The sequence below is a fragment of the Urocampus carinirostris genome, chromosome 16 (assembly GCF_059441175.1).
Source record: "Urocampus carinirostris isolate Australia breed hairy pipefish chromosome 16, RoL_Ucar_1.0, whole genome shotgun sequence".
Taxonomy (NCBI): Eukaryota; Metazoa; Chordata; class Actinopteri; order Syngnathiformes; family Syngnathidae; genus Urocampus; species Urocampus carinirostris.
In genome coordinates, this window is record NC_142364.1 from 26,887,225 (window position 1) to 26,948,172 (window position 60,948).

Sequence of the window (60,948 nt, forward strand, 5' to 3'; positions counted from 1 at the left end):
TCTTTCTTTATTTGTTTAATGTGTAGACAGCATTGACTTACCATGGGATGAAGGGAGCAAAAAAACCTCGCATTTTGTCTATAAAATATTGACATTTTATGGGACCTACAGAAAATTGTTTCATCATAAACATGCTCTATTTTACATCGTCATTAGTACGATTCAAGTTGTTGAGTTAGCTTGCTGGTACTTGGTAAACCGTTTAATTATCATTTTGACCATCTTCTATGAACCTTGTAGAAATGAACAACTGAATTTTAGATGTAACTAAACAAAAAAGTATCATTCATTGCATGTCAAGACGTTAGATTTAAAAATGGACAACATGAATGAAAGAATACTCACCGTGGCGGACGTTGCCTAAAACTAATGTCGCTGCTAACTGTTGTTTTCCTGCTAGCGCCTAAAGTGAATAACTTAATAAGAGTCTCAAGGGGAAGGAACAAGAAGATATGCAGCTGCTTTTCTTTTTCCCACACACACAATTTCAATGCTCTTATGTCTAAAACAGTGCACTCAAAGGTAAAGTTTGGCAAGGTAAAGGTATAAATGAACCTAAGGTTTGACTCGACTTAAATCTAACTTACACAGCACTGCTTTATAATAAACTGTTGACTGTTAAAACAAATGGATATTTAGATACAGGAAAATACCAGTAGGTTGTTATTGCACCTTTGACCATACTTCATGCTTGGTAACAGGTAACAGACTCAAGTTACTCCACCACACCACACCACCCCCATTTCCCCTTATAATAGAGTACTACTTAACATTCTGAGTTAGTTGGCAGACTACAAGATGTACCATGAGACAAATTAGTCCTGGCCTCTCTGTTTATCAAAAATGTCAAAATTTGTTTTAAAAGGGGGTCAATATGCTACCCAACCCTTTGGGTCATTATTTACATTTTTTATGTTATTTAGTTAAAAATGTGGATTACGCCGCTTCAGACCTTAAAAGGGTTATTTTTGATACAACATATTGAAGTAAACGTTGATTTGGGGTCAGTATTAACCAAATTACCGACTAAACTACCCAAGTTTTGGGACTGTGTTTTTTATCACTAATTTTACCAATTTTCGAAACTAGCATGTAAATGAACCCTACAGAAAAAGTTGAGATTGCACTTTCCAGAACACAACTTTGATTCGCTTGCACCATTAAACCTTTCATTTTAAATAGTTACCAGGACGTTCTGCTTTACATCTAAGTAACCTGGATTTTTTGTTTTATCACACACTTTCACTATCAAACACTTAAACTCCCATATTCACTCTTATTTTCATTTTAACTCTGAAATACTTTCCCAGTAACACTTTCACCCTTAGACATGTGCCTTCTCATTGACAATCTAACGATTTACACAAAGTAAAGTAACAAGCCGCACACAAGGGTTAAAATCAGTGAAGGTTAAACGAAAATGACAAACGTAATTATCAAAATCTAACTAGTGCAGCAGACCGGCAGCTCCTTGGGATTCAGTTAACGTTAGAACAAGAGGAAGTATTGTTTTCTAAAAAACAGAAAAGAAAAACTGACAAAAAAACCCCTCATCCAATTAAAGTAAACAAAAAAATAATTAAAATTAATTAGCCCTTATCCAATTACATCGAAACCCCACCAATAAATTAAAAAAACTCAACTCTTGGTGGTCAAACGCGTAATCAAATGCGTAATCATCATTTTGCTTACTAGCATGTAAACAACAACAAGAACACATCAGCCAAGCAGAACAGTAAATCCTGTAAACATTTAAAAAACAACTGGATGGTTGTTGTTGTTGTTTTAGCTTAACAAATCTCATATTCAAGCTTGATGGTCGTGGAATTAAAGATATATAGGAGGCGTCTTTATGTCTGCTTGAAAGTCAAGCCTGGTACGTTTTGGACATTGCATACACCCAAAAATACAAGATATGGGCCACTGACTTTAGGTCTCATGGCACAAATGTAAAAAAATAAAATAAATAAATAAATTAAAAAAAAAATACAAGATATGGGCCACTGACTTTAGGTCTCATGGCACAAATGTAAAAAACAAAAAAGAATGCATTTTATTATTATTTGATCATTCATTTATTTAACCATTGTCCAGGTCTGAAATGACAAGCATGGTGATTAAAATGTACCTGTAAGTAGGATTGTCATGATTTGATATTGATCCGACATGAGCCAGAACACATTTAATCTGATATTTCGGTAATAAATAATAATAAATAAAAAAACAATGTTTCATGGTTTAAATGACTGTGCAGATGTACATTAATGAAATTATCAACTCAATGGAAGAATCCTAATTGTCCAAATTCAATATCCAGTGTTCCTATTTTAGATTTGAAAACAAAACCAAAAAACACATGCGTAATTTCCGCTTATATTATAATACTGATATTGGCAAATACCTTAGTCTGAAACATTGGTATTCTATTGCGAGTGAAAAAGTTGTATTGGGACGCTATAACTTGCAAGTCAAATCTTATTCCTGTTTGTTGCTTATTTTCAATTTTACTCTCAATTTACAGTCCAGCCTTGAAAGGAAAAGTTGAAAAAGATTTATATAGGATTCATCCAAGTGTTTTCAGAGAAACTCAATAGTGTGGATCATCTAAACACAAGATGACAGCACCTGAAAGCCGGATTTGTACCAGCTAAATACTGCACAGACCCAAGACATAGACTAAATACTTTTGGACAGCATATGCAATTGTGATGTTCCAAGGTTACAGCTTGAGTGACCAAAAACTTAATGCGTCAAAATAAATGACATAGCAATGACAGCTCCCCTTGGATAGTAGAAAGACTTGGTGGTTCGGTTTCTGTTTCTCTTTTTCAGTCTCCAACATGTGCTTTTGGTCCAAGTCTAAGCGAATGCACTGACCCTCATCCTAAACTCCCTTGTCCAAGCTCGGACTACCCTGTCATGTGACGCTAGGTTTCCGGTACCACAGGAAACCACATCACGTACTCTGGCACTTGGTCACCGAATTACTCAATTTGCACAATTTGGGACTCAGCCTGAGAACTGTTCTGCCCTTCTGCCTCTGGTTCGTCCATGACTTCTACGTCTTCCGGGTTGCAACTGTGGATAGGGTCTTCACAACTCATAGGTGAAACAGGTTTCTGGCACAAAAGCGGGATCTCGGCAGAACAATTGTTCTGGCCGGGATCCATAAGGGGCTGCGAAACGAAAACTGTCCCAGGAGGATCGACGCAGATGGTGGGGAGGCTGCCGTGTCGGGAGGGGTTAAGGCGGTGGGAGCGAGCCCCCGTCAGTCGCTCGCAGCGCCGACCCGACGGTAAACGCAGGCAGCAGTCTTTGCAGGACTGGTAGGAAGGTTTGACTTTTAAAGGGTTGCCTGTACTCGCACTGTCCTGCAGGGAGTAAAATGGGAAAACAATTACTAACACCACCACATATTATCACTGTTGCAAAGCCATTAACATTATAAAAAGTATATATATTATTGCACGAAACTGTGAACAAATATGTGTATATCAAATATATATATTATATATACCTTGTGAATTATGTATAGATTTTTTCTAAATTGCTGCTGCTAAATGTTATTGCACTTATTTTCATTGGTTTTACTGAATCAGCAGCTTTCCCAGAAAGACCTTCTAAGAAGTTTGGCCAGGATCACAATCTTTCACAAGCAATCAGGTAGGTCACTGTAGACGTAAAAACCCAGGACTTTTGGTTTTGCTAACCCAGCAGTTTTTTCAGAAAGACATTCAATTCAAGACAATTTTCTGAAGACAGTTAAAATAGTTGACCTATATGTAGAAACAAATGCTCAAAAAGTCAACTAAGCACTTTTGGTTTAGCTGACTCAGAATCTTTTTCCTATTAAGACATTCCACACTCCCAGGCAGAACAACATTGAATATCAAAATCATCTCGTTACAGGCATTCCAGTAGGTCACCTCAGATGTGAAAACTGCAAAAAAAAAAAGCTGGCTCCTACAAACATTGCTTTCATGTGGCGTTTTCTTAATGCTGCTTCTAAACAAAAATGGCTGCAGCAAAGCTCTTTACCCTTATTGAATAGATGTCTCTAGATGTCCTCTAATTTGATATTCAAATATATATTACAATGAATTATACCATGTTACACAAAATTACAATTTGCTTGATTAATGAGAAACTTACTGTGTTTTAGTCTATTTCTTTAAGGAGTCAGATTGATAAATGTTATGGTAAGAGCTCATCACTTCCGCTTTAGCTTTAGATTTTTTTTATGATATATATCAATCACAAACTGACACGCTTCAGACTCAGTCCACTGCTTCCTTGGGTCTGAAGTCCGCCGTTCTCCACAATTGTCCTTAGGATCCCTTCATTTCAGCGTTTTCTGCCACACTATAATATTCCAGTTCCCACAAAAAATTTTTATATAGCTTATGGCTTATTTTATTAGTTATTTGGTTGTTGTTGTTGTTGTGCTCTGTACAGCCCTTTTGAGACTTTTTGTGATAAAGGGCTATACAAATCATTATGACTTGAATTGACCAGTTATAATCATGAAACTAAAAAGTAGCATCTGTGATGTTCGCTGTTACCACTATCTGTAGAAACACTCACTGCAGAGGAAGACTAGAGGGGAGGCCCGGTAATTTTTAAACATTTAATAAATCATCTGTCCTAAAAAAATATCTGGAATAAATTTACAAATCTTAGTATATTGCTCAGGTTTACTCTATTCATCATTTTCTATATTTTTAGATTCTGGGAAAAAGCTTTACTGCCAATGAACGGTGTTGATGACTCATCATGCAATGATGTTATTTAGGCAAGAAATAATAGTGCCTTGTGTGAAAGTAGTTTGTTTTGTTCGTTTACCGAATACCAACTGTCAAGTGTTAATTATGTTGTCAACAAACACCGTAATGGGCTTCATCCTTTCTACCAGGCCTATTGAGAACAGGGAAAAACTATGTTGTTGATGCTTTATGATTATCTGTTTGGAGTGGCTTTGCTTGTGACACCTGGAAGTTTTTATCTCATAGAGGGGGACAATATTTCATGAATCTTTGCTCTTGGTTACATATTCACTCAACAGTACGGTGCTACCATTTTATACGAACACCTCTAAACACGAAAATTTCAATGTGTGAGTTGTATTTGGAAGAAAAACTTGTTCCGCATACAATGGAAAATACAGGTTACAAGGGTCCCAGAGGCGACCACTACAAACCGCTCGGGACTACCCACCACTCGTGACAGTTTGTTCCGGTCTGCGCATGGAACTAGTACAGGCCCCAAAAAGGGCTGTACATTTTTTGTGTGTATATATTCATTTAAAATTGTAATAACCTTATTTAAGGGAACAGTAAGTGCTTGCGTATGATTAGCAGTTTCTTGATCTCATACCTGTCAACCTCAGACATTTGATCCCGCTATTAATGGTCTCAATTACCCTGATTAAGTGATAAGAAACCTTACAAACACAACAAGACCCCTAGTTACTCAAAGCAATGCAAACTATTTAAAGTTCTGCGACAATATAAGCAATCTAGGATGGCGTTGCTGTCGGCTACCAGTGATTGAATGGAGCCGAAATGGGCAAGACGAAAGTGGTCTTTTTAACTGTTTTCTCCCATAAAAATTGTACACTATTTGAAATGATCAAAAACATATACAATATGTGGCAAATGTATAAGTTGACAGGTATGCGGTCTCTGTCACTCCTTCTTGCACCCCTCCTTCCCCTTCTGCGGCACCTTTTGCAGACCTTTGTTACGATGACAGCCCCCATGATGAGTACTCATAATGGACTCACATTTTATTTAGTTAATATCATCTTATTTATCTGAGTACTGCATTTTATTATGTTTTGTTACTATTCATTTATAGTGATCAGGAACATGTGTTTTATAGCCAATTAGGGTTCACGAAGATGCTTTTGTAAGGACAGGAACGGACCAATTGGTTATTTTATTAATCCATATTGGGAAAATGTGCTTGTTACACGAGCAATCCGAGCTAAGAGCGCGATCGTGGAACGAATTAGCTCGTAAGAAGAGGTACCACTGTACTTTTATAATTCCCAACAGCCCAAATTGGAACTCACATCAAAGGCAGCTGGACAGCTACGTTTGGCAGCCAGTCGGTTGCTGTTGTTGGTGTTCAGGTTAGCGAGACCGAGCCGGCTCTGCTCCGATTGCTTTCTCCCCTCCAAGGCGGCCATCTCTGCCTCCTCCTTCTTGGCTTCCTCCTCATCTTCCTCCTCTAGTGTACTGAATTCCAATCTCAGCCTCATGTCCTCCAGCGGGTCTAGACGCCCACAAGTCTGCGCCCCAGTGCTCCCTCCTCCTCCGCCACCACCCGGCAAGGCCAAGTGAGCCATGGGGAAACCTTCATCCTCCAATAGGGCATCCCGCTCCACGTCTTCAATCTCGATAAAGACCCTCTCCATGCCCAGCAATGGGGGCCCTCTTACCGGTGTGGAGGGTTCGCTGTCCAGCGCAGAGTCGGACAAACGTCGAAAGTAGTAGTTGTAGTTGAGAGAGTCCAGGGGCTCCATTTCCAGACCTGGACAGGGGGACCCCCCACAGACCCCCCAGGCCTGCTCCTCGTCTCCATGCCGATCGGAGCTCTGGCTGGAAGCTGGCAAGTTGTCAGAGACTTCCACATCCATGCCGGGTCTCCACAGCTTGTTGTGGTGCTGTTTGCTTTGAAATAAAAAATAAATCAGAGAAAAACAAAACAGGGAGGGAAGCCTGTGAGCACTGGAAGAAAGCTACTGTATTTTCCGAACTATAAGGCACACCTGAACTCTGTAAATTGGCCGGAAATTTGAGTGTGCCTTATACATGGATAAAATTAGGAATGCATAGTGGTAAATTACAATATTTGTGCAATTACTTATCTATTAAAAAATACTGCTGTTCACAATTGCCTATCAATGGTGTCAATGGGGATCCAACCAAGAAAGTGATTATGAGAGAGACAAATCCTGACCACCAGGCCACTAGGGACATAGATAACATATAAAAAGGCATTAGTTCTCATCAGCATAACCACATTTCTAGTACCAGATACAAATGTTAGAGGATGGAGAAAACAGAATGTGACTCAAAATTGTGATAAAACTTTGTTTCACTATTTCTCAGTTGAAATTAAGCATTGTAAGTGAGGAATGTTGTTAAATACGTGCGACCACGATTCAAAACCTTTATTGACAACGTCAACTATAAACACAATACCAACATAACATTTAAATGTGTCATCCTTATCCCCAGTTGTCTAGTGGATAGGATACACTGCTCTCCCCATCGTGACATGGTTGTTTGAATCCAGTTGCATCCATTGTTTTGCAATTGTGACAAGCCACTTTTGTGATAAGCACAAATATCGTACTTACCTCTTTTTAGTGCAACCATAGCAGTCACTGAAGTTTTAATTTCATGCACCTCTGGTTTAGTTCGCCCTATATATGAAAAGCAAATTACAAAAGACCATGGGGAGGTGTGCCTTATAATCCTGTATGCCTTATAGTACAGAGAATACGGTAATTAAAAATTCGAGAACTTTCTGTTCAATTCTCTTTTTTTACATTTAATTAAGAATTATCGTGAATTAATTTTCTTACTTTATAATTGCATTGATTTTTAATCTCGAAGCTATGACGTATTTTACGCTTACTCTCAGGACAAATTCTTCTTTTCCCTTTTTTTCAAATGCATCTTTTGTGATTCTTTTTCTCTGTTTTTTTTTTTCAGTACTAGCAGCTCCAAACTGTAAAAAAAGTTCATTTAGAAAAAATACTGTATGATAAAAAAGACCCCCAAAATTTAATGAATAAATAACAAATGCAAAACTAAAAATAATCAAACATTTCTGGAAGCAGAAAAAAAAACATTTGGTAGAAGTAATTTAAATAAAATCCAAGATAAATAAATACAATTATGGTAATTTTTTTTGAATATGTCTTTATCCTCTCGTATTTTTTTACCAGACCTTTTTCAAGAGTTATTGCAGAGAGCGTAATAAAGAGGGAAGTAATTAAAAAAAACTGAACAGAAAATTTTTAAAATGAATTATCTGCAAGCAAAAAATGTTTCTAAATTAAAAATCATATATATTTTTTTAAACAAGACTACTTTGGATGTTTTATTACGTGTTTTTTGTACATTTATGAGTATGTTTGCAGCTCTACATGGCAAAAAGCTCCCTTTAAAGAAATGAAAAAAATAGAGTAAAACAAGAAAAAGACTACTATATTTTCACAAACAAAAAGCGCATAAAAGTCTCTGATTTTTTTTCAAATTCCGCGGTGCCCCCTATAGTGCAGTGCGCCCTGTGTGACATGTAAAGCGGCGAACAAAGACCAGCTCGGTGGCCTTAAGCCGAGTACACACTTGACGCCAACCTCGTGGGGAATTTGGCGTCAACGCCTTTGGTTGCAGAATGCCAATGGCGACCTGCCCCCTGCACACCTGACTTCAGCGGTGCTCTTGTTCTCACTCTTCCAAATTGTTACGTTACATATTTTCAGATCATGTTACCATTTAAAAGAGCACTAGCATATAGTAATACAGCAAATACAGTATTTACCTATGTACTGAAAGAAAATGCAAATAAGGGGGTGCTCTTGTCAATTAATAGATCAGAGAGAGGGCGCTAAGCCACGCCCACCATAGTTACGGTATCCATGTATCGCACACAGAGCAAATAGGGCGGCTGAAACAACAGCGAGTGACTCTTTAGGCGCTATTCCTAATAGCTTAGCCGTATCATTTCTTCCTTATTATGCAAACTTATCTCAAGTCAGTAGAAAAGGGTCTCAATTATTATATACAGAGCTATATTCATGGCATCAAGGAGTCCAAAGACACTAATACCCTTGTAATATTGGCAATTGATTCAGATTTGTCTGCTCCGTCATACTCTAAACTGCAAATTTAAAGCAGGGTATGTAAACTTTGTTTCCCCTTCTATAAGACTTTATTTAGTTTAAGATATGTCACCTCACTTTTATTTCTTAGCGCATCTAATGCTAGAAAAGTTTTCTTTAGGCGTTCTTTGCAGATTACGTTTTAAGTTTATAACCTATGACAGAAGGAATCCATTCCGGATTTTTTTAAGGCTTGTCTAGGTTTCTGTTTCATGGTATTATACCAAATTAACGTGGCAGGGAGGAGCTACATGTCATGCTGTAAGACTGATAGGTTGCACGTTGTTATAAGCGACCCAACAGCATTGTAAACTTTAATTAAATCAAAATAAAACAATGTGGAACAAAAAACTTTGTTCTGGTTCCCATCAATCCTTTGCATATTGAGTTGAACGTGAGGAAGCCCGCATGCCTTTATCCACTTCAAACACTTCTTCAAAGTAGTTTTTGGCTGAGGAAAAGGGACAAACCTCACCCCTACCAATCGTTCCGGATACCTCTGATCAACATTATAAGTTCCCCCAGACACATTGTTGAACCATTTTTGACACAAAACACTCTACTTACAAATGTTTCAGGCTACATGCTACTCCCAGAACAAAATAATTTTTTAAGTAGAGGTACCACTGTACAAGCGTGTAGATCACATGTGATACAAAGATGGACTACTTAATTCGGCAGCCACCGGCTGTCGTCATCATCATATTCTGATTGGCTGAGAACAAGCTCCGTCGGATCTATTAATACACTCTCGTTTTCGTGATCAAAACCTCTCTATGAGCCAGCGCTTGGAAGTTGATGACGGGAGCCGGCTACCTACCATTAAAAGCTGGTTTCCTTTGAGATGCTATTTTAATGCATTTTTTACTGTGATTCTGTGTCGTTGACTTTAAATTTCTTGAGTTTCTAATAGGTTAAAATTATTTTGTATTTTTCTTTGTAGATGCATAAGAATTTTAGCTTGTTTCCTGTGATTTTTAGAGTTACCGTTTAAATGTTTATTTTCCTTAGTTTACCTCTTTTGGGTAATTTATAATAATACATAATTAATAGTAATATTTGAATGAAACAACAAAAACAATCTGAAGAGCTGTTGGGGAGCCAAACGAAGCAACTGTTTTTAGTGAGCCGAGCCAAAAAGCCAGTTCTCTGCAAAGAGTTGGAATTCCCATCGGTGCAAAAGACCATTCACCTCCTCGAGGATAAACTTAAACTCCAGTCAAAGACGTGTTTCGTATTTGGTGCATTACGGTCTACTGGCTGAGTACTGTCCAAGTCACGGTGTTCTCTGCTTCCCTGCACACTTTCAGAATTTGGCAACCGATCACCAAAATGATGAAACATTTCCTCCAAAATGTGCACCCACACACCTGACGCCAGAGGCAAAATGACGAACAGCAGTGGCATCACCCGCTGTTGGAGGTAGATGTGCGGGAGGGATTTGGGTTGGGCCCCCACCCCGTGACTGGGAGGTCACAGGTTTGAGCCTTGACAGAGTCAGGGCTTGCAACTTTGTGTGAAATCCATGTTTTTGTGAGATTTTTCACATTTCCAACTAAATGCGACATGAATGCGATCACTAGTAACTTTTGGGAATTCTCCCGTGTGAACGGCTCAAGTTTACCACAAGCAGAGGAGGACACGTGCAATGCATTGTTTGCGGAAGCACTCATGATGATGCTAATTCTGCAGTGTATCTAGCAATTTGTCTTAGTGTTAACGTTTCATGATACAGTGTAATTTTTCCACCAGGACTACGTTGGTGCAGAAACTTCCAGCCTTCGCTCTGCTCTGAAAATGCTGGTCTAGTAGTGATCCCAAGAGCCAAGAAGAGATCCGCAAGTTCGAGAACGTTCGTCATTCATTCAGGCTGTGGAACGCTCTTCCCCCTGAGATTTGATCAGCAACCTCAGTGGAAATGTTTAAAATCTAAGCTTAAAACACACTCCTGTTCTATAGCATATGAATAACCTATATTTATGTTGACAATATCTGTGTATTATTTGCCCTCATGTAGGTTTTAGATCAGGTGATGGTGTCATAATAGTCTGTGGTTTGCGATAATCTGTGGTCTGTGCAACCCTTTGAGACTCTTTGAGATTAAGGACTATAAAAATAAACATGACTTGACAAACATGACTGATTATAATGGATAGAATGGATTGTCGACGCTTGGGCTAATGTGTCTTCTGTTGTCTCTGAAAGTGAAGAAAGTGAACCTTCTAATAGAGATTTAGCAAAGCTGTTCTGGTCAGAAACAGATGGCGAGGTTTTTGACGGTCATGTTCGGGAGTACCGGTAAAAAATGTGAGTGCCAAACTGTTTTGCACGAGCTCTTTTTTATTTTTTTTATTTGTGGGTTTTACTTTGCAATTAATGTTTAAATAAAACATGAAGAAACTCTGTTTTGCTTCCGCTGTAATTTTAAATACGCACACTTGTATGCTCGTCTGTGCTGTTGTAAGGCGTCTGCAAGCGGAGGGCTTCCGCCCCCTATCATCGGTTCGCCCTGTGTAGGGTTAAATACAGAAATAGAACCAGCTAAGAAAACTGCGCCCTATGGTTGTGAAAATATGGTGATAAAAAAGGAAAAATCATTCATCAATAGACCAGGAAAATTGGAATTGAACAGATTATTGTTTTACTATATATTTTTCCTAAATATTCTTTCTTGTGTGTTTACTGTTTTGTGCTATGATTGTTCAGTCTATATTGTTGTTGGTAATTTAGCCAACATTTATTTAGCTGTTTTCTTGGACACTTTCACTTGGCCCCCAGCATTTCGTGCACTGAATGGGTTTATCAGGATCTGGTACGCCACCATCCCCTGGGGGGTGCCAGCCACGTGTGTGTGAAAATCCCTAATATCTCAACACTTTATATTGACTGCTTCGACAGCACACTGTGTTGGGCCGTTGTTACCTGTCCATTTCCGGTTGGATTTTTGTTTCCAGTTTGGATATTGTCGGGTTTCAGTTTATTTGTACATTTTGTTTTGTGACCCTTGTATGTTTGTTATTTTGTTCATGGTTTTATTTTGAGCCCCCCTTCCCCTAGTTCCTGTTTCCACCTGCAAAGCATAATGCTATACTAATGTAGCCTAACCTGGCATCCAAAATGCCCTGGTATTCGGCCAGCTGCCTCATGAAACCGGCGTTTGGCTGGGTGATGTTGCGCTTCTGCTTGACAAAGTTGTAGGCTTTCTCCAAGGACCACCCATACTCCTTCATGGCGTACGCCATCACTGTTGAACCCGAGCGACTCACCCCCATCTTGCAGTGCACCAGGCATTTAGAACTGTTCTTCCTTAAGTGAGGGAAAAAAAGCACATGGTCAATTTAGGGCTGCAACTATTAATTGACGTTGTAGACAAAAATTCATAGAAAAGATCGTAGACACTGGATTCCAGTGTCGGCTATAGTCGTCAGACATGTTTTTCCAATGGGGGGAGGAATCTTACTTGATTGCAATCTCTGCTAAGAGTCACTTATGCGCAATAGTGTCTCAAGCATTTACATACAGAAATGACAGCTGTTTGGGTGCATTACGGTCTACTGTCCAAGTACTGTGCCGAATTGTTTCAGGGCATTATTATTTATTTTTGTCCAAATCTTCAGTTAGTTATCATTGTTCCAATTTTTTTGTGTCCTTTAAAATAAATCGACTTCATGCTACATTGAAAGATTTTGTATACTGTATCTGATAATTCGACAAATTGTTTTAATAGTCAAAGAATAGTCGAATGAATGAATTATCTGCATTTATATAGTGCTTTTCAAGTCAATGCAGACCTCTCAAAGCGCTTTACAATGTCCTTCACACTTTTCCCTTTTTCACACTAACTAACCGACAGCAGCCTCAGCCATGCAAGGCAACTACCTGCTATCAGGGGCATTAGGGATTCAGTCTTTTGCCCAAGGACACTTCGACATATAGAGCCGGTAATCAAACCTGCGACCTCTTGATCCCAAGACGAGTCAATGCCGCCCAGTCGACTATTTAGATAGTCATTAATTGCAGCCCTAGGTCCATCCTATCTTCATCATCGAGGTGTACTTATAACATGGATCTACTGTCTATTTTACATATGAGATATTTTACTTATGAAAAATTTGAGATACAAGATTTCTTTCTAGCCAAAAGTTTTGCCCGACATATGAAAAAGAATTAGGTTATGAGAATTTTCAGACGCCACCACTGGAGATTTCTCACCGCCAGCGTCAGACCATTCCAGTTAGAATGTGCGTTTCCTGCCATAGTGACCTGACCCCGCACACTTGTGTTGTTTTTTAATCACATTTATCGTCTCTAATGGTCCCTCACTCCTCCTCCACCACCACCACGCATACACTTCCCTCAGCAACTGCCGTCTTCCTTCATGGTGACTGGTAAGTGCTCATAATAAACTAGCATTTTATTTTGGTAACATTATCCCTTTTTACTTTATTTTTACTATTTGAATGTATTTTTAGAATAAATGATGTGTTTTACAGGATTTAAGGGTTAACTTGAATGGTTTTTAGAGGCAGGAATGAATAGTTTTTTGAGTTATTTCTTGTGGGGAAAATTTGTTCGAGATACGAGAATTTAGATACGAACTCCATTTGGACTAATTCATCTCATATATAGAGGGGCTACTGTAATTGATCATTACCAATATATGATTAATATAGCAATTAATAATGGAAAGATCACCTGGCTTTGACAATAAAGTTGTGGGTGTCGTTCCAGTGGGCCAACAGGTCACTGCTCTCCTCGTCGTAAACGCGTACATTGTGGTAGGAGAAGATGCCTGGGAAGAAGTTGTCGATCTCTCTGGTCACGTTTAGTATGTAGCCCACGCTGAAAAAATCAAACAAACCCAAATTAAATGACTTCATGCGCTCTATTTAACTCAAAAAACACACACAAGCATTGAGTTTTAAAATGTATCTGGCAGCACTTGATTATATTGGATTCTACTTTCAGTTATGAGGGTAACCAGTAGGGCTGGGTGTGTACTGATACCAGGTCATGGTATCTGCATACTCATTATTGTAGTGAATACCAGTAACAGTTGCCTTCTATTGACCATTAACAATCAGCAACCGAAAATTAAAGGAAAGGTAAATTAACTTAACACTATGTTCTGATTAATTTCTTTCTTCAAAAAAAAAATCCAGCATTTTACTTGTAGAGAAAAGGAATTTTTAGGTAATAATGGTGTTCGTGTGTGATTTCAATGCGAGCTGTAGGTAGAAATATGTCCAATTGATGTTGCCAAAGCCAGGTGCTTCTCACAAAGACGCTTTGCTTGTATTTCTTTCTCTCTCTTTCTCTTTCTCTCTCTTTTCCTCCCATTTTCTCTCACTCTTTGTCTGTCTCTCTTTCACGCTCTTTTTTTCCTCTTTATTTCTCCTTGTCTCTTTTTCTCTGCGTCTTTTTACCTTCTTTTGCTTTCTCTTTCTTTTTTCCTTTTCCCTCTCTTTCTCTCTCTTTCTCCCCTTCTTTCTTTCTCTCCTTCTTTCTTTCTATTTCTCTTTGGATTTCTTTCTTTCTCTCTATTTCCCCCTCTCTCAGTATTTCTCTCTTTATCCCTTTTGCTTCTCACATTCTTTGGCACTCTCTTTTCTCTCTCTGTCTTTCTCCTTTTATCTCTTTTTTTGCCCCACCCTCTCTCTTTTTCTCCCCCTCTCTTTCTCTATTTCTTTCTCTCTTTTTCTTTCTCTCTAATCTACTAGTTCGGCTCCAGAGAGAATGTTTGTTCTATCGTGTGGCCCCCTAGTTAAAATGAGTTTGATTCCCCTGCTCTAGATAAATAGAATTAGAGAGACCTAGATACCGTAGTTAGATCTATATAGCTAGATAGATGTAAATAGCTAGCTAGCCAATCTATCCATCCATCATTAAGTTAAAAGGACCTAATATGACTTTTTTGATTTAATGTCTGGGAGTTTGTTGTGACTCATCTCACCCACAATCACGAAGTTCTTCAAGATTGGAAGCGTTCCATTCAGAGCCCTACGGAATGAGAGAAAAAAACAAAAATATTTTTGACAGGAAGTTTTTAAGGATGTAACGATACGTTATTGTAATATCTTGATCACAATATCTTTCTTGTTGACGAGCAGCACATCTTTTAAAGAGGACGAGTTATTTTCTGTATGCCGATGCTGTGCCCTGTGGCTGTTAGTTTAATTATTTATAGCAGTTTAATTTCATTGAGACATACTTGACCACCTATGTTTTAGACCAGACGATGACTGCTGAGGCACAATCTGTGATTGCGGCCAGTCCATGAAAATTTTAACCCTCTCAAATAGCTAACAACTAAAACAAAATACCTTTATAATGCTTGTGCGGTGGTAAATATGACTAAAAATGTAATGGGTGCATGCTCAAATGAGTAAGCGGCTCTTCTTTAAGTTTAGCTGGTATAAAACTGTTGACATTATTCTCAGCAGTCGTAATCAAACCAGTTAATATGAATGCATTTATTTTTCACTACTGTTATGTACAAAATACCAGAATAAATATTATATTCGGAAAGAGTTTATGCATTTTGTATGCATGGTTGTTAAAAAATATCACTCCATGCTGGAGCCCATCCCAGTAGTCCTTTGGCAGTGGGCAGAGGACACCCTGAATTTGTCTACAGTCAGTCACAGGGCACACTGAGTCAGACAACTCACTTGGTCATTCAAGGGACAATTTGGACCGTCAAGTAACCGGTCATGCATGTTTTGGAACAAGGGAAGAAACCCACGCAGACATGAGGAGAACATGCAAATACTGCAAGAGGAGGTCCCCGTAGTTGGAACCGAACCCTGGATCTCTGCACTGTGGGGTTGAGCCCTAACCACCCTGCTGCCATGCAACGAAAAATATTTTCTTGAAAAAAACAAAACAAAACCGAAACATCATGGGATCGGGTCGTCAGGAGATCCGAATTTGCCAAGTTATGTTTTTTCTCGACTGTTTTTGTTAAGGTAGTCAACAATGTGACTTGACTTGGCCAACTGTAGGATCTAAAGATTGACGCGTGAATATTTTGAGATTGGGCTATTATTATGGATTTAATGATCTTTCCATGTCAATTCGGTTTGTTTGTTGTAATCTTTACAAGAAATATTAAGGGGGACAGTTACAATTTTTAACAATTGTGCTTTTAAGCACTGAAATAAATATACAAACATAATGGTTTGTTTTACTTGATAATCGAGATTGTTCCAAAATCTGACAATATCCGCACCAGCAAATAAACCAGCAAACAAAAATGAACATGAACAGATTTTTAAAAGGCAGAGTTCTGTCCACAAGAAAATGGTTGAAAAGCGAAAGTTGAAAAAAAACGAATATTTGAAAAGATGAATTTTCAATGGTTGAATTTAGACCAAGGCAGCATTGCAGCGCAGTGGTTAGCGCCTGTGCGTCACAGTTCTGAGGTAATGAGATCGAACCTTCCTGTGTGGAGTTTGCATGTTCTCCCCGTGTCTGCGTGGGCTTCCTCCGGTCACTCCGGTTTCCTCCCACATCCCAAAAACATGCATGTCGGGTTAATTGGCCTGTTCAAATTGTCCCTAGGTGTGAATGAGCGAATGGTATATCTGTCTCTGTGTGCCCTACGACTGGCTGGCAACCATTTCAGGGTGTCCCGAGCTCGGTTCCGGCTACCGACCTTTGATGGCCATAGGTCCTTTGATGCCCTACCGACCTCCCTGCGTGGAGTCTCCACGTTTGCACTCCTTGTGCCTGTGTGGGTTTTCTCCCAACACTACAGTTTCCTCCCAACTTGCCAAAAAAACCCTTATGACAGGTTGATTGGTGACTCTAAATTGCCTCTAGGTATGGATGTGTGTTTGAGTGACTGTATTTCTATGTGTGCCCTGCGATTAGCTGGCAACCAGTTCAGGGTGTCCCATGCCCACAGTCCGATCGATGTCCTATAGAATCGGCTCCAGCATCCTTGGTACCCTTGTGACTATAAACAGATTGAATAATTTTTCAACCTATTTTTTACAGAGTTCACCTAACTTTATCCCAAATTTGAGTTACAAGCGTTTGAGACCCTTACTTAAGTTAACTGTCGTTAATCATGCGGCGGCTTACCAAGTAGACGTGTTCAAAGATGGGCGTAGCTTTGTCCATCTGCCCCAAGATGAGCAGCATCTCATTGTCGATGAACTCCGCAAATTCTTTCAGGCTGCAACTCATGTGCATTTCCAGCTCGTTGCGAATCTGTGCCAGCAAAACGAAAATGAAAGGTGAAACGTGCGGGCAATGCCGGTCGTATTTCGCCTCACCTCTTTGGATGTGGTGTTCTCCAAGTCCCGGAACATCACGATGCCTCGTAGCTTGGCTTTAATCACATCCTCCGTTCGCTCCCTGTCAGTCGGCCTGCCGGGGACGGCATGACATTTAGTGAGTGTGGCCAAGACATACTTGGACATGTGTCCAAGTCTAAGAGACAGAAGACTTTGGACGCACTGGTCCTCGAAGGCAGAAGGGGAGTCTGGGCGAGTGTTCTGTGGATCAGGTAAGGCGTTCCACTCGTTGACGAAGCTCTGCTCAGAAGATGTGCAGCTCTCGTAAAACGATGTCCACGTGTGCGAAGGCCCGCCCGGGAAATAACCCAAGTGCCGAGACACTTCGCAAGCCTTGTGTACCACCTGAAGGGCACACCTGAGCAACACACAGGAAACAGTAGCATCAGATACACAAATGAAAAGAGATTTAAGATCATATTAATTATTATGTCTTTTCTTCTTAAACATGATTGAAATCCTTTAATTCATAGAGTGAAAGAGAGAGAGAGAGAGAGAGAGAGAGAGAAAGAGAGAGAGAGAGAGACACAGAGAGAGCAAAAACCTGCCCTGCTGTGTGTGTGTAAGTTTGATAGCCCCAGTAAACATAAGTATACTGCATATTTTCGTTAGCCGAATATAAGTAGTTGGACTTATAGTCAGTAATGACAAGGTTAAATGGGAACTTTTATTACCAATGGTGAGGATTATCAGCGTCAACAAACATACCACATGGCCTGCACTGAGATCGGCTTGAAGACATGCGAGCGCCCCGTCGTCTTCACAGTGAAGTGTCTGCAAAGACAGATACGTTTATAGTTTTAATATTGAACACCTTCAATGGAGATTGGAGAGGATGGCAGTCCATTATTTTGACTATCATACCCCATTATTGTTTGTAATTTTGACTATTATGCACTGTTTGCACCATTGTAACTATACCGCAATAATTTTGCTGTTCTTTGATATCTACACCCTTTAGGGCGGATCTGTTTTTTGTAACCTAGGAGATTAAATAAAAAGAAAGGGCCCAGGTCAGGACTTTTAGAACAGATTTGGAATTTGGTATTGTGAATATATATTGTACAGTCCTCTTCTGTTCTCCTTGTTCAAAGCTCATTGATGTATTTTCTCCTTATTGTGAGTGTCTGCTAAACTATAAACTATAAAAATAAAGTGTATTAAGAGTAATAAGACAAAAATGATGGGAAGCACGTGTTTGGATGCACATGCATTGTTGCTTTACCTTTGACAGCACTATTTTAAATAATTTGCTTCAGTTTGGATTGATATACGTACGTTTCATAGAAAAAAAAAGAAATCTGATTCAAATACTTATTTGGAACACCGCCAATGACACCTCTGATTCTGTATTACGGTAGTATAATAAAAACAACAGTGTTGGGATCCAGCATGCTGCCGTCAACGGATAGATTGACTGGAGGATCCCCACATCTTTGTCCCCCAATAAACTGGTCGCTCAGCTGTGTGTCTTCGCCTGCGTTTGCCTTTGCTAAACGTAACAAACCGCTTATCATTGAGTGCATCACATTAGCAGGAAGAAGTCAACTTGTTTTACCCGTCTCCGTCCAAGTGTATGTTGGTATCGCTCCACAGTGGCAACACCATCCCGATTGAGCATCTTTTGCTAGAAGGGCATGGCCACGATTAAAATAGGAAGCCAATAATTGTATGTTACAACTTCATAGTACAGACAAAACACCTTTCCAGGTCGGCAAAGTCAATCCCGAGGATGACACTCTCCTCCATGTTCTGATGGCCGCTGGTGTGCACCAACACCATGTAGCGAACGCGCTCCGACCAGCCACTCTGCAGACGCACCACCTTTGAAACACAACCATGGAATGAGTTTGTCGATTGCGGAGAACTCGAATAATTATTTTTGCATCGTTTTTCACCATCAAATTTAATCAAACCTTTTTTTTTATCATGTGCTTTTCATACAGAAAAGACCACCAAGCCAATAAATCAGTGAAGATCAGAATAATGGAGATTAAAAATACATTGAATGTTAAAGTTATTTATTATTTATCTTCACAATTTTTAGATTTTCTTTCTCGAAATCGCTGAATTGTCACATTTATGGTTCAAACACTAAGAGCAGCAGGGGCAATAGTAGAACTACATTCCTTGTGTCAAGGGGCGATAGTAAGACCACGACCAGCAATTCTGATTTTGTGCACTCCCTTGGAGCCAATCAATAGAAGAGTCACCTCGCTACACTCATGTTTAGGTAATTGCTGGTTCACTGCTTTGCAAATTTTCATTGTGCATTGTGTTCTGCTTTTTGATTGGATAAACAAAAGAAGATGCTTTCTATCACCAACAAACATGGACCTCTCCACCCGCTAAACCTGCTCAGGAGCCACATGCGAGTCTTTGCTGCTCCCTTGTGGCTCCCTGGAGCTTTTTTTTTCTACAAATGTTTGATTTCTGTAGGACAGAAACCCGAAGGTAAATGAAGTTTTTCATGACGTCCACATGATGGCGGCAAAGTGTCAAGGTAGAGTAAAGTGGGTCGGGTCCTTATTCCATAAAGTTTGCAATGAAACAGCACTTATCTTTTTAATCTTAAATTCGCAAAACAGAAGTTTGTTGCGAAAACTGATTTAGAAAGAATAGTATTTGTATTTGTTAAACAAACACTTGAGCCTGTAAATTGGGTTTGTACTTAATACATACCTAATGAATGAAATGAATGAATAAAGGTTTCTACGATACGGATTTTCACGTTTTGCAGGTCCATTAAATGAAAAAGTGAGGGATTAATGTCTCTCATCTCATCTCATCAGCTGCACCGCTTATCCTCAGTAGGGTCGCGGGGGTGCTGGAGCCCATCCCAGCAATCATCGGGCAGTGGGCAGGGGACACCCTGAACTGGTTGCCAGCCAATCGACAACACGCTCGCTCATTCACACTTAGGGATAATTTGGACCGGCCAATCCACCTGAAATACATGTCTTTGGAATGTGGGAGGAAACCGGAGTGCCCGGAGGAAACCCTCGCAAACACGGGGAGAACATACAAACTCTGGATTTGAACCCACACAGGAGGTTCCCAAGACCTTAGAACTGTGCCGCACACGCGCTAACCACTGTGCCGCCGTGCTGCCCTGGGATCAATGTATTAACCATTTTTATTTTTCCATTAGGACAAATGCAGGAGGCACAGACTCACCTGCCTCCCCTAACTTCTAGTCACTGGGCTGAGGTACTTGGCTTAAAACATTGCACAAGTTGTATGTCACAAAAAAAATTACCATCTTAATGCGATCTTCCGTGCGAAGCATCTGAAAGATGGCCTGCAGGTGTTGAGGCAAGTCGCCTGGAAATAAAATGTGAACATGTTGAGAATATGTACTTGGATTTTGATACTTTTATTGGTTGTTCATTTTAAAGTTCAGCAGACATTCAAATATTAAAACAGAATAAACTTATCAGCGGTGTTATGTAGCTCTGCACGCACCTGCGTGTTGGTGCTGGGTGGGCATGTCAGCTCCCTCTACGCTGCCGCCCTGCTGAAGGAAGAGAGCGACACCCTTCGCCATGAAGAAACTCTCCTTGAGGCTGACAAGAGAACAGCATAATGATTACTTTGCTTTTCACACACTGGGAAGAAACCAAAACGGGTTGAAAGACTACTTAAAAACTACTTACAATCCTCGAAATATTCAGCTGTAGAAAAAAAGGTTTCTGGGCAAATTTGAGTAACGACTGAGACCCTGTGAAGCTATGTTTAAAACAGTCTTGAGCAGTCGGGGAGGCAGGTGAGGCTGTGTCTTAACTTTCATCATGGACGGATAGAATTATTTTCTTGTTTAATCTGTATTTCACATTTCAGGATTTCGGGAGAGAAGAAAGGGTTTTTTTTCAATTCTGTGAAGTGCAGTCAGGGGAGGCAGGTTAAGCTGTGCCTCAACTGTCACAATGGAAATATATATATTTTTTTTATTTAAGTTATTGTTTTTTTTTCCATCTGTATTTGATGTTCCAGGATTTTGGGTGGGAAAAACGGGGGCAGTTTTATTATTCAGTGACATACAGTCAGGGGAGGCAGGTGAAGCTGTGCCTCACATGTCATCACGGAAATATACAATCAAAAATATATTAAATGGTTATATGTATTCAGTGTTATTTATCATTTAGAGTCACTAGTTGGGGATTTTCTTTTTTAAAATTACTGAAAATTCCACAATGTATTTTTAATATTACAATTAGTATGTAAAGCGTTGCTGTGCTCAGTGTCTGTAGAAGCAGAGTAAGGCACGCAATTCTCTTGCCTCATGACAGAGGGAGATACTGAGACCTAAAATTCTGATTTGTTGCAAACCTCAGCCCCAAACGATCAAAATTCTGAAGGCCTTAACAAGTTAACAGTTTGTCAAGCAATCTAGCATTTTCTTCTCATTCCGGTGCCTTTTTGGGGTATTTTGATGATGTTGTTGATGTTATGTTAAAAGCTTTTCTCTCACTTATTTAATGTGTAATAACAGAGAGGGGGGTACCAGTAATGTAATTTGTTGGTTTTCTAATAATACAAAAAAAAACCTCACTTTTGGTTATTTTTGCAATCTTGGTCACTTCCAAAATCCTGCAAGACAAAAACAGAAAAGGCGAATGAGTTGAAATCTTGAGAACACAGAAAGTGATAAATGGCTTGTTTTCGCGATTAGTTCATGGTGGTTTCTGCTTTCTGCTCCTAAAAGTTTTGAAGGACAATGTGTATTATTTAGTGCCTCCTTGAATGCCAAGCCAAAGTCCCGATTTAAATCCAATTGAGATGCGTTAGTGTGACCTTAAATGGACAAATCACGCTAAATAAAAAACTCCAAAATTGCAGATTTGAAACAATCTTGCAAAGAAGAGTGGGCCAAAATTCCTTCACGGTGTTGGGAAAAACTCAATACCAATTATTGTAAACGTTTCATTCATATCATCACTGCCAAAGTTGGTGCAACCCGCTTTTAGTTTCAGGGGGCAATAACTTTTTCACATAGGTTTGATTTTTTTATTTTCGTGCCTCAGTGATGGAATCAACAATTCAAAACTGCATATTGTATTTCCTTGGGTTGTCTCTGTGTGATTTTAAATTTGGTTTATTGATCTGGAACCTTTGTGAGTGATAAACATGCAAAAAACGCAGTATTCAGGAAGGCAGCAAATATTTTTTGACGACACAGTAAAACAGTGTTTCTCCACTGGTGGGTCGAGACCCAAAAGTGAGTCGCAGACCTGTTTTCAGTAGTCGCAGGCCTTCGCTTTGGCAAATTATGCTAAGCCAAGGAAAATAACGAGGGATCAATTAAACTCCATAACAGTGGATGCCGATACTTCCCTGCTCTATCTTTTCTTCTGCTGTGCAGTGTTTGAAAAGGACCACATCACATTTTATTGTGATTTTGTCCGTCGTATTTCCTTTTTATTACCATAACAACGGCTCCTAAAAAAATTGTGATAAGGGAAAGAAAAAGTGGAAAAGAGTAACAACAATTGTGTCGAAGAGGGAAATGATTGTGAAATGTGAAAATGGTGCACAAGTGCCGTTAAGCGCCGGTAGAAGGTTAAGTAAATTGTTTAAAATATCATATTCAAGGCTTATTACCGGTATTTTACTCCTTTTTTATCTACATACGTGAATAATCATCGATGTTTAGGTACACAATTTATTGATATCACGGGTACAAATTTCTTTCAGTATGTAGCTATCTAAAACCAGTTTTGGGAGGTTCGCTTGTATGCAAGTATTTATGATACACGGAATTGTTTTGGTTTTGGAAAAAAGGAGACTATATTCTACTATTTCTGCTTAAAACGGCACCATCTTTTTATTCCATAAATTTGAGAAGTGGATATTTTTCTTGATTTGGCTCTCAGCCCACATCTTTGTTTTGGTTTATGTGGAGGCAGGTTTGTGTAATGGTGTCTCCTGAAGCCAGACCAGTTGAGAACCACAGCTTTAGAAAACAAAAATTCTGCCAATTGTGGAGCTGGCGACGAGACATGGAAAACACACCACTTGTCTAGGCCAGTCAACGCACGTACAAACCTTTATCCGGGATTTGCTGCCCCCTGCAGTTCAAAGGCTTTCCTAACACCAACAGACACTCCCACTCAAACTGCTTGCCAACATGTTCCTAATATTTTGGTCCTCCTCATGAACCCGAAAATTAGCAATTCCAAATTAAAACTTTATCTGAATTAAGAACTCACCGTCGTACACCAAATACAAGCCGCAACTGAGATCAAGAAAAAACAACTAAACTTCTTAAATGTGTTGAATGACAAGATTGTGTGTGATCAGTTCAAACCAGAGATAGTAGAATATAAAAGTATCCACTTTATGTTAAAAAACAAAATGACCAGCAAAACAAAAACGACTTTAAGTCATAATTGAACAATTGATTTAAATAATAGGGCATACATGCATGTATTATAAATATTAGTCTTTTAAAACACTTGAATGTTGAGAAATGAGCATTTATTTGACATGGCTGTCATGATTACCAATATGCTTCACCTGTGCGCACTTCTTTGGCGCCAACTGCCTCGGACTCTGATTGGCTCACTGTCCCTATTTATCTGTCGCCTGTTGTCAGTCCGTCTGCGAACCTCAGTTTACACTATGCAAACCTTTTTTTTTCTGACCCTGACTCCAACCTGTTTTTTGCTCCTGTCTGTCCCCCGGCTTCGACCTGTTTTTGGTCCTGAACACGTCTAAGCCCCCGTCCCGGCTTTTGACCTTTTTTGTCCCCCACCTTGTCTGATCTCCTTTCCTGGCTTAGGACTCGCTTACGACCCCGACCACGTTTTTGCTCTCCTGTCTACTGACCCATTACTCCGTGCCTGACATCGCCATCGCTCGCCACGGGAGTCCCACTTCCGCGTACAGAGCGACCTGCTTCCCGCGCCCAGCGGATCCTGGGTGCAACTCTTTCCTTTCTTCCAATAAAACTGAGAGAAAAGTAACGCAAGTGGGTCCTACCTCCGTTCTGGTCTTGACAATGGCATATTTTCTCTACGGGTAATATTATAATAGGAAAACAGTGCGGTTTGGTCACTTTAAGTATCTGTAGTTTGTATTCTTTCTAGTACTTTTTGGCACTTGTTTTTGTTTGCACTACACAATAAAGCGGCATCTAGTGGTCAAATAATAGACAATGTCCCTTTAATGCTCAATAAGCTGCTTCAAACCCGAGCTCTTGTTTCATGTGCATACTGTACGTGCATGTGTACGTCAGGTTTTAAGAGGATAAGGAAATCCAAAATGCTTCCCTTTAGTAGTTTGTCATCAATGTCATAAAATCAATTTCTCATATATTCTCTATTGTTTCTTCATTTGACCATGCTCACAATTGTAAACAAAGCATTCTGGGATACAGCGTCACTGTGTGGTATCCTCGGAGCACGGCAGCGGACAAAAAAACATACAGAGAATAATTAACACAACCCAGAACATCATCTGCAGCTCTCTGCCCGGTCTAACTGACATTCATGGCTTCCGATAACATAGCAGAGCCATCAACATTATAAAAGGTATTATCGGCATCTATTGTTAAGGAGTGTAAATGACCATTAGTTATTTTTCTTTCTTTCTTAGTATTATTTTGCCAAATCAAAGGCACACTGCAAAAGCGTCCAGGACCCACTTTTGGGTCGCAACCCACAAGTTGAAAAACACTGGTCAGGTGGACTACATCATTAAATTACTTTCTAGTTGTACAACTCAAAAGCGCCATTACTTATAAAGTAACCGTACTTTGTCTAGTATGTAATTATACGTGTTACGTACCTCCCCCGCGCTGCAGGCCGAGGATGCTGCACTCGGGCTGGGGCAGCGCTGCAGAGTCACCAGGGCCATGGCTGGAGGAGGAGGCGGTGGAGGAAGGGGCTGGATGAGGGAAGATGCGCAGAGTTGGCTTCCGTAGTCACCGGGGCAGAACTGGCAGTCAGGCCGGGCGAGGCGGCCCCTGGTGCGGGTAAGCCACCAGCGGCACTCCGTGCACAACCGCGAGGTGAACCGGAAACATGTTTGCGACGCCACTCGTATCGGTCGCGTGCGCGCAGAGACAAACACGTTCGAGCGCACTATGCGCGTGCGTGGAGCTTTGTGGAGGCCGCCTCTGATTGGCTGGCCGGTTTGGCTTACGCGCTGCCATTGGGCCTATGTTGTCAAGGTGACTGGACAGACTCCGACAAGATAGATACCGTCACATGAGAACAGATACATGATTTAGCAACATCATGCCTGTCAATTTATACTGTAATTTATACGTTTTTTGATCATCTTAAATTGTGTACACTTTTTAACATTTTTGTACTAAAATATATTTTTTTAAATACACTAGTACGTCCAATTGCTAACACAAAATATACAGCAAGTTCCTGAAATAATACAAACTTGTTTACAAACATTATATTTATTTAATCCTACAAAATCTGTCTTGTTCGTGAGTTTGTAGGATTAGTTATCTATTAATAAAGGGAATCGTAATCATTAATAAGTGGCACAATTGGCTGCGGTTCTCAGGTTTGCAACATATCATTGTTTTATATTAAAATAACAATACTTCTGATATTTTAAACATACAAGGATCCCGTTGACCAATTTCCCAAAATAACTTAAATGTTATGAGTCAAAAAAGTTGCTGGGATTAGTTATTTTATGTGGGATTACACAAAAACATGCATCAACCGAGAGGCCATATTACATACTCACCAACACTACCGCTTTTCTTCCCTTCAAAGCAACCGATTTATAATGTGTTTTTTTTGTTTTCTTTTCATGATGCTTTTTATGTATACATTTAGTCAGCTTCTTTTGAATCTTTCTTTTGGGGCTGAGGTTCGGGCTTGATTTCCAACCACTTATCCATTTTTCTTGTGTTCTCTGTGCGTCTACTTTGGAAAATGATTTGCAAATGTACGACCTTATCACGCTCGGGAAAGTCCGGAAGCTCGAAGTTATTTGATGCAGGCTTGTGATTGGCTGCCGAGTAAGCAAATTGCCTAATGAACTGAAATTCTGAAATTTCCAAACCGAAATCGGAATAAAGAAAACGTTTGATTTAAAAAAAATAAATAAAAATGAAAGATTTTTTTTTTCTTGAAAAAGTTGTCGGCTACCCGGGCAGAGACGTTTTGTAAGTTGTACGCCCGACGTAAAAGGTGCCCGTCCAGGGCGTCCGGCCAGACGGTATTTCAGACACTGTTGATGCGGTTGAGAAAATGGTTGGATCGCTTTTATTCGGCCACTTGCCAGCACGGAGGAGGACCTCTTTAAGCCCATCTTCCAAAAGTAAGTTACACTTAAGTTTATTTATCTTTATAGATCATATTATTTTATGAAATGTATATTTTTCAGTACAAAGCAATACAGTTTACATATACAAAACTTAAACATACTTATATGAACCTTAAACATACAACATATAGCACTGAAGCAACTTATCAACAAATTCAACTTACGAACGATCGTCCGGAACCTATCTCGTTCGTAAGTTGGGGAGGAGTCTGTAGTTCAAAGAGGTGTTGGCTTGGGTGAGAAGAGTTCTTTATCATGTTGTTGGCTGTGCTCCGGTATTGCAAGACGGAAAGACAATCATACGTTTTTTTTCATATGCTTCTGTTTGGCAGAGTAAGAAAGCAATAACCAATCAAATGACAGAAAAGATGCAGGTGTATTTATTTGTAAAACTGACTGTGCCTCGCCAGACACCAACCTCATTGATTTGGTGTTTGATATTTTGCAGGGGAAGCCTTCAAGTCCTATCATTTTTATTCAAACGGGGGGAAACATGTATTAGTGAGAAAAGAGATAAAAAGAAAAAAAAAGGAGTAAAAACTAAACAAAAAAGGGAAAAAAAAGAAACCAAACAGGGAAAAAAATTAAAAGAAAAAAAATAATGCGTGATAATAGCTGCTAAAGAAATACAGGTGGAGAAAAACATTTTATATTTTGCTTGATCGGCAGGGCAGCAATAGCTCAGGAGGCAGGTCTTGGGGGTAGTCAGTTCGATTCCCGGCATCTCAGAATTAAATGCCAAAGTGTCCTTGGGAAAGACACTGAACCCCTAATGCCCTGATAAGCAGGTAGCTGACACCACTGTCGCTGAGTGTGTGTGAATGAGTAAGTGTGAAGCACATTGTAAAGCACTTTGCAGGTCGTCAGTGACTTGAAAAGCGCTATTTAAATGCAGACCATTTTCTATAAGTGGTATCAGAATCGACGATTATTCAAGAGCTGAGTATTTGTATCGATATAAAAAATGGTCGTATCAATACTTCATAATAATAATTATATAATTTTATGCTACGATACACTGCCAGCCTAGATAGTATAATTTCTGATCTCTGTATAAAAGAGCCCCGCCACAACTACTGTACATGCACTTAAACAACAGTGGGTGGGTGGATCTCTTAACCACTAGGGTCTAAGCGACCCCATTTTATGTGGAGTCTCGGGCAAGTACAGCCTGGCGGCGCCCATCCTTCTCCAGGCCAACAAATGTTTCCACCTGGTCTTGAACCAGGAACATTTCGCGTGGTAGGCAATTTTCCCAAGCACTGCACTATGGAAACACTAAGAAAAATGTCAGTATGGGACTTCAAGAACATCTTTATTTTGGTTTATGTGGAGGCAGGTTTGTAATAATTCAACATACATTTGACAGAATATATATCCATGGCATAGAACAAGGAGGTCCAATGTGGCACCCGCGGGCACAAAGTTGCCCCCTAAGAGCACCTGAGTAACACACAACAGACTGGTACTGAAAATGGCTTACCAGTGATGGGGTCATAGTGATTTTCTAGGAAATTTGATTTATAACTGGCAAGGGCAATCATTCACATGATCAGTGTCTTAAAACAAGATTTTAGTGGTTGAATGTACTTATTTTAAACCAACTTCTAGTACTTACAACCTGGTAATGACACACCATGGTAATAACATAAGGTGCTATTTTAGAAAGGCATTTGAAAGAAGTACAAAAAAGTAGCGGTCAGGTTCAAAAAGGTGGGGAGACCACTGGCATGGACAGTTATTGGAGGAAAAGATTAAACATTAAGTTACTAATATTGTTATGCAAAAAAACAAAGTAAAAAAATACACATTGTAAACCAAGCAGATGGAGTGGAGTGATTCTATACTCCACCCACACAAATCCTAACCTCTTAAAAAATGGAAGACAAAACCCCTAAAAATTTGACCAATAAATATACATAATTCACCAACAATCGATGCAAAGTCATGCTTATTTGACCCTTTATATATAAAATTTAAAACTGGGACACTGTTGGGCTGTTGTTATTTAAACTATTAATTGACTTCTGATCGTGATAAATAGAGAAAAGCTCAGTTGTATTAAGCATAGAACATAAAAATTAAAATAAACTAATTAGAATTGGGTCTTTAAAAAAGTTTAATGGATTAAGTTGGCTCAAAACGCTTTTTTAAAATTCGAAATGACTGACAAATGCAGTACCGCAGCCCCCCAGCAGAAAGCACGCTGCATAGACGGAAAAGCTAGCATTTGGGTGGCGGTTAGTTTGAAATCCTCTTCCCCATGGCCATATAGCTTTCATTCTTCAAAAAAATTACAACAAAGATTTGAAACGATCTTGGGTCGTCAACACAACATTGTAACTTTTGTGTTGGCATGTCATTCACGCAATGATTTTGTTGCTCAGGAAGATAAACAAAATCTGTAAACTGACAAATTTAGTGCTGTAGGTGTAGCTCCATTCTGGTCTGAAGAATAAATAGAAGTGTAAACAGTCGGATGTAATCCGAGTTTGCTCCAAATAACTCATAAAATTCTGTCCACCTGAACAACATTAGATTCCGTATATGAATAACATAGATTCATTTTAAGTGCCAAGGTCAGTCTTGAGGACCACAACAGCTTGAAAGTAAATAGTTCTTTTTTGTTTTTTTTAACTGACCATTCTAGCGGAGCCTAGCGGGTGTGTTCTTTATGTCTCCTGTAAGGCCCTTCCAGACGTTTCGATGGGCAGCAGCAGGCAGGCAATACCGGCCAGGAAAGAGCAGGAGCAGTACACAGCCAGCGTCAATGACACAGAATGTCGAAGCAGCACCTTCGGTAAAAACACTGCAAATGTGAAAGGGAATTACACGGCACTTTTTTGTGCTTCTACACGTTGCAGACCCCTTTCCAGCCTATGTCATTACTGGATGACCACCTAATGCATGCGCTTTGTTGATCCAAAACAGCGGGGGAAGCATTTAAAGTATGAATAGAGTGAAAGAAAAATTCTATGTTGAGTTCCGTTTTTAGAGTCTCAATTTGTAAAAATTGCAATTGTAAAGAACAAATTTGTATTGCAATTCCCGGAGGAAACAGGCCAACAACAGAATTGACAAGACTGAGGGCATCATTAGAATGTCCGTGTTTGTGGTGCCCAATCTTGGTTTATATTTACTTGAATGCTGAATGTCTTAGCATTTCCCTGACACTCACCCACTAAGTGTTTGCTACAATGCCTACTTTAGACTACATTTTGTACTACTGGTGCTAGCTAGTATATCTTTAAAATAATGATAACAATATTAATAATGTACAGTGCAGTGAAAATGTATTTGCCCACTTTCTGATTTCTGTATATTTACCACTCACAAAAGGTGTCGGAGCATCAAACCAATTTTAATATCACACTAAGAAATGTGAAAAAGTACTTGCCCCTTCAACCTAATGGCGAGTTGGGCCCCCTTTGGCAGCAATAAGAAAAAGCAAACGTTTACGATAATTGGTTATGAGTCTTTCACAAAGTTGTGGAGGAATTTTGGCCCATTCTTTGCAAAATTGTTTCAAATCTGCCATATCGGGCACACCACACCATCGCAATTGATTTCAGGACATTGGTCGAAAACACACCATAAAGTCCACCGTCAAAAACAAAACAAAATAATGCATTTTATTTAAAAGCGCCTTTCAGGCCACCCAAGGACACAAACTGAATGGTTCTGGTGTGGCCAAGTCAAATTCCTGAGTTAAATCCATTTGAGATGCTGTGGTGTGACTTCACACGGGCAGTTCATTTGAGAAAACCCTCCAATATGGCGGATTTGAAACAGTTATGCAAAGGAAATTGTGCCTTGTTTTTAAATACATGTAGGTCAAGAAATTTCTATCTATTTTACATAACTTGATATGAATCCTCGTCAGCCATTTTGCTACTACACCACAAAAAAAAAAAAAATCCTGGCAAAAGGCTGGGCAAAATGGTGCTTTATGGTCACTTTGAGTCTCCGAAATCTGCATTCTAACTTGTGATTTTTAGAACTTGTTTTGGTTACATGATCAAATACTACAACATTTATTTGTCAAAAAATACGCACCGCCTGTTTAACTTTCTTTCTAAGCCCTCAAACTATCAACCGGAGGGGTGCAAATGGATCCCGGGCTGTGAGTTTGAGACCCCTGGTTTACGTCAATGTCACTATTGGCCAATCATGTTGATGTATTTTTATTTCCACATCCTTTAGGGTGGATCTGTAACCTAAATTTAATAAAAAGAACGGGTTCAAGGGAGGACCCGAAGAACCCTAAGCTTGGAATTTTTGCATCTTGAGGTTTTTTTTGCACTGTCCTTCCCTGTTCCCACTTGCAAGTTAAACATTATTTGATGTCTCCTCTCCTTATTGCGAGAATCGACTTTTACTGAACCGAATATATTTGTAAAATTATTTAAAAAAAAAAACAAAGAGGAAAATGAGTGAAGCACTGATTACCTGTGCCACGAATGGTGTAATGAGGGCACCCAACTTGCCGAGGGCACCACAGGTACCCATGGCCAATGCTCTGATCTCAGTTGGGAAGACCTGAGAAGCACAGATGATATATTGACCCCCAAAAACATTCGCCATAAATTTGAAAAAAAAAAAAAAAAAAAAAAACCTTGTTAAAGTGCGCACCTCCGGCGTGTAAAGAAAAACAACTTGAAAGCCGCCACAGATGAAGGCTCTACCAATGAAGATTAAAACGGTGAGCACCACCCTGGAAAAGGGAACATGCACATATGCACAACTTAAATAAATAAGTATTTTCAATTTCATTTCAGAGTTAAAGGGGGCCATACCTTCCGATACATGCGTACAAGGGCAGAATGCTCAAAGTGAAGACGAAGAAGGGCAGGGCCATGCTTTTCTTCCTTCCCAGGCAGTCAACTGTTGCAATAACCACAAGGAGGCCTGCAATAATAAATAAATGTAAAACATTTTTTGTATTTATATAAAAAGTAATTGATAAATACAATATATACACTAAACAAAAACATAAAATATTTGTATTATACATAAATACATCTATATACTAACTACATAGATAAATGCATAAAATATGTATATAATAAACAAAAAAAACATCAGGAGGTGACTGCTTGAAACCAATATAAGGGATTAAGCCCGGATTTGTTCGTTATTTTGGCTGATTTTATCCTCAAATCAGTTGCATGAAAGCAAGTCAAATTTAGATCAGTTTAGGCACTATAGGGATTTATTCTATACAGCTTTACACCAATGCTAACAACCAGGTTATAATAAAAGCCAGAGATAAATCTGGCACTTCTACTGTCTATCATGTGAAGAATTAGAGGCTTTTACAGCATTCCCAAGGCCTTTCTGAGTTATTTGCTTTATTCTCATTATCCTGCATTAAAATTTTATGTAGGCTATGTCATTTACGTAATCAACCTCTGTTGACTGTCTAATTGCAAGAGTCATATTATAATCATCCATGTGGTATATTTATTGCTATAAGGCCATGTGTTTTTATTGCTATGCCATTTATTAATGCTTGTCAAATTACCACCAAAGCATTGATGAATATTTATATTGCTGATTTTGATATTATAAAAAGTGACACAAATACACTTATAATCCGGCATGGGCATTTTAGCGACAGAACAGCTGGGATAATAGCATGAAGCCTTACCTGGGTCCCAGGTCAAAGTTGATGAAAATCTTAAAAACTAAACATGAGTATACTACACATTTTTCAAAGGTCTAGACGTTTCCAAAAGAGGCCATTTGGAGTCTATGAGGACCAGCGACTGGTGAAATCACACAGACACGCCATCGAAACGTTAACGGGTTAACTAATAGAACATTTTACCTGGAAATTCAGCCAATGTTGTCCACAAGAAGTCTCTGTAGTCATCTGTTGTCAGCAATTTGCATTCCAGACGACATTGCGGCTCCATTTTCATCCCCTGCGTTGCTGCCGTCCCCGGTGAAGATTTGCTGGTTATCCGAGAAAAGGAACCAAAAAGGAGATGACTTCTTACCCCCACACGAGTCTCCAGACTGGAACATCTCAGTTGTCAGCAGAATAATCCCATAATAAGTAAAAGCGAAGGAAAACCTGAAGGAAACACAAACGCTTCTGTTTATATGCTCCACACAATCCTTTTGGAGACGTCAAAACTTATTCAAGCTCACCAGATGAACCAGAGGAGAAGCGTGGTTTTGTAATACTGTCGCGTGAAAAGATCCTGAACACGACCCCGGTTATTTTGCTTCAACAAAACAGGAAACACAGTTTTGAAACAAGCACAAAATTCCAGTTTTCGAACATAAAGGCGAATCGGATCACCTGAAGGTTACACATGATCCTTCCACGAGGTAAAGCCTTTCCATTTTCTTTGGCTATGCTTCCTAACGTCCTCATCACTCGGGCGCCATTACCGTTCAGCAGATCGAAGCGCGGGCTCTCCGGCAGCCACTGCATTCACAATATAAACATATCTGTGTTTTGCAACTTTTGTGATGGTGAGGCTAAATTATTGAGTTGCAGTGTAGAATACGACAATGATAGTTTTGAGCAGAGATGACGACGCTCCTTTCCAGCAAAAAAAAAAAGATATAGTTTTTGGCATTGAAAAAGACATAGGTAGGTTTTGTGCACAGTATATTTACCGGGGTAAAATATGTGTTTTAACTCCTGTGGTGTTATTCCAACAATGAACAGAGTAAAAATAAATAAACGAGTTTCTAGCCGTAGGTGGAGCGTGATTCCTTCCCGAGACAATTTTGGAAGCGCGCGCATCTGATGGAGGGGCCATCAAAAATCTTTGAAAGTGCGCATTATAATCTGGTACGCCATACATACCGGAAAATATAGTGGATACATTTGGAAATAGATTATTACAATTAAATGATGCTGCATACAGAAACAAAAGAGAAGCGCAGAACATATTAACGGCAGCTCAGATGGTCATTGCAAAACCTCTTTTGTTTTTGCTTGGTACAATAATTGTCCGTAAATATGATACTTATTTTGAATGATTGAATTAAGATTTTTGTTTACGGTAAAGATTTGAACAAAATTATGTACTCTTGTTTGGGTTGTTGTCCATTGATATTGCGTACAGTAACTGTTCTGCCTTGAGGTTTTCGAGTGCCCTCTTGTGGTTAAAATGTTAAATGTTTTTGGGGGTAAAATTAATTTTGCGGTGAAATCAGATATCATAATGTTAATTTATGATCTATGAAATAAATTCTATAAATTTTAATGTATTTATTTATCTTTAATGCAACCCTAGCTCTTATTCTACTTTTAATGCCTTATATATGAAAAATCTATAGCAAAAGACAATTTTTAGGGTGCGCCTCGTATTCCAGTGAGCGTTAGAGTCTGAAAAATACAAATTGACTCTGGAAACCTCCCCACACTCCCTTCCTGGTTCACTCATAAGTGAGGGCAAGTAAAATTCCGCCCCCGTCTTTGCACCAAAAGTTTCAGGTCAGTTGTTAAAAACAAGTTTTCTGTGGTTGTCTTGTTGCTTATGGTTGAAAGGATGCTATCATTTTCGGCAAAGAAAAATAAGTTTGTTTTTGCCACTTAAAAACAGAATGTGAAATTATGGTGTGGACAAAACTAGGCTGGTAATAATCGTGTTTGAAACAAGATGAAGATTCTGTGAAGTATTTTTCATGCATAAGTAATTAACTCCAAAGTGTTGCAGGAACAGTCAAATTTTCTTGTGCTGACATTTGGATTTTGGCACCTCAAAAAGCTAAACAAAATTAAAAAACAAATACAAAAATACAAACTATTCCGACATGGGTATATGCGGCAATCTGTTTTAACTGTGGGCTAATGAATCATCAATATTGTTCAATGATTAGGCTATAAGTTTGTAAAAACAAACTAACTGACTAGACTGTATCATTTGCCATTCGTGCCAAACATCCTTACCAAGCACAAGCAGAGAAAGATGCCCAATGGCACGGTGGAAAGGCCCACCAGCCATCGCCAGCCAAGGTTCGGCATGACCCACACAGCCAGGAGGACCTCAAAGACAACACCGATTGACCAAAAGGCCTAAAAATAAGGATTTAAAATGTTAAGTCCACATCAAATGTAAGGGCTGTGCAATACTACCGTATTTATTTATTTCTAACGCAAACACATGCAAAATGTACACGCCAAATTTTTTATTAAAAATTCTGCAAAATTCAGTTTCACGTTTTCGCAGCCCAAACTTTGCAGTTGAATGCAAAGGGAAACAAACCTGGGTTGCGGCAGTGAGAGCGCCAAATCCCAACCACTGAACCACCAGTGTTAGAGATGACATTTGAAAAGCTATTTGATTTTGTTTCATCATCACACAACTTCTATTCATGGTAGCAGAGACTGGAGTTAGTTTCGTTGTGCCTTTCACATGTTAAAATGACAGTACATTCTATTTGTCTAATCTATTCTGAGAGTTGTAAGTGACAAACGTTGTTGAATACTTGTAGCCATGATTAATTCATTTATTGCCAACATAAATTATGTCAAGTCATGTTTACTTGTATAGCCCTTAATCACAAAGAGTCTCAAAAGGCTGCACAGACCACAGATTATTGCAAACCACAGACTATCATTACACCATCACCTGATCTAAAAACTAGATGAGGGCAAGGAAAAACTCAAAAACCTCAACATGAGGAAAATAAAGAAACCTTGAGAAGGGACCGCACATGAGGTAATCCCCCTTCCATGATGACCAGGCTGCAATGGATGTTGCAATAACAAAGAATACACAGATATTGTCAATATAAAATATAGGTTATTCATATGCTATAGAATAGAAGTCTGTTTTAAGCTTAGATTTAAACATTTCTACTGAGGTTGCAGATCGAATCTCAGGGGGAGGAACATTCCACAGCACTAGGGCCCAAATTATAAATACAATATCATCATACAATTTACAATATATTTATTTAATGCTTATTAAAGTCCAATTCACCATCAGACATACCAAAGAGTTTCCCTTGTCAGTTTTTTTTTTTGCATTCATTCATATCTTTGTTTTCTCCATTCTCTAACATTCTTCTCTGGTAACGTGATTGAAAATAGTGTGATAATGAAATGAAACCAAATGCCTTTCCTTATGTAATTAATAGCACTGCTGTGTAAGTGGTAAGGATTTGGCGATCTCACCGCTGCAACTTAGGTTCAATTCCCGTCAACGATATTTTCGACTGATCAATCTTCGGAATCAACCATGACACGTAAAAACTCCGTGTATGTTGCGCACCCAACTTTTTTTCTATGGTAAATAAAAAGCGTGTCATACATGAATAAACACGTTTTTTTTTTTTCAGACCGATACCACTTATACTGTTATTAAAACTATTTTTTATTTACAGTATTGCCTTTATTTCACCTTGGGCTAATAAGTCGGCCAAAACCCTTCCTTCTTCTTCCTAAGTCCTCACAAATAAAATATGAAAATTAGGGTTTGCTTCAGGCTCGGTCCCTCAAATCAAGCTGATAGGTCTGGCTTGGGCTTTTCTACCCGGGGATCAGGTTGAATTTTTTGGGCCCAATCGTACCTGTAACTCAATGTGACTAAATTGAACCATTTTTCGTCTCATTTTTTCGCTCAGCTTTATAGTAGGTTTTTGTTTTTGGAGTACTCGTAGCAGCAAGATGACAGACTATTATGTCAGTTCCCTCTAGGTGAGCCTCATGTCATGTATATAAACACACATTTCTCAATCTCGGATATAAAAAGTGCATGTTCATGTATTCATGCTTAATATTAAAATCAATGTTTTATTTTTAAATGAATACAGTTTTTAAATGACTAGGATGTGCCAAATAATACAGAATTAACCATCCATACAAGTTTAATAAATGAATGCATTTTTGATGGCCCCTATATTCATCGTACCCTATGTAGAAAACTGGTCCAAAATGTGACTTGTCGGAATATAGCACAGTTTAAAGTGATGAACTTGCACCTACCGAGATGAGCGATACAGCAAAGCCCCTTGACTTGCATGGGACAAACTCAGAGTACAAAGTCAGCCTGTAATAACAACAACCCAAAAATAAATTTATTATAGAATATCCACTATATAGTACAAAAGTTTGGGGTTTCTTAGAAATGTCCTTATTTTTGAAGAAAAAGTACAGAAAAAAATAACATGAAACTAATCAGAAATGCACTCCATACGTTGTTAACATGGTAAAGAACTATTTTAGCTGCAAATGTCATTTTGTTAGTGCAATATCTACAGTGCATAGTAGGACTGCACGTATTTGGGAATAAACCTGATTGTGAGTTTTCAGACAAGAATTGCAATCTCGATACGATTTTCGATTTTAAAAGTGCATATTCTGTGCTAGTTTTAGTTTTGAGATTACTTAAACCTTTGATACATGATCTACCAGTCCATTAATTCTTCCATGAGTTGGGTCGATAGTTAGTGGGGCGGGGAAATACTAATGGCATCATGTCATACAAATGTTTTGTGAGGAATACCTGGAAAAAAACAATATTACAACTTTAATTTTTTTATTTTCAAATTTTTTTAAGAATAACAACCCATGGGGTCATTTTTTGATCCCACTTATACATCCAAGGGTTAATAATAATGACATGCTTAAACCCGCCTGCGAGCCGTCAAACTGTTGAGAAGCAGACGTGTCTGTATGGTGTCACCAGTCACTGGTCCTTTTGGACTGTCCAAATGGCCACTTTTGGAAACGCCTAGACATACCCTTAGAAAAATGTGCAAAATACTAATGTTTAGTTTTTCAGATTGTGATCAAATTTGTCCTGGTACCAGGTAAGGCTCTATGCATTTGTCCCAGCTGTTTTCCAGCTAAGTTTCCGATGCTACACTCATCATGCATGTGATTGAAAAAATTTGTTTTAGGCGATAATAAAAGCCTACCGTTTCTTTGTGTTCCAAATTAGCTTGTTCAACGTCAAGTGATTATTTCAAACGGGGACAAAACTTCAGTGTGTTACCTTTCAAAGGAGACCAAAACTGTCCAGATTCTCCAAACGGTTCAACAACAGCGTTTGCTTTACTTTGCTTACGTCTTGAATTGAGATTCTATGTGACTTTTACAGGAATGTTAAATTTAAGTAAACAGCCCCTCTTCTGGGGAGTTTTGTTAGGGTTGCTGTTATGCGATTATACAATTGCACTATGTGATATCGCAATGTCAATTCGATTTCGCTTAATCATGCAGTCCTAGTACATAGGTGTGCAGAGGCCCATTTCCAACAACCAGCACTCCAGTGTTCTAATGGTACATTGTGTTTATATCTACCAGCACAAAAAGGTTCTAACCAGAGAAGAAATAGAAGTAACGAGATGAAAAATACATTAGACTCTCTAGTTTGAGCAAAAGATGCCTTACAGGTCCTCAACCAGCAGCTTGGTTGAATTATACCTGGAAAACACCAGTGTCTACCTGTACATCTACAGTAAAGTACCAACTCTGAGATACTGGCTTTCAAGGCAGAGTGCCAAAGAAAAAGCCATACATTTGTCTAGCCACCAGAAGGAAGATATTAATATGGGCAAAGGAACAAATGTTGGACAACTCATTAGAAAAGTAAAAGTTACTTTATCATAGAAAACACATAATTGTCAGGGTGACCCTAACCTAAACCTTACAACAAAAGTGTACAATTTTTGTATTAAGTGATTGGTTGTTACTCTATTCAGTGCAGAGAAACAAAACATCTCACGCTTGAAAAGATCCTCCAATTCCGAAGCCCACCAATCCTCGAAGCACTAAAATCCAATTGAAATTTGGGGCCAGGGCACTCAGCCCGCTGTAGTAAAAAGTCCAACACATGCAAAGGATCAGTGTCTGTATACGTACAAAAGAGGGGACACACAGATAAATTGTGTAGCAAAATCCCCACAGGGCTTCAAAATGCAAAAGAGTGATTTCAGCCCACCTTTTTCCTGCCGTACTTGTCCGACAAGTTGCCCCATAATGACGAGCTGAAGCACATCCCAGTAAATACCACCTGGGGGTTTGTGTGAGTGAAACACAAGGATTTATAATCCAACTCCAAGTGCTCAATTAACTTTGAGAACCTATTTACATGAACATGGCTATGAAACAAGAGGAGAAACGAGGTTTTGTGGTAACTGTTACATTTTCTTAGTTGAACACTTCTTTTAGATGGACAATTTTTACTTCTTTTTTTTGACGATTACCGTATATTCCACTCTGGCCAAATTGGGATTTTTATGTAGGGCGTATAGTCAGGAAAATACAGCACATATACATTATTCCCTCGATTAACGCGATTAATCTCTTCTATAACCACTTGTATTAAGTGATTTTTGGCGAAGTATGAACTATCGATTTCCAAACAGATATTATAGCAGTATCAGAGTGTAATACAAGGAACTTAATTACTTGATTTATTTTTACCACAAAGCATTGTGGACGCAAACTCCGGCTTACTCGCTAAAAAGGCCCAATATTTATTTGTTGATTTATTTCTAACCCAAAAGGATAAATGATTTTGTTCATATATAGTGGATGCAACAGTTATACCCATCCATACTTAGTGTAAGTCTATGCTTATTGCAAGCCCTGACTGCAACAGACTGGATGAAGCAATGGAGCTCACTTTGAGCATGGAGGAAAAAAAAGCATAGTACTCATCCCTTGAATGAAATCATCCTTTAATTCATGTCATAAGTTAAATGCAGAAATGACATCACTCGTGTTTCCCCTGATTGGATTTCTTGCCAATGGCTTGTATACGGGGTTATTTTTTGCACTAGATAAAAATGACTCATAATGGGAGGCACTGGTTCTCCCAATTTGAGAAAAACATCTAGCATTAAATGAGTTAAAATAAATCCAGTATGAATCATGTATTTTGCACCGCCTATAAGTATATCTGCCTTTTATATATGCAATTCTTAATCTTAAAAAAAAAAAAAAAAAACGCGAGGCACCGAGGCTGCAAAAGTTGAACCACCATACAGCGAGACAACACTGAACAATGCAATATGTAATTTGATGTGTTAATTTTCACATGTTAGTGACAGTTTCAGTAATAACTTTTTGTTTTCCTGTGATCTTTTTCATAACCTAACGTGATGGTTTCAAAGTTTTAAAGTGATAATTTTCACACGATTTTTTGGTGATTACACTAAATAATTAAAATAGTAAAATTTTCAGGTCAAAATATCACTTTTGAAATTATAAATCTTGGAAAATATGAATTTTCAGGTTGTAAAACAACCATAAGTGTAATAAATCATTGGGAAACGCCTCCTTAAATGCTTGCATGGCCCATAATATATGTCCATTATTGATAACACAATCCTTGCACTCGTACATATTTCATAGTGCCCTGATTGGGTGTGGCATGCACCTTATGACCATACAAACTAATGCTAGCCTTCCCTTAATCACGAAAGAAGAAGAAATACAATGGCAAAGCAAAGCCACCGGAGAGCAATTTTTGCCTTATTCTTAGGCAGACTTGTTAGGAAACATGGTAACAATATCAAGCATTTACAAGCACTTCACCCAAAATTCAAGCACTTTTCAATCCTTGAAAACGTAACATTAAAATTCAAGCATTTTCAAGCATGTCAAGCACCTGCACGAACCTGATTACAGTGAAACACAAAAGCAGTTTATTATTTTGTGTGTATTTAAACTTATTGTTCAATTGAAGCATCTTTACCGATGTCATGAGAGCCACTTTGTAGCCTTCCAAGCCCCATTCGCAGTGTAACTGCGGGCCAATGATACTGAGGATCATCATCTCCATGGCGTCTGCCACCTGCAAAGATTGAAAAGAACCCCATTAGCGCTTGTTCAAAGTCAGCCAGGTCTGGCTGACTTGCAACCCAAATGGGGATTAGTATAGTTGGATTTATGGAAGAATGAATTCTTCTTACATAAGAAAACCCGGTGAGAAATAGCAGTTTCCAATGAAACTTTCCGAAGCCGAGCGCATCCAGTGCCTCATCAAGGGTGAATGTTTCTGCAGAAGACAAGCCCAGATACATTTTTGTCAACACGAAATACAGCTTTGGGTCTTACGAATATCCCTTTTAGAAAACTAAGAGGTTATGCACTTTTATCTGAGTAAGTTGCAAAAACACATGTTTCGTACCCCGTCAAAGTTGACCTGACAAGAGATTCACTCCACTTAAATGTCTCCAACTTGGGCATAATTAGAATGACAGATATCATCATGGGCAGCACGGCGGGGCAGCGGTTAGCGCATGTGCGGCAGAGTTCTGAGGTCATAAGATCGAACCTTCCTGTGCGGAGTTTGCATGTTCTCCCCATGCCTGCGTGGGTTTTCTCCGGGCACTACGGTTTCCTCCCACATTCCAAAAACATGCATGTCAGATTAATTGGCCGGTCCAAATTGTCCCTAGATGTGAATGAGCGAGTGAGTTGTCTGTGTGTGCCCTGCGACTGGCTGGCAACCAGTTCAGGGTGTCCCCTGCCCACTGCCCGGAGATAGCTGGGATGGGCTCCAGCAACCCCGTGACCCTACTGAGGATAAGCGGTACGGATAATGGATGGATGGATGGATGGATATTATCATAATAAGCTGTAATAGTTCCTTAACGTTTACTACCATTTACTACAGCGACCTGGGAAAAGAAAATACTTGCTTTTATAGATTTCATATTTTTAATCAACCTTTTTAAATTTTTTTGTTGTCTTTGGTACGACTTAACACCTGACCAAAGCTGATTTATTTCATAGGGGCAGTGTGTTTTATATGACCACTAGATGTCGCTGTATTGTGTCGTCCAACTGAAAACGAGAGCTTAAAAGCACAAGGATGATTACAATCCGCGGGGACTCAGAAGTGACCAAACCGTACCATTTTTCTTATTTTCCGGGTCACCCTTTTGCAAGGATTGTGGTTTTCGGGTACCTGAGCAACAAAACAATGATGTTAGTCCCCTCAAATTAAGGAAACTCAAAGAGACCAAAAAGTACAATTTTCTTTTACATTTTTTGCCCAGTCGTTTGGTTTTTGGTTTTTCAACATACCTTTAGAAGCAAGATGGCAAACAATCATTTCTGTTCTCTCTAAGATGAGCCTCATGTTATGCAAAATAAATACAGCTTCTCGACTTATGAGTATTTACTTAAAAACATTTTTTTCTCGACTTTAAGGATTTTTAAATTCATTTTTTAGTATTTAAATCACATATATAAATTATTTTTATTTTTTAACACTGGGAGTCAATATTTAATTAACACTCTCCCTGAGACCAGATGGTTTCCATGTTTAAAATCATTATTTTCACAGTGAAAATGGTCATATTTCCAAGTAAAAATATCACTTTTGAAATTATACATTACATTTAATTTTCAAATACATGAATTTTCAGAACACAATAAAAGTTAGAAATGCTTAGATTTCATATTATATAAATCTGCGTGCTAAATTGATGATTGATAAATTCCACGTTTTTGATGTAGTAACTTTAATTTTTAACTTTTGTTATTAAACTTAATTATGTGGCAATATACCCATTATAAATTTTCATATGTAAACCTCCATCCATCCATTATCTGCACCGCTTATCCTCAGTAGGGTCGCGGGGGTGCTGGAGCTCATTTCAGCTGTCTTCAGGCAGTGGGCAGGGGACACCCTGAACTGGTTGCCAGACAGTCGCAGGGCACACAGAGACAGACAACTCACTCGCTCAATCACACCTAGGGACAATTTGGACCAGCCAATTAACCATGCATGTTTTTGGAATGTGGGAGGAAACCAAAGTGCCCAGAGGAAACCCACTTAAGCACGGGGAGAACATGCTATCTCCACACAGGATTTTATGGTTTGAACAAATTTATTGACACTAAAAACAGAAAACAATCATGACAATCTCAACAGCAATTAAGCACATTCACAATATTATATTCCAATATTACGTTTTTAACAGCAAACACAAAGTGAGGTTTGAACAAACCTTCTCGAAAATCAAACATATTCACAATTTCATTATATAACATCTTTGTTAGTGTCAATAGATCCGTCCAGGCCAAAGTCGATTGTCCTCGGTCTGAACAAATCCACTGACACCAACAGCAGCAAAACACAGCCATCAAGCATATTCACAATTTTTTTTATATTTGACAATATGACGTGACGATATGACGTTTTAACATTTTTTCCTGACATTTCCAACATCAATTAAACAATTTCAGAGTTATTTTCTTTTAACAGTAGTTAACCAGCGTGTAAAAGGCAATACTATTGTGCAAGGGCATAGCTCTGCCATCCCACCCTCCCAAGCAGCATTCTTCCAGTCCTCTGTGTGGGTCCTTTCCCTTCTGCGTGGGTCCTCTCCCTTCTGGGTTCCACAACCCAGGCCGTTGCTGCCGGGACTCCCACAGCGTAGCTCCGGCTCCCCCCTCCGGGTGGGTACAGACGAGTCTTCTTTATGGCTGCGTCCTAGGCCCGCCGCTCGCAGATTGTATGGTATCTGCAGCCATTTGGAGCACAGCCACGGGGGGGATCTGCCTGCACCTCCATACCAGCAGGTTTCTGAATAGAATAGAATAGAATAGAATAGAATAGAATAGAATATACCTTTATTGTCATTGTTACAAATGGGCTAACATATTGTGACAACGAAATTGGGCATGACACTCCAGTTTTACACATAGTGAGGGTATGAGCAAGAAGATAAAGGAACAGAGAAGATAATGTTATAAAACAAGGGGAATAAGGCTATAGTTATAATTTACATGGTATTTACACAACAATGTCAGCATGTGGGATGTTACATACAGGGTTGTCGTGATAACGTTGTATCGTAACGGTTGTGCAATATTGCATTTGGTGCAAAGTCATCATGGTGCAAAAATAGTCCTCATATACATTGGTGCAAGCATAGACATCATAGTGCAAAAAAAGGAAATGGTCAGACATTGTGCAATTTGAGCATTAAACGTAGTGCAGTCGACATGTGCAAGAACAAGACTTGAGTAACATTATTTTCGTATGAGGTAGTGTTGGCACGAGTTTTCAGTTTTTGTGCGGTGTCTGTTGAGCAGTGAACAAACATAGTGCAGACAGCATGTACGTGAGTACCATTTTACATACCTGTGAGGTTTTTTTTTTTTTTTTTTTGCAACAGTTTTCAGTTGTTTGTGCGGTGTCTGTTTAGGGTGGTAATGGCTGTGGGGAAGAAACTGTCTCTGAGTCTGTTCGTTTTTGCTTTGTGTGACCTGTAGCGCTTGCCGGAAGGCAGCAGGTCGAAGAGATGGTGGCCGGGGTGAGAAAAGTCCTTGACGATGTTTTCTGCTCTGCTGAGGTAGCGAGAGCAGGCAATGTCCTCCAGACTGGGCAGAGAGCAGCCGACGATTCTCTGGGCTGTTTTTATGATCCTCTGGAGCTTTTTCCTGTCTGCTGCTGTGCACCCCGCATACCACACCGTGATGCAGTATGTTAGGATGCTCTCCACTGTGGCTTTGTAGAAAGACACCTGCAGCTGCTGTTTTAGGTTATTTTTCCTGAGCAATCTCAGGAAGTGCAGTCGCTGCTGGGCCTTCCCTACCACCGCTCTGGTGTTTGCAGACCAGGAGAGGTCGTCGGCGATGTGCACGCCCAGAAATTTGAACGAGTGGACTCTCTCTACGCAGTATCCTTTTATGATGAGTGGTGCTGGATTCCTGCTATTCCTTCTGAAATCCAGAATCAGTTCTTTTGTTTTTGTTGTGTTCAATATGAGGTGGTTTTCCGAGCACCACGTTGAAAGTGACTCAACCTCATCCCTGTATGCCGCCTCGTCCCCTTCAGAGATGAGGCCGATCAAGGTGGTGTCGTCAGCAAACTTAATAATAGTGTTTGTGGGGTGGGTCGGTGAGCAGTCAGAGCTGTAGAGGGTGAAAAGCAGGGGGCTCAGTGCACAACCTTGGGGGGAGCCAGTGTTCAGTGTTAGGGTGGGAGAGACGTGGGTACCGAGTTTCACCGACTGTGGGCGGTTGGAGAGGAAGTCCATTATAAGTTCTGGAGGTCCAGATGGCGTCCTTGATGGCGGCGAGAGTGAGCCAGTCCCTGGCAAAGTCGTTCCGATGCCTCCTCGACCGACTCACCCCGTAAAGCACGTACTGTGCATCAGGGACCTCTCCTGCTGGCAAGTCCGGGAACTTTCCTAGTTGTTCGGCCATTGTCCACAAGACCTTGGCAGCGCTGCACTCACAAAAAAGGTGCCTCACCGACTCCTGGGCGCCACAGCCAGGTCGAGGGCACGTCGAAGTCGCTGACATTCCTCGGTGGTGCATTACAGCTCTGACTGGGAGAACTTCATGAGCCACCATCCATGACAAGTCTCGTAGTCTGTTTGGGAGGGCAGGATGATTGACGTTGCTCCAAACCGTTGTGGATTCGCCAAACGCAAGCCCCCGCACAGGGCTTACTGTAGCTCGCTCTTGCACAATAGCAATAAGGGCCCTGTGGTTTTGTAAAGTGTGACATTCTTGTGTTTCCAAATCAAACTTCTTCAAAAAAGCCCGAATAAAGAGATGTGTTGGCGGCAAGTTAAACGAAACTGGAATCAAACGATTGTCTGGTACAAGCTTTAGCTTCCGCAAATATGAGCCCATCCAAAAACGGGTCATTGCTTGACTTTTCGGGTTGTTGGGTGGGCCCACAGCGTTTTGGAAGTGGAGAGAGACATATTTGCTTCCCAGGAAAAGCTGGAGGTCAGGCACTCCTTTCCCCCCTTTTTCCTTTTTCTTTTTCATTGTATCTCTTTTTATCCTTTCCCACTTTGAGCCCCAGACAAAGCGAAAGATGGCTCGGTCCATTTGTAACAGCACGTTTCTTTTAGGCATAAAAATTAAACTGATTGACAAAAGCATTGGGAGGATGATCGCTTTGATGATTAGGACCTTCCCCTCTATTGTCAGTTTTCTTAGTGACCAAAAAACAAGTTTTTGCTTAACTTTCCTTGTCACGTCATCCCAGTTGGTCTCGCCTCCTCCATCCGCATTGAATTTTATCCCTAGGATTTTCTGGTCTGTCTTTAACACCGTCAGCGGGAGTCCTGCCTTTTCTGTCTCTTTCCACATTCCATAAAACTTCACTTGTGATTTTTCTCTATTTAGCCTTGACCCAGACGCCCTCCCAAACAGGTCAGTCAAGTCAAGGGCTCTTTCAACAGATGCGCGGTCAGTACACAAAATATTAAAATCATCCATGTACAAAACACACTTGGTAATTTGTCCCCCACTTCCTGGGATATTGATGCCTTCGACAAATCTATCTTTTCTTAACATTTGTGCCAAAGGTTCAATGCAAAGAACATAGAGAAGGGGAGACATAGGGCAACCTTGACGTACACCGCAGTTGATCTCGATTGCTTCCGATAAATTCCCGTTAATCATGAATTTGCTGTAGATGTCTCGGTATAGCAGTCCTACCCAATTGATGTATTTTTGGGGAAAACCACATTTTTGCAATACCCTGAAGAGGTATTGGTGCGAGACTCGATCAAAGGCTTTTTCAAAGTCTAGGTTTAGGACCGCTAGTCGCATGTTTCTGTCTCTTGCATAACAAATGGTGTCACGGATCAGCATGAGACTGTCGCTGATCTTCCTTCCCACAATGGCACAGGTTTGGTCTGGATCAACCAAGTCTCCCAAGACAACAGACATTCGTGTTGCTAGAAGCTTGCTGAAAATTTTACAGTCCACGTTTAAAAGCGTTATGGGTCGCCAGTTTTTTAAGTCAATTTTGTCTCCTTTTTTGTGCAATAGAGTAACTATCCCGATTCTGAAACTGTCTGGCATATGGTCTCGACTGGAAAATTCGTTAAAAACAGTTAACAGATCTGGTGCTAAAATATCCCAAAAAGTCCGGTAAAATTCGAGGTTGAGTCCGTCCTCCCCGGGTGATTTGCCTTTTTTCATAGTCTTTATGCAACCATTCAGTTGGTCTTGGGTAAAGTCCGATGTTAAAAAGGGGTCTTGACGCACTGATCTTGAAATATGATCTAATACATGCCCCATTTCATTCTCATATGTTTCTTTCTTTTCAAATAATTTTTTGTAGTAGTCTTCGACCAATCTGGTTATTTCACTACTTTCCTTTGTTATTTGCCCGTTTTCGTTTTGAAGTTTAAAAATCCCCTCATTTTTGCCCATAATTTTTTTAAAAAAGTAGCGTGTACATTTTTCCCCTTCTTCTATTTCTCTTTCTCTGCTTCTTATTATGATGCCTTTGCTCTTTATTTCCGCCAAAGCGTTTAGTTCTTGTTTGGTCTCTTTGATTTCATCATTAAAGTCCATCCCCTTTTCTGTTAGGATGAAATAGCGTTGGAGTCTTCTTTGTAGTCCCGACATGCGTTTCATCTCTTTGAGTTTCTTGTTTTTCCCTGCATTTTTAAAAAAGGTCTGTGTTCGTTTCTTTGTTATTTCCCACCATTGTGCTCGTGAATCATACGAGTCTTGAAGGGTCTGCCAGTCTTTGTACAGCTCCCTGTATTGTGCGGCTAGAGCCTCATCCTCCAGCAGGAAGCAGTTTAACTTCCACAAACCCTTCCCAACAGTCATACCTGAAGGAAATGAGAAAGAGCAGGACAGTAGCAAGTGATCCGAAAAAAAAACTGGAATTAATCTTGCATCACTCTGTGCTAAACCCCTCGTAAATATGTAGTCTATTCGAGAGGCTCTGGCATTGTCACTACTGAACCAGGTGAAGCCCTCCTCTCCTGGATGTATGGATTTGAAACAGTCCACCAGTTTAAATGTCCGGCACATGTCTTGTAATAAAGTTGATGTTTTATCTACTTTAAACTCCTCATCATTCCTCTTTCTATCCTTCCTACTTAAGATGCAATTAAAATCTCCTCCCACGATTAGTGGTTGATGGCCTAGCATATGCGACTGGATGTCCTCCAAAAGTTCGTACCTGAGTTGTCTGTCGGCATGGCCGTATATGTTAATGAGGTTAAAATCATTCCCTATATAAGAAAGTCTTGCTAAGATTGCGCGTCCGTCTCTCATCACAGTACTCCCCTTTATGATGAGTTGAGGGTTGTTTATTAAAATGGCTACCCCATCGTTACGGTTTTCATTCGAGCCACTCCATAATGACGGATATGGCCAAATCTCTTCCCACTGTTTATAATTTTTTAGAAAGGGGATGCAGCATTCCTGTAGTAAAAACACATCCGTTCTGATAGTTTTTAAGAACGATAAAACACTGTGAGCCTTAACCTTTGATCTCACACTTCTCACATTGATAGTAGAGAATGTAATGTTCATAATTGTTGTAAAAGTATTTAAACTAGTTAGACAAAACTGGGGGATCTGAGTCCATTCTTTGGTGAACATCGAGATCATCGAGAGTGTCACCTGTGTCAGACACATCACTTAAGAGTAGTACCTCATTTTGAGACTCACCGGGGAAAACTCTGGGACCCTCTGACTCTCTGTCTGTGGTTCCAGGTCTTCCCCTTTTTTCTGGGTTAGGGGGTGAGCCAGAGGACCTATCAAGGGGTCTCTTACTTCCTTGCCCACTAAGGGTCAGGTTTTTTCCCTCCCCGACTTCCTCCGTCTCAACTTCATACAGTTCCCTTGTGGGCTTATTCACCGGCAATCGGCTTTCTTCTAAATCTCTTATCTTTGTTTCTGGTTTTTTCACCACTCCCAATTTTGTCTTACTTTTACTCCTCTTTCCAGTGCCCGTATGGGTTTTTGGAGAGTCATTCGCCTTTTCGATTTGTTTGTCTTCTCCAAATCCCGGCAATGGCGTAGCAAACAAATTTGCTAATTTGAACTCTCTTCCAGGCCCTTCCTGATTAATATGTGTTTTCGGAGTGGCAGTTGCTTTTTCTATTCGTTTGTCATGTCCAAATTCAGGTATTTTATGAGAAATCGAATTAGAATTTCCAGGTTCTTCCTGTTTCAATTTTGATTCTCTGGTCTCTGCTCCAGGGGTTTTGGTAGGTACATCTGTTTTTTCAATTTGTTTGTCTTGTCCAATTTCTTTGTGCATTTCTTGATCAATTTCATTGGGTATTTCCATAACTTTATTCATTTCCTGTTCATCTTCATTGGGTATTTCTATAACTTCATTAATTTCTTGTTCATTTTCATTTTGTATTTCCATGACTTTATTAATTTCATTGTCTTTGTTATCTTTATTCACTTCATTGTCTTTGTGACATTTATTCATTTCATTATCTATGTTGTCTGACATCATTTCATTGTCTTTGTTGTCTTTGTTAACTGCCTTCCTAGCTTTCAATTTGTTAGCAAACGAATTCGGGCAGTTTCTAAAGAGGTGATTCGTTTCTCCACAGAGATTGCATTTTCTGCTATTGCTACATTCCTCAAAGGAATGTCCAATTGTTCTGCACTTTCCACAAAAAATTCGATCACATACCTCAGCCAGATGCCCATGCTCACCACATTTGCGACAGAGTTTCGGTTGCCCTTGATAGTGGATAAAGCCACGGTTTTCCCCCAGGAATATAGTCGACGGAATTTGTTTCAGTCCCTGAAAGCCCTGAGGATCTTGCCGTAGTTGGACTGGTACCCTCCAGGCACCATTCCAATAGCCTTTCTCACACCTCACCTTCATAGCCTGGCCTTTTACTGAGCAGTATCTACTCAACCAATAACAGACGTCATCAGCACTGATCATTTCACTAAACATTCTAACAACGACAATCTTGTTAGTATTATCAGTCAGCTTCTCCACTGTAAATCCTGAAAACTGGGACCTCACTCCCTCAAAGCGATTCCAAAACTCTTGATAAAGAGCTGCCGTTTCAAAACTCACATCAAAGCCTTTGCCAGAAGTCATTTTTATGACAGCATGTACCTCCTCCTTTTTAAACTTCAGAATCTTTTCAACAAACTTGTTGATAAAATCCGTCCTTGACATTCCCTCCGAAATTGCCACAACATCTTTGAGCAAGAATCTCACGCAGTTACGTCTCCGCCCGCCGGTATAATGCCCGGCCATGGCAGGACTCGGCTGCTTTACTTCTAACTATGTTAAAATGGTTAGAATTGTAAAATTAATAATTAACAATACTCTTAAAACCGACGCCAATGACAGTATAAACGCATAGAACGAGCAGTGCTAACCTGATGCGTCCACCATCAACCGCAGCAATTTGAGGATGTTCGATCTAATGACCTTAGAACTGTGCCGCACACGCACCAAGCACTGCGCCGCCGTGCTGCTCATATGTAAACCTGCTAGTCTTTATATTTTAATGTGCTGATTATCACCTTTCAGTTTTAGGCTCAACTGTGACCATGTGTAACGGGTGTAATAATAACTTTTATTTTATTGAAATTCCTGCTAAAATATGTGTATAGTTTTTGGTAAATGTCCTGCAATGCTGAGTCCAACAGTGCCATCTGCTGGTATGGGGTGGGGTTTGGTTTTGGCTTCTAACATGTGACCAGGAGGCGGGGTTTGTTGTCAGTTTTACCAGAGTACTACAAAGAGATCAAAGAGATCAAACCCAGCAGAAAAAGCTAATGTTGTGACTCATCCATTTGCAGAAACTGTAATAATAAAAACCTCATCATCCAGTCCAGCGTGAATGTGGATCTTTGGTGGGACACGTACAACGCGGTTACATTGGTGCCGTGACCCGTGACTTCTATCAAGCTCTCCGAACCGAGGACTGTCCTACCTGCCACATCATTTCATGAAGCCATCAGCTCACAGTATTTAAAACTGCTATACAGTGACGTGTTACGCAGGCGATTTTGACTTATTTACATCTTTGAAACATGTTTACTCAGAGCACAAGTGACGTTTCTGAGGGTGTAGCTGATCAGATGACAAATATTATTCAGGAGATAGGACATAAATTGGCTGATAGCATATTCACAAATATACAGTCACGTAATATAGTAGCTCCTAACGCTGCTGCCACACAAGATGTAGCAAACAGATTGAGTCAGGTAGTTACACAGAGAAAGGTTAAGGAACCGCCGTCATTTATTGGGGATGGCTCAGACTCAATAACAATACATGAGTGGGAAGATCTAATGAGGACATTTATTAAAAGGAGTAATGTGAGACTTGAGGAGCAAGCAGAGGAAATCCTTATACATTTAAGAGGAAAAGCTAAAGATGTAGTTAGGTTTGGCATTAGAAACAGTAATATAGACGTCTATACCCGCCCTGACATGATTTATAGTCTTCTCAGGAAACACTTTAGCTGTACCAAGTACTCTGCTGTCCCTCTAGCTGACTTTTATTCAACTTTGCCCAAAGACCAGGAAGACCCCTATGACTACTGGCTGAGACTAAACAGAGCAGCTGACCTTGCCTCTGAGTGCTTGAGTGAGCAGGGCAAAACATTTGACAACCCTGAAATAGAGGTTACTCACATGTTTATTAGGAACTGCCCATGCAAGGAACTGGCACTCACTTACAGATCAAAAACCATCGAAAAGTGGTCTGCATGTGAGTTACTAGAGGTGCTGAATGAATACCACGCTGAGAAGAGCTACAAAGCAGATTCCCTACAACAACCTGCGAATAGAGCGGAAATTGCCGTACACAAAGCTGAGGTGAACCATGGTCCAACCCTCGTGCACGAGCCACCTCAGACTTCGAGCCCACAGTATGTCTCTCTAACGGACGTTATTAGTATGTTGGAGAAAGTTCTGAAACGTGTTACCTCGAACCAGTTCCAAGAGAGAGGGGGAGCTCCAACCAGGCGACCTGGAGCCAGAATCAATGGTTTCACTGCCAAGCCATGTATCATTTGCAAAGAAGTCGAACACAGTGCTCTCTCTCATTGCCGAGTCAAAAACCTTTGCTTTCACTGCCATGCCCCAGGGCATTCTCGACGTGATTGTCCAGTGACGAAAGTTGTCCCGCTGCCTCAGGGAAACTAACTGATCTGCGCTTAGGGGAGAACAGTGCAGATCAACTGAGTATACCTCCCACCACTAATGTGAAGCCTGACATGCAAGATAATAAATCAATTTATGAGTTGTATAGCAACAAGATACCTCCATCGAAGAAGCTGATCTTTCAGGGGTTTCAGAGAATAGCGGAGACTGACGAACTGTTTTACACACCTGTACTTGTGCAAGAAGGCCCCACTTTCAGAGCGCTGTTGGACAGCGGGTCGATGGCTTGTACAGTAAGTGAGGACACGGCTAAGTCCCTCCTGCAGCAATTCCCTGATATGATGAGTTACACGGCCGATGATTATGTCATTGTAGGCTGCGGTGGACACCAAGTTTCTCCCAGAGATATGTACGACATTCACGTCACAGTTTACGGGTGCCAAATGATAATACCAGTAATGGTTGTGCCAGGCCAGACCGAACAGATGATCCTTGGCAGCAATGCCATCAAATATATTTTGACTCAATTGAAAAGTACTGATGGCTACTGGAGATTAGTTTCCACTCCTGACAACGGTCTGTCCGATAACCACAGTCAATTCCTGTCAATGCTTTCTAACACAGAGAGATGGAGAGGTGACTGCATTCCAGACAAAGTAGGGACAGTAAAAATCAAGAGTTGCGTGACGCTGAATCCACGGACCGAGTACATTATTTGGGGCAAGTTACCTGAGTTGGCCGGGACGTCTGCGGGCAGCACAGTGGTCGTTGAGCCAACCCAATCAAAGGCTGGGCCCAGACAAGTCCTTGTCGGAAGAGTTGTTACTCCACTCTGGGGAGATGGATGGGTGCCTGTTAAAGTCTTTAATCCCACGGACAGAGTTGTGGTGCTGAGGAGAAACAGGAAAATTGCAGATGTGTCTCCTTGTATCGCAGCGGAAGACCTGCCCAATGCAGAGGAGGTCAAGTGCAACGTGCAGAGTGTACAGAGCAAAGAGGTCCGACCCAGGTCAGAAGAGGACATGATGCGTACATTGGAAGCTCTGGGACTGCAAGACATTGACCTGAAGTCATGTGAGGTTTCGCTGCAGTGTAAAGACAAGCTCCTCCATATCATCGAACAATTCGAGTCAATCTTCTCTCGCCATAAGATGGACTGTGGAGAGGCCAAAGAGTTTGTACATCGTATCCACGTTGTTGATGATAAGCCATTCCGTCTACCCTACAGACGTATACCACCAAGTCAGTATGAAAAACTGAGGACGACTCTGAACGAGATGGAAGAGAAAGGAATTATTCAGAAGTCAACTAGCGACTATGCATCTGCGCTTGTTCTCATATGGAAGCGGAATGGAGAACTAAGGGTATGTACTGATTTCAGAAGGCTTAATGCAAGAACCATAAAGGATGCCTACCCACTACCGCATCAAGCTGATGCTTTGGCCGCACTTGGGGGAAATGCCTTTTTCTCCACAATGGATCTGACGTCAGGCTACTACAATGTCCCCTTGCACCCTGACGACAAAAAGTACACGGCATTCTCCTCACCATTCGGGCTTCACGAGTACAACCGGCTCCCTCAGGGACTTTGCAACAGCCCAGCAACATTTATGAGGATGATGATGTCAATATTCGGTGATCAGAATTTCATGAGCCTATTATGTTACCTGGACGATCTGATGGTGTTTGCCCCCACAGAGGAAGTTGCACTCCAACGCCTGCAGATGGTGTTTACTCGCCTTAAGGAACATAACCTCAAGCTCGCACCCAAAAAGTGTTTTTTCCTCAGACGGACTGTGAAATTTCTTGGGCATGTCATCAGTGAGGATGGAATTCGGACTGACCCCGAGAAAGTGAGAGCGATAAATGACGTACAAGTCGCTGATCTAATGGAGTCGGATGGCAAGACGCCATGCCCTAGTAAAATCAGATCTTTTCTAGGCATGGTGATGTATTTCCAAAGCTTCATTGAAGCATGTTCTGCGAAGGCAAAACCTCTGTTCAGGCTCACATCTGAATCTGGTGACAAGCATAAGCGCAAGAGAGCCCGCAAGAAAGGTCAAGTGAAGCTGGCGCCTGCAGATTGGTCCGATGCATGCCAGAACGCCTTTGAAACACTGAAGCACGACCTCGTGACTGGTGTCACTCTGGCCCACCCAGATTTTGATGCGCCGTTTATTCTGGCTGTCGACGCATCCTTTGATGGGATTGGAGCAGTCCTGTCACAGCTGCCACCTGGTGGAAAAGTAGCCAGACCAGTCGCCTTTGCAAGTAAGACGCTCTCTCGCTCCCAGCTCAACTACCCTGCACACAGGCTCGAATTTCTTGCCTTGAAATGGGCGGTATGTGATAAATTCAGCCATTGGTTGAAAGGAAGACACTTTACCACGTGGACCGACAATAACCCACTGACATACATTTTGACCAAACCAAGACTTAATGCGTGTGAACAGCGGTGGGTAGCGAAGCTAGCTGCATACAATTTTGACCTGAAGTACATTCCTGGCCCAAAGAACATCGTAGCTGACGCTCTGAGCCGTGAGCCATTTGTACGGTCATGTGTGGGTCATCGCCTTGTTACCGAGCCCTATACCTCGCTCTTGGACCAAGTCAACGGGGTGAACAACAGTACTGTGCAAGAGGTGTTCAGAGTATCCAACAATTGTCACGCTGTTGTAGACGAGAGTGCTGGGACATCAGACGAGTCAGTAAAAAGGGCAATTCCATCAGGCTCCAATGGTTCTGTGACATCGGAAGAAGTTGCTGCTGTCCTCAGTGCTCAGTCCACTGGTGGCGTGGGTCAAGTGATGGGAACAGATGCCAACTTCAATCTTCTGCAGAAGGGAGATCAGTCAACGGCACTCCCACAGAGTCAGCTTGTTGGTTTACAAGAACAGGACAACACAATAAGCAGAACCATGTACTTTGTGCATAGACACAAGAGACCTACCAGGCGTGAGAGAGCTGTCGAGTCGTCTAGTGTGATGAAACTACTGAAGCATTGGAGCAGACTCACCATACAGAATGGCATGCTCTACAAAATAAGGAAAGATCCTCACATGGCCAAGAAAATCTTCCAGTTTGTGGTGCCTGATTCATTGAAACAGAAAGTCCTTCAAGGTTTACATGACTCAGCAGGTCACCAAGGCCAGAACCGTACTTTGTCTCTGGTGAGGCAACGATTCTTCTGGAATGGCATGGAACGTGATGTTGTGAATTATGTCAAATCCTGTCAGCGTTGTGTAGTAGGGAAAACACCGGAACCACACAACTGTGCACCACTCAAGAACATAGTCACCTCTGAGCCTATGGAGTTGGTCTGTATAGACTTTTGGACTGCTGAGCAAGAGAACAAGTCTGTAGATGTCCTTGTCGTAACTGATCATTTCTCCAAGATGGCGCACGCCTTCCCTTGCAGGAATCAAACCGCCAAACAAGTTGCTCGCCGTCTGTGGCAGGATTTCTTCCTTGTCTATGGTTTCCCACGGCGTATCCACTCTGATCAGGGAGCTAATTTTGAGAGCAAACTGATCAAAGAGCTTCTAGAGATGGCAGGGGTGCAGAAATCACATACGACTCCGTACCACCCCATGGGAAATGGTATCGCAGAACGATTCAACCGAACATTGGGAGATATGATCAGAACCCTTCCCCCTCAGCCCAAAGCAAAGTGGCCACAAATGCTGCAGCAGCTCACATTCTGCTATAACTGCACAGAGCATGAGACAACAGGGTTTGCACCGTTTTACCTAGTGTTTGGTAGGATCCCTCGTCTCCCTGTCGATGTCATGTTTCAACATGCTAATACCAATGACGCTGTTGTCAGCTACTCTGACTTTGTACGCCATCTGAAGAAAGATCTACATGAAGCTGCTCAGATTGTACAGAGGAATACTCTCAGAGAACAGACTCGTCATGCCAAGCTGTACAACCGTAGGGCCAAAGGATCACCTCTCGTCGTGGGAGACCGGGTGTTGATCGCCAACAGAGGTGTCCCGGGGAAACGCAAAGTTGCAGACAAGTGGGAGTCGACCCCGTATGAAGTCATATCAGTCAAGCCTGATATCAATGTATATAGAGTCAAGGATTGTCTGACGGGCAAAGAAAAGGTAGTTCACAGGAATTTGCTGCTCTCTGTTAGCTTCTTGCCCTTAGAGGATGATCTGGCCAGCGAATCTGAACACTCAGAGTCTGACGCCGCTATGCATGGAAGTGATGTATGCCCTGATTTACCTGACGCGGTTGAAGACACTGATGTCCGTACAGTAAACTGGGTGATACAGGCAGGTGAAGAGCAAGTTCATCCAGAGGTAGAGGATAACTCACTAGACAGCAGATCTGATGCCCAGTCCGACTCTCGCAGTGTTGATACATCCAGTCGAGGAAGTCAGCACATCCCCGAACAAGATGTTGACCATACTTCAAGTGACAATACGGAAAGCCCATCACAGTGCTCTGAAAATATGATCCCTTTGGGTATGGGTCTCCCAGACGAGACCCCATTGAACACTGACCATCCGGACGCAGACTCCCCTGATACTGACTGTTTAGACTTGACTGTCCCAGACCTTCAAGCTCAGGTTAATTGTGCTCAACCTGACCGTTATGGTCTTAGGGTCCGCCAGTCCATCAGGCCTCCTAGTCGTCTAATTTGTCAGATGAATGACCAGTTGGTAGGTGACAGTCCTCTGTCTGCAATATCTGCTAGTTCCTAGTTTAAGTTCAGTAGAGATGCACTTTCAGTTTGAGTAACAAAGCTTAAGTAAGAAACAAGAATTGTGCCTATGTGAGCACTTACAACTACAGGAACAATGTTTGATATTTCAGAGATGTAACAGGCATCTTTGAGTCTGTGCTTAGTTAGGAGTTTGATCGCCACCTTTCTTTTCACACTCCTTTTTGGGAGAGTTTTAGAACTGACATGCACTTCAGTTTGTTCCTTGTAATACTGTACCAGTTTTCGTGTCCTCTTTTTCATCAGTATTTGCCTTTTTGGCATGTGATTTTTTTTCTGTGTAGTGTAGCACTCCCATATTTAACAGAATTTCAGGGGGGTGTATGTAACGGGTGTAATAATAACTTTTATTTTATTGAAATTCCTGCTAAAATATGTGTATAGTTTTTGGTAAATGTCCTGCAATGCTGAGTCCAACAGTGCCATCTGCTGGTATGGGGTGGGGTTTGGTTTTGGCTTCTAACATGTGACCAGGAGGCGGGGTTTGTTGTCAGTTTTACCAGAGTACTACAAAGAGATCAAAGAGATCAAACCCAGCAGAAAAAGCTAATGTTGTGACTCATCCATTTGCAGAAACTGTAATAATAAAAACCTCATCATCCAGTCCAGCGTGAATGTGGATCTTTGGTGGGACACGTACAACGCGGTTACACATGCACGAGTATCATATTTCATAGTGGACAGTATTTTTGTGGCTTATGTATTTGTGCGGCTCGGTTTTTGAAAATTCAACGCAAAAGACGGCAACACAATTTTTTAGCATGGAAATGATAACTAACAAGGTTTACACCAAACCAGTATGACCACCACTACGTGGGTTGCCCGGATGTTGTCACGTGATTAAGAACTATCAATTATTTTAATCAATATTGGGGATTTTGTTTACAATACACACTCTTCCTTTAATTATTAACACGGACTGCTTGGCATGCGGGACAAAGATAAGCATACGTAGGGGGGGGAATTAAAAATTATCTTTCTTAAAACAATGTTAATTGGCAAAGACAACCATCACGTCTGTCACCCAGAATAAATTTGAGGCGTTTAAGTGGAGTGACTTAAATTTGTGTACAACTTTTACTCGCAATACCTTTTCTGGAATCCACCGACGTTGAGCGTGATGGATTTGTGTGCCTCGGGCCTCCAATTCTCACACAGCTGTCATCGTTGGTTGTACTTGAGGATTCGCCACTGTTTTTTATTCGTTTAATGTCAAGCAGAATTGTAACAGCCATCACCATATTTGTAAAAGTGTTAACACAAGAGAGGCGCACACGCGTTTTTGTTCTTACCTTCGATCCGAACTCCTCCAACGCATGTAAGAAACGGAGTACGAGTTGTAGTTGGCCATTTTTTATGTATTCGGCGCACTCGCAAGGCGAACAAGAAACAAGAAAAAACATGGATCTCCGGTGTGACTCTTTTGACAACAGAAAGTACCTGAAAAAGAGGGCGGGGTCATGTTTGCGGGGAAGCACATTTCCAAATTATCTTCTCTAAAATAAGTGTCATAAACTCAAAATTAAATTAGAACGCTTAAAGTTATCTAAATTGACATCTCAAAAGTGACTTGTTTACCTCTCGTATAGGTCTAAAAAACTTGTCAACATCTTTATAAGTTCAGGCAGACTTCTTCTAATGCACTACTATATGGTTAGTGAATAATTTGTGAATGCATTACCGCCCTCTACTGGTATTAACGGCGTACCAGCTTTTCCAAAAGGAGCAGTTTTTATTACAGTACTGCTGTACAGCGTAATTTTACATCCACGACTTTTACGTTCACGATAACAAAGTATACAACAAGCAAGCCCTATGCACGAATGATTTAATGAGGATTTTAATTTTAAGTTCTTCAGTTCCTATTTTACTTGTGGTTATAATTTGTTTTCTTTTGTTGCAAAAAAATTTGGATATGATTAGTTTATTTACAATTAATTATCTTAAATATTGTGCAGGAGCTAAAGACACAAGAGCTAGGGTTGCATTAGGAAAATACAATTGGACTGAACTACGCAGTTTGGGGTTTACTTGAGGCCAAGTCACTCAAATTAAGTGTGCACTGCAAGTGTAGTGCCTCAATAAACGGTTTGGCCCCGAAGTACGTTTCTTGGCAATGTGCAGGGAACGATAGTGAAACTGAACAAAATGACACTAAAAAGAAAATCAAATTATGCAGATTACACGCTTCCAATAGTAAAAAATTGTCTCAAAAGCAAAAAGAAAGTTTGTAAAGCTTGTAAGACATGACATGAGGGAGGTGGAAGAAGGAAGCTGCACGCCTTTTACCCCAACACCAAGGGGGGAAAATTATACTTGGATTTCGTGATTTGGAGTAGTTGGTAAGGTTTTTTTTTAAATCTTAATAATTACTCGAGTTAATGCATGTTGTGTAGATCCTCCACAAAGGGGAAAAAAAAACCATCAACAACAAAACAAAAGGCGAGAGAGAGAAGCCCGACCGGCCAGACTTAATGATTGACATTCTAAGCCCGGTTTTCGGGCCGGGTTCGGGCCCGGGCCCAAGATCTTACCTCTACTAAGGGGGCGCGAGGATCCATCAAGGGAGATGTGGGCGTGTTTGACTTCGGGGAACTTTTTTTTTCAACTTTGGCCGAATAACGTGAAATTGCACCTCCACTACACTAGGGGACAGTGGCGTTCTCAGTGGCAGAGTTTCATGTTTACATTTAACCTCCACGCAGAGAATTAAGCATTATTTATTTAAGCATTGAATATGAAGTGTAGACACGAAGTGTAGCAGGGCCTCAAGTGACCCCAGGAAAAAAAATAATTAAAATGGATGCTGGAACATGCAAGGAGAGACAAGGTAAAGAGACAAACAAAAGTCTCCCCCGTAGCACTTCACTGTGACCTTGGAGCAAGACGAGCAAAGACCGGTTTGCTAGCAATGTTAAAAATGGTGGAATTAGACAGCACAAAGTCAAATAAATTAAGCTGTCACTTAAAGATATTTCAACCCAAACACGCTGATAAGACGCTTTATATTTTCTTTACAGAAAAATGTGCCAAAAGGCATAGATTTGGCATCAACATCAAAGAAGTTTGTCCCCCACAATATTCTGTGATCACTTAAAAAAAAGATTAATCTTCGAGAGGATTTCCTCTTCCAAAGGGGGTGTAACAAACAGTAATTGAGAAGCACTGCCTTTAAAGTACAATATTGAGGAACTATTGCTATTCTTGGGCAAGTTCAGGCACAGATATTAGAACGAAGAAAATTAAAGTTAATTAAATACCTCCATGTCAGTGCAGGCCTTAATGAGCAGTATTTGTGGATTACGGGCTGCAGTTATTGTGATTCTCCAGCACCCCCTGATGAAAGGTGGCACTCCAGATCAGTGTTTTCCATTTTTTTGTGAGCAGGGGCACGTTTTTTACTTTGGAAAAATTTTGCGGCACACCACTATCCAAAAATGTTGTAAAATGACACTGAACAATAATTTCATTGCAATATAATTTATAATACCCCCAGTTTTTACAGCACAGACACTTGAAAATGACATAATATTTGCAGAAAATGATTCATAAATGTTTTATAAAATTCTTAAGGTCAAAAAGTGACATTGGATAATTTTTCATGGCACACCTGACGATCTCTCGCGGCACACTGGTGTGTCGCGGCACACTGGTTGAAAATCACTGCTCTAGGTCATGACTTTTAGTGCCATTGATGGCAAGCTGACAAAATGGCTGACTCTGTCTCTGCGACTGAACTATCCTTTACGCAAATGTAAACAATCGACTTTTTAAAAGCCTCGAAAAGAAGCGACGTTTCAGGACACGAACGATAATTCTTCGGTGAAGAATGATGGCCCAGCAATCTGAACGTCGTCGGATCTATATGGATCAGTCAGAGCTGCTTTGTACTAAAGGATGTGGTTTTTATGGTAACACTACTTGGATGGGGTTGTGCTCTAAGTGCTGGCGAGAGGAAAACCAGTGAGACAAACAAAAACAGATCCAGGACGACTTGGCGCTTGCTGAGAGGCTGCAGAGGGAAGAAGAGGAAGCCTATGCAAGCAGACATCAGAAGACCCCGACGCAGCCGGCCACCGAGGAGCGCAAAACAAAAGGAAAATCGAGCAAGGTCAACCCTGTTGCCAAGTTATTCACTCCGTCCTCAAAGAAGCCTACGATCTGAGAGTGCCGGTCTTCTGGTGATCCCAAGAGCAAAGAAGTGTTCTGCTGGTTCGAGAGCGTTCTCCATACGGGCACCGGTGCTGTGGAATGCTCTTCCCCCTGAGATCCGATCTGCAACCTCAGTGGAAATGTTTAAATCTAAGCTTCAAACTCACTTCTACTCCATAGCATATGAATAACCTACTCTTCTCGTCGGCTGAAAAATAGTCTGTGTAATATAGTGTAATAATCTGTGAAGCCCTTTGAGATTCTTCGTGATTTAGGGCTATACAAATAAAAATGACTTGACTTGACTTGACTCTTACAATCTTCGCGTGTCTGGGTTGCAAGACTGGACAAGTTAAAAAGCGCCAAAGAGATGCATTTCAATTTAGGTTATCATTACAATAAACCAAAAAAACATATTCTGGGTTTGTGAAGACAGAAACAGCTGTGTGTCATTCACAAAAAACATTGTCAAAATGGTGGGCCAGTGTTTTTACAAGAAATGGATGTGGTTTGAAAAGAACAATACCTCAGATGAGTGGAAAGTCCACAACCTTATTCTTATTCTGTTGGAATTTTTGAAGATGTTCTGGCTTGATTCCAGTGACCCCCCCCCCTTTTTTTGAAAAAGCAAATATCACTTGGAACACATCAATAAATAAATATTTGATTCAAATATTGGATAACCGTAAGGTGCATTAAATAAAATGAATAAAATGTTTTAAATGATAATGTGATGACCAAA

At 40.4% G+C, this 60,948-nt stretch overlaps 2 protein-coding genes and 1 long non-coding RNA gene across 8 annotated transcripts in view; 1 reads left to right on the forward strand and 2 right to left on the reverse strand.

The window, feature by feature from the left end:
* Positions 1-11,071, forward strand: part of LOC148350895 (uncharacterized) — an 11,632-nt gene extending 561 nt beyond the window's left edge. Inside the window, exons 2-3 of the long non-coding RNA XR_015847085.1 lie at positions 3,600-3,663; positions 10,652-11,071. This is a non-coding gene — a long non-coding RNA (uncharacterized LOC148350895). The remainder of the gene's footprint in view (positions 1-3,599; positions 3,664-10,651) is intronic.
* On the reverse strand, positions 2,042-25,280 carry ssh1b (slingshot protein phosphatase 1b). The gene is made up of 15 exons (XM_088319770.1): positions 24,991-25,280; positions 21,755-21,792; positions 20,668-20,768; positions 20,462-20,526; positions 18,905-19,026; positions 18,761-18,829; positions 17,911-17,976; positions 17,366-17,560; positions 17,182-17,275; positions 16,988-17,116; positions 14,853-14,899; positions 13,595-13,741; positions 12,005-12,205; positions 6,074-6,674; positions 2,042-3,371 (listed from the first exon to the last, which is right to left on the reverse strand). Exons 1-15 carry the CDS (start codon positions 25,057-25,059, stop codon positions 2,985-2,987), a joined length of 2,331 nt encoding a protein of 776 aa, XP_088175896.1. The 5' UTR covers positions 25,060-25,280; the 3' UTR covers positions 2,042-2,984.
* A 2,516-nt stretch (positions 25,281-27,796) lies between these two features.
* Positions 27,797-57,618, reverse strand: LOC148350897 (synaptic vesicle 2-related protein-like). Of its 6 annotated transcripts, none has more exons than XM_088319826.1 (17): positions 57,347-57,618; positions 57,145-57,245; positions 41,343-41,396; positions 40,396-40,481; positions 40,179-40,277; positions 38,418-38,489; positions 38,202-38,326; positions 36,458-36,521; positions 34,418-34,543; positions 32,813-32,941; positions 32,659-32,735; positions 32,505-32,581; positions 32,333-32,437; positions 31,299-31,410; positions 31,135-31,216; positions 30,952-31,041; positions 27,797-29,297 (listed from the first exon to the last, which is right to left on the reverse strand). In XM_088319826.1, the coding sequence occupies exons 1-17, from the start codon at positions 57,403-57,405 to the stop codon at positions 29,175-29,177; spliced, it is 1,581 nt and encodes a 526-aa protein (XP_088175952.1). In that variant the 5' UTR covers positions 57,406-57,618; the 3' UTR covers positions 27,797-29,174. The 6 variants fall into 6 exon arrangements, with proteins under 6 accessions (XP_088175952.1, XP_088175955.1, XP_088175954.1 ...); XM_088319829.1 differs by having other exon boundaries at positions 27,797-29,311; XM_088319828.1 differs by having other exon boundaries at positions 31,118-31,216.
* Between the last annotated feature and the right edge of the window lie 3,330 nt (positions 57,619-60,948).

Excerpts from the sequence above, each read along its gene's own strand:
- ssh1b (XM_088319770.1), bottom strand. The coding sequence starts at position 25,059 with ATGGCCCTGGTGACTCTGCAGCGCTGCCCCAGCCCGAGTGCAGCATCC. Across the intron at positions 17,276-17,365 it reads CCTTCTGCCTTCGAGGACCA|GCCGACTGACAGGGAGCGAA; the intron begins GTGCGTCCAAAG and ends CGTCCCCGGCAG. Across the intron at positions 12,206-13,594 it reads AACTTTATTGTCAAAGCCAG|GAAGAACAGTTCTAAATGCC; the intron begins GTGATCTTTCCA and ends CCCTCACTTAAG.
- LOC148350897 (XM_088319824.1), bottom strand. The coding sequence starts at position 57,405 with ATGGCCAACTACAACTCGTACTCCGTTTCTTACATGCGTTGGAGGAGT. Across the intron at positions 38,327-38,417 it reads ACAAGTACGGCAGGAAAAAG|ACACTGATCCTTTGCATGTG; the intron begins GTGGGCTGAAAT and ends GTACGTATACAG. Across the intron at positions 32,736-32,812 it reads GGATCATGTGTAACCTTCAG|CAAAATAACCGGGGTCGTGT; the intron begins GTGATCCGATTC and ends GTTTTGTTGAAG.